The following is a 72089-nucleotide window of genomic DNA, read 5'->3' as shown; positions in this document are numbered from 1 at the left end:
GATTTTGGTTTGCATCGGGTTCACCAAAATGTAATGGAGGGAATTTGTCACGTCAAGGATAATGAATCCTCCAGGAAAAATTATCCTTTTGATTACCTCTGTGAACTAGTGCTAAGATGAGCCAGGGTATAACAGATTTATGCAAGGAGCATCAGACACCCGAGAAGTGTCTCTAGACGGCTCTATAGAGCCTTTGTCCTCGAGACAAGCACACGAAGCAAGGACACAAGCACATTGCGTTATCGTCCTTTATGGACGGAGCATAAAGTCTGAGCAGAAAGCTCTGGACATGCTAACAAAACTTATAAAATAGGTAAATAATATTGAAACTTGCAAAAAATGCAAATTACAAACTAGAATAAGGAAAATACTAAAGAGTAAGGAAATCTCACAATTGGTCCATGCTATAAAGCCTCCTGCAAGATAATCTCCTCTTTGTGAATTTGTGCCTACACACATGCAAGAGAGAAAATGTTGGGGGTTGTGTGTTGGAGCCTACCTAAGTTAGACTCCCATTTTGGTGTTTCCACCTCCACGGACAACCCTAGAAAGCCATAGGAAAGATAAATGATAAAGAGAATAATAATGCAATGTAAAATTTGGATATAAAATTGATAAATATGCAAGAGAGAGGATTAAGATAACTCCCCTATCATGAACGAAGATTGGAATGCTTCCCAAGTGAGAGAGATAGATAAAGGAAGGAATTTGGATGTCAGTGGGCATGCAAAGAGGCATTACAACTCCTTCCAAGCATAGGTGTAATGCTCAAATGGCCGCCTATGGACTGTTAGATTCATAGGATCCTAGCGCACCGTGAGGATGTCTCTACATCACACCTTCATCTTCGAAGGTGATAGATTGACATAGTTGGTAATGTTTCAGATAGACTTGACAAGGATGGTCTAAGTGGACAAAAGGACAAGATGGTGGATCTTTTTTGGCATTTGGCATAACTGATTCAAATAAGGTAATGCATTTGAAGATTGATGAGTGCCCCAGTAAAGGATAGAAATCTATTTGTGATGAAGAGATTGAGATTCTATGATTAGATAACATGATCAGTTATTTATGTTTTCATTGATGTCAACTAATGTTCCTGATGTTATATTTTATCATCTAAGTGATCTGGTTTACTGGAAGACAGGGTTTACCGACAGACAGCTAAAGTCTTTGAAATAAGACTAGCTTTAATCGGTAAAGCAGAGATGTTTTGGTTGGATCCGACGATCGGTAATGTTTGGTGATTTGTAGTTTGGATGATGAAATTGTATCATGGAAAGATGTATTTGACTAGAACCAAAACTTGTGATGATTACCGGAAGGCGTGTTTCAAATTTTTGATGAAGTTTTGCTAAGGTTTTAGTAGGGTTTAATGACCGGTAAATATATCATCAAATCAGTAATGATTTTTGTTATGATGGGGATCAACAACAAAACTACATGAAGTTGGTAACTTGGCATAGCTCACGTGAAAAGATTTGAATGTTGTTTTGGTGCGATTCAAGGAAGAATTTCTTGGGAATCTGCAAAACGCTTAGTGGAGTGTTTCAAGGTTTTGACTTTGGTACAGATCGGATTTTTATGAGGGTTATGACCAACCAACGGTTGATATTGCATTGTAATTTGTTTTAATGATCTATATATTGATCTAAGATTATCTCTTATAATTTGAATTGTAAATTCATGATGTAATTAGGGTTTAGTGACCTACCTAATTGAGACGACTATTTAGGATGGCACAATTGATGTTTATGATGTCAATGGTCTTAAAAAATGTGTTGAACTGTCCAAATGAAGTGTGAGATCTGCCAAAGAGTTGCAGAGTGTTATGCATAACTAGATCTAATCAAGCAAGCAGAGAAGTGCAAGTAACATATCATTTTCCTACTGTTGTTCCCTAACAGTTGCAGCAGTTTAAATCCCCTAATCGGGTAGGTCCTAATAGGCCTTAAACATTTAAGTCCCCCAACAAGGCATCTCTCAAAAGAGTGTTAAATCCTCTCACAAGGTTGATCCTAACATATCATCAAGCTCCTAACCGATCTGCTAGGCAAATCCCTTAACCGGGTGACTCCTAACAGGGTCTGCTCCTAATAGAGCGTATTGTAAGCTCCTAACAGGGCGTACTTCAAAAGAGTACAAATTCTTGGGCGTACCAACTCCCACCGTGGTTTTTCCCATTTGGGTTTCCACGTCAAAAATGTATGGTGTTCATGTGTGGAATGTTTTTCATGTGATTTTCTTGTTTATGTTTCATTTCATGCATTATGTCTAAGATATTGGTTATGATGTTTTATCAGAGGTTATCGATACTAATAAGAAGTTGTTAGAGAAAGTATTTGATCTGATTGATAAGGTTGATAAGTTGGTATATGATCAAATTGATATGATTGCTTAGGTACTAAAAGTATTGATAAGTTGTGGTAAATGATTTGATTAATGTGTTAACCAAATCCAATCAAGAGGTTGTTAGATCTAATTTAAGAATTTGAGATACAAGTTAAATGGTTTCAGATTTGGTATGAGTTTGATTTTGGGTTTAAAGTTATATTTGGTCTTAATATTGATTCAAACCCCTTGATAGTTCTAATACTTAATATAAGACTTAATCATCAATGAAAACATCAGATTCAACATCAGTAACATATATTAGTCATAGAATAAAAACTGTCAAACATGTAAACTCAAAAGCATATGAACAATATAAACCTCATAGCACCAGATTTAATGTGGAAACCCAAATAGGGAAAAATCACTATGGGATTTTGGACTCACTAAGAAATATACTCTTCTAGAGTATGCTCGGTTAAAAGCCAATCATGTTAAAGATTACAAAACACATTGCTAGATGTGACCCGGTTAAGGGATTTCTTTCAGATCTGTTAGGATCTTCACTTTGTTAGAGGCGACCTTGTCAAAGGATTTCAAACACTCATTTAGAATGTCACCTTGTTAGAGGATTTACTTATAAGACTGTTAAGTCCACTCGGTTAAGAGATTTCTTGTTACTTTCACAAGCTAACAGTAATACAATCTATCTGCAACTTTACATCTAAAATGCTAAAGCAGATTCTTATTTGTTCAACACAATCTAGACATAGAACTATTCTTGTCTATCTGCTAGGCATCAATACTCTATTATTCCAATAGGTCTTCAAGCTTCTGTGCTCGGTGATCACTATGTAGCATCCCTGTGCATACACTTGCCCGCATCCACTATTTATCAGCAGTTCCTTATTTATAAACAATCATCTAACCGCTTAATCTCCTTGATCACATTTCCCATGATCAATCATAGCCATCAGATCTTCAATCTTGTCCAGGTTAATTGTATCTTACAATCTGAAAAACTGGATCTTGTCATCTTGCCCATTTGGCATCCTCGGCACATAGCATTCTCAGGTTTTTTAAGACTCGATAGACCTCTTACTCTATGCTTCTTACTTATCTTGATCAGATTATCAGAATTAACATGACAAAACCTTTTATGCCATAACCAGGTGTTATCAATCTTTGCATGCAAGCACTTGTTGTGAGTAGAGTCAAGGTGAAATGTATTACCTTTTGTTTGTGTCCCGGTAGTAGCTAACTTTCCATTTTTGTCATGAACTTTGACAATTCCTTTCTGAAATTCTATTCGATAACCTGTGTTGTTTAGCTGTGCTACACTCAACAAATTATATTTCAAAACTTCAACTCAATAAACATCATTACATCTTGCTTTATCAAGAAGTGTTATGGATCCTTTACCTCTTACCAGACATGGTGCATCATTACCAAATCTAACATAGCCTCCATCATAATCTTCTAACGTATCAAACTTGTGTTTATCTCCTGTCATATGATGTGACCATCCACTATCTATAATCCAAGAATCATTAGTGTTTATGTGAGATATTAGGGCTTTTTCTTCATACCTTTCTTCATCTGATCCATCCTTGATAGCCACATAAACAACTTTCTCTGTATTAGTCTCATCTGATTTATCATCTTCAGATTCCTCATCAACAATTAAGTAGGTCTTTCTATCTCTTCTTTTGAAGTCTCGGTGACCTCTGTAATGATTATCTTTCTATCTGTCATCTCGGTAATCTCTCTTTTTAGTGAAATCTTTGTTAGGACAATTAGAAGCCATATGTCCAATCTTATCACAATTGAAACATTTCAAGGGTAGTTTTCCCTTATACTTACCTTTGCCTCTTGGTAACCTTTTGGCCAATAGTGCTTCAAACTCTTCTTGCTTTCTGATTTCTTCATACAGTTTGTGTACCTCCTCCATGTTCTTCTGAAATCTTTCACTTGCTCCACTATGATCTCCTCCAGAGTACTTATACTTTCTTTCATTGTAATCATTAGATTCATTCAGATGAAAAGAACTGAATGCAGATTCAACTTTATTTACCGATGACCCATTGTTATCAAAATTACTTAACTCAAATGCATGTAGCTTACAATTAGTAGCATCCAAGGAAACTGGCATATTAGGTATAGACCTCAGTTCATTGATTGCAAAGACTCAGATTGCATAGGTAGGTAGAAGGGTTCTTAACAACTTACTTGTCACATCCTTTTCTTCAATAGTTCCTCCTGCTCCCTTGATTTGATTTACAATCTCCTTTAGTCTTGTACTGTACTGGGTTATGTTCTCACCTTCATTCATCCTCATAGATTCAAGTTGTCCTCTTAGACTATCAACTTTTTCTCTTTGAACATGTTCATCTCCTCCATATACAGATATGAGCTTAGTCCACATAGCCTTCGCATCATTGTAGCCTTCTCGACCATTAAACTCAGAATCGGTCAATGCAGATGTTATTTCAATCATTACTTGAATGTGTTCTTGCTTTGCCTTTATCTCTTCCATAGTCAATGGATAGGTGCTCGATGTAACAAAATCATTCTCCAGATAGTATATAGCATATTCTCCAACTCCTGATAGATGTATCTTCATCCTTTGCTACCATGTAGAGAAACTTGACTTATTCAGCTTAGGTGCATCCCTCTTATACATCTTTGGATCTTTAACTCAAGTGCCTTTAAACTTTCCTTTCGGAGTCCAAGGCTTTGGTACCAATTGATAGTTCTGATACTTAATATAAGTACAGATCTGATAGCCAACAAGATGAGAGGGGGGGGGGTGAATCATACAAACTTAATCATCAATGAAAACATTAGATTCAACCTCGGTAACATATATCAGTCATAGAATAAAAACTGTCAAAAATGTAAACTCAAAAGCATATGAACAATATAAACCTCATAACACCAGATTTAATGTGGAAACCCAAATAGGGAAAAACCACTATGGGATTTTGGACCCACTAAAAAATATACTCTTCTAGAGTATGCTCGGTTAAAAGCCAATCCTATTAAAGATTACAAAACACATTGCTAGATGTGACCCGGTTAAGGGATTTCCCTCAGATCTATTAGGATCTTCACTTTGTTAGAAGTGACCTTGTCAAAGGATTTCAAACACTCATTTAGAATGTCACCTTGTTAGAGGATTTACTTATAAGACTGTTAAGTCCACTCGGTTAAGAGATTTCCTGTTGCTTTCACAAGCTAACAGTAATACAATCTATCTGCAACTTTACATCTAAAATGCTAAAGCAGATTCTTAAATGTTTAACACAATCTAGACATATAACTATTCTTGTCTATCTGTTGGGCATCAATACTCTATTATTCCAATAGGTCTTCAAGCTTCTGTGCTCGGTGATCACTATGTAGCATCCCTGTGCATACACTTGCCTGCTTCCACTGTTTATCAATAGTTCCTTATTTATAAACAATCATCTAACTGCTTAATCTCCTTGATCACATTTCCCATGATCAATCATAGCCATCAGATCTTCAATCTTGTCTAGGTTCATTGTATCTTACGATCTGAAAAATGTTTTACCCTACCTCGGAACTTGCACAATCATCTTGGAACTTGTGTTAGGGTAATGCGATTCAATCTAAGCTGTAGATCTTCTTGCCGACTTTCCATTGCCTTAGATTTGTTAACAAACTTCTTCCATGACTTGCCAATCATTGATCCGCTCCAGCTCATCCGCTTCTTTCATTAAATATCACTTGTAAGCATTTAATGCATTCTATTATAGCTTGGTTACAACTCGGTGAATACTAAACTTTACTCGGTAGACATTCCGTCTTCATTAACCGACTGTGATAACCTTAGAGTTTACCCACTAGGTTCCTTAGGGTTTACCGACTAGGTTCTTTGCCTGATAACATAGTGTAGTATTAACCTTTACATTTTACAACATATGTACGATGTTAAAACAATCTAAAACATCAAGATCTCATCATTGTATGACTCGATAGAGTTTCCCATTGAATAACTTATCCCTTTATTCATCATATTCTTTCCTGTGTCTTTATCAACTTCTTTATAATCTTCATATCATATTTCTTAAGATATGGCAACATCATACTGAATTAGAAAATCAATTTCTTGACATCAATGACAAAATAATAATATCAAGACAATAAAACATCTTTAATCAGTTATGTCCATAATCATCAACAACCTTCTCAATATCCTTGTTATATTGCCAACAATCTCCCCCTTTGGCATTGATGGCAAAACCAATTGATTTGATCGTTAAGAATTTGGATTGTTGTGATTCTGAAATGCTGAAATGCTCTCCTCCATACAACAAACTTCTCTTCTGGTTTTCTCTCAATCTTCTCAGGTCTTCTCCTCCTGGTAGTCTTCTCTCCCTTGGGTAGGTCCTCTCCCCTTGGTAGTCTTCTCCCCCTTTGACAACAATGCCAAAAAGAACTAAAACATAAGTTGTTTCTGTAAGAAGTTATTTCCTACTGATGTGTATCAACTGAGTCTCAATCAGAGCATTTGTTTACAATTCCTGTTCCCTGTATCATTGTTTGTATTATCCCAATATTGTTCCAGTACACTTTCAGAAAAGCATTCTTAAAGTGTATCACTCCAGCATTAGCTCCCTAAAAGATATTCAATAGATTCATCAAAGTGATGCTTTCATCGAACTCGGTCAGTGAGTAAGAGATAGGGGTAGGACCCCTAACTTACTTCTGAGATATTCAAAAGTATCCTTTGGTAGTGGCTTGGTGAAGATATTAGCTATTTGTTCCTTTGTGTTAACATATTCCAACACCACTTTCTTTTCATGAGCTTCTTCTCTAAGATAATGATATTTGATAGATATGTGCTTTGTCTTAGAGTGCATAACAGGGTTCTTTGAAATATTAATGGCACTAGTATTGTCACAGAATATAGTTACTGGCTTGGTAACTTTCTCATTTATACCTTCCAACAATTGTTTGATCTATGCAATGTTGGTACAATTTAGTGCTGCAACAACATATTCAGCTTCAGCTGTTGACTGAGAAACACATCCTTGTTTCTTGCTAAGCCAACTCACTAGTCTTTCTCCTAAGAAGAAATCTCCTCCACTTGTGCTTTTCCTGTCATCAATGTTGCCTGCCCAATCAGCATCAGTATAGGCTTTCAAATCAAAATCATTTCCTTTCTGATATTCTAAGCCATAATCTTCAATGCCTTTCAAGTATCTAAAAATTCTTTTGATTGCTGTCATGTGTATTTCCTTAGGATCTGCAGAGAATCTTGCAACAATACCTACTGCATGTGCTATATCAGGCCTAATGTGAACAACATATTGTAGTTTTCCAATCATGGATCGGTAGAGTGTCTCATCACCAGATGCAGATTCATCATTCTTTGATAGTTTAAAGTTTGTAGTCATAGGAGTACTTACTGGCTTTGAATCCTCCATTCCAAATTTCTTCAAGATTTGCTTTATGTATTTGGATTGAGTAATGAAAATTTCATTTTTCATTTGCAGTATTTGTAAGCCTATAAAATACTTTATCTCACTGATTAATGACATCTCAAACTCTTTGCTCATTTCATTACCAAAGTTCTTGCATAAAGAGTCATTTCCACAAAATATAATATCACCAACAAATATGGCTGAGATTAGTATTCCATTTTCATCATTCTTCATGTACATGTTGTTGTTCTCACTTGTCCTTATAAAACCAATCTTAATCAAATAAGAGTGCAGTCTTTCATACCATGCTCTAGGTGCTTGTTTCAGACCATATAAAGCTTTGTTCAATTTACATACTTGATCTTTATTATTGTCTTCAACAAATCCTTCAGGTTGTTCAATGAAAACTTCTTCTTCTAATATTCCATTCAAAAATGTAGATTTGACATCCATTTGATATACCTTGAAGTTTTTGAAAGAAACATATGCCAGCAATGTTCTAACTCCTTCAAGTCTGGCAATAGGTGCAAAAGTCTCACCATAATCAATTCCTTCTTCTTGGGCATAACCTTTGCAAACCAATTTTGCTTTGTTCCAAATGACCTCTCCTTTCTCATTTACCTTGTTTCTGAAGATCCACTTTGTACCGATTACATTTTTGTCCTTAGGTCTTGGGACTAGTGTCCATGTGTCATTCTTCTTGATTTGATCAATCTCTTCAATCATAGCATTTATCCAATCTTCACTGTTGAATGCCTCTTTTACTATTCTTGGTTCAAATTCAGATATCAAACATGTGTTCTATCTCAATTTGTTCCTTGTCATCACTGGATCATCTTTATTTCCTATAATCTAACTTGGTGCATGATGTCTTCTAACATATTTGGCTAATACAGGCTCGGTAGGCTCTGTATGATCCTCTTCATCACTCGGTAACTGGATATCTTCCTCATTTCCTTCAATAGTTATCTCGGTAGGACTTTTTGGTTGCACATAGACAAATTCATCATAGTCTTCTGGTTCTTTGGAATTCCTGTCATCAGTTCTTTTTGCAAATTCATCAATTTTCACATTTGCACTTTCTACTATTTTGTTAGATGATTTGATCAGGCATTTAAATGCTTTGCTTCTAGAAGAATATCCTAGAAATGTTCCTTCTTCACTTTTCTGATCAAACTTGCCATTTCTATCATCTTTATGAACATAGCATTTGCTTCCAAAGATATTAAAATAACTTATGTTAGGTTTCTTGCCATACCAGATTTCATAAGGTGTCTTCAAAGTACCTTTCTTCAATTGAACTCGGTTCAAGGTGTAAATAGCTGTGCTTATTGCTTCTCTCCAAAAATTTTGTGGAACCTTCTTCTCAATCATCAGTGTTCTAGCACAATCCACAATAGATCTGTTTCTTCTTTCAGCTATTCCATTCTACTGTGGAGTCCTCGGTGCAGAGACTTGTCTTTTAATACCATGATCATTGCAAAATAGGTTGAACTCATCAGATGTGAACTCTCCTCCTCTATCCGATCTAAGACATTTCAGTTGTCTTCCTGTTTCATTTTCAACTCTAGCCTTGTACCACTTAAACATTTTAAAAGCTTATGATTTTTCTTTTAAAAACATTACTGACATCATCCTTGAATAATCATCCACAAATAATATGAAATACTTATCACCATAATAACTTTGAACTTTCATAGGACCACAAAGATCAGTGTGTACAAGATCTAAAATTCCTTTAGAAGTGTAGGACTTACTTGTAAAACTAGATCTTGTCATCTTGCCCATTTGGCATCCTCGGCACATAGCATTCTCAGGTTTTTCAAGACTCGGTAGACCTCTTACTCTATGCTTCTTACTTATCTTGATTAGATTATCAGAATTAACATGACAAAACCTTTTACGCCATAACCAGGTGTTATCAATCATTGCATGCCAGCGCTTGTTGTGAGTAGAGTCAAGGTGAAATGTATTACCTTTTGTTTGTGTCTTAGTAGCAGCTAACTTTCCATTTTTGTCATGAATTTTGACAATTCCTTTCTAAAATTCTATTTGGTAACCTGTGTTGTTTAGCTGTGCTACACTCAACAAATTATATTTCAAACCTTCAACCCAATAAACATCATTTCATCTTTCTTTATCAAGAAGTGCTATGGATCCTTTACCTCTTACCGGACATGGTGCATCATTACCAAATCTAACATAGCCTCCATCATAATCTTCTAACATAACAAACTTGTGTTTATCTCCTGTCATATGATGTGAGCATCCACTATCTATAATCCAAGAATCATTAGTGTTTATGTGAGATATTAGGGCCTTTTCTTCATACCTTTCTTCATCCGATCCATCCTTGATAGCCACATAAACAACTTCCTCTGTATCAATCTCATCTGATTTATCATCTTCAGATTCCTCATCAGCAATTAAGCAAGTCTTTCTATCTCTTCTTCTGAAGTCTCGGTGACCTCTGTAATGATTATCTTTCTATCTGTCATCTCGGTAATCTCTCTTTTTAGTGAAATCTTTGTCAGGACAGTTAGAAGCCATATGTCCAATCTTATCACAATTGAAACATTTCAAGGGTAGTTTTCCCTTATACTTACCTTTGCCTCTTGGTAACCTTTTGGCCAATAGTGCTTCAAACTCTTCTTTCTTTTTGATTTCTTCATACAGTTTGTGTACCTCCTCCATGTTCTTCTGAAATCTTTCACTTGCTCCACTATGATCTCCTCCAGAGTACTTATACTTTCTTTCATTATAATCATTAGATTCATTCAGATGAAAAGAACTGAATGCAGATTCAACTTTATTTACCGATGACCCACTGTTATCAAAATTACTTAACTCAAATTCATGTATCTTACCAATAGTAGCTTCCAAGGAAACTGGCATATTAGGTATAGACCTCAGTTCATTGATTGCAGAGACTCGGATTGCATAGGCAGGTAGAAGGGTTCTTAATAACTTACTTGTCACATCCTTTTCTTCAATAGTTCCTCCTGCTCCCTTGATTTGATTTACAATCTCCTTTAGTCTTGTACTGTACTGGGTTATGTTCTCACCTTCATTCATCCTCATAGATTCAAGTTGTCCTCTTAGACTATCAACTTTTTCTCTTTGAACATGTTCATCTCCTCCATATACAGATATGAGCTTAGTCCAAATAGCCTTCGCATCATTGCAGCCTTCTAGATCATTAAACTCAGAATCGGTTAGTGCAGATGTTATTTTAGTCATTGCTTGAATGTGTTCTTGCTTTGCCTTTATCTCTTCCATAGTCAATGGATAGGTGCTCGATGTAACAAAATCATTCTCCAGATAGTATATAGCATATTCTCCAACTCCTGATAGATGTAGCTTCATCCTTTTCTGCCATGTAGAGAAACTTGACTTATTCAGCTTAGGTGCATCCCTCTTATACATCTTTGGATCTTTAACTCAAGTGCCTTTAAACTTTCCTTTCGGAGTCCAAGGCTCTGATACCAATTGATAGTTCTGATACTTAATATAAGTACAGATCTGATAGCCAAGAAGATGAGAGGGGGGGGGGGGGGGTGAATCATACAAACTTAATCATCAATGAAAACATCAGATTCAACCTCGGTAACATATATCAGTCATAGAATAAAAATTGTCAAACATGTAAACTCAAAAGAATATGAACAATATAAACCTCATAACACCAGATTTAATGTAGAAACCTAAATAGGGAAAAACCACTGTGGGATTTTGGACCCACTAAGAAATATACTCTTCTAGAGTATGCTCGGTTAAAAGCCAATCCTGTTCAAGATTACAAAACACATTGCTAGATGTGACCCGGTTAAGGGATTTCCCTCAGATCTGTTAAGATCTTCACTTTGTTAGAAGTGACCTTGTCAAAGGATTTCAAACACTCATTTAGAATGTCACCTTGTTAGAGGATTTACTTATAAGACTATTAAGTCCACTCAGTTAAGAGATTTCCTATTACTTTCACAAGCTAACAGTAATACAATCTATCTGCAACTTTACATCTAAAATGCTAAAGCAGATTCTTATTTGTTCAACACAATCTAGACATAGAACTATTCTTGTCTATCTGTTGGGCATCAATACTCTATTATTCCAACAGGTCTTCAAGCTTCTGTGCTCGGTGATCACTATGTAGCATCCCTGTGCATACACTTGTCTGCATCCACTGTTTATTAATAGTTCCTTATTTATAAACAATCATCTAACCGCTTAATCTCCTTGATCACATTTCCCATGATCAATCATAGCCATCGGATCTTCAATCTTGTCCAGGTTCATTGTATCTTACGATCTGAAAAATATTTTACCCTGCCTCAAAACTTGTACAATCATCTTGGAACTTGTGTTAGGGTAATGCGGTTCAATCTGAGCTATAGATCTTCTTGCCGACTTTCCATTGCCTTAGATTTGTTAACAAACTTCTTCCATGTCTTGCCAATCATTGATCCACTCTAGCTCATCAGCTTCTTTTATTAAATATCACATGTAAGCATTTAATGCATTCTGTTATAGCTTGGTTACAACTCGGTGAATACTAAACTTTACTCGATAGACATTCTGTCTTCATTAACCGACTACGATAACCTTAGGGTTTACCCACTAGGTTCCTTAGGGTTTGCCGACTTGGTTCTTTGCCTGATAACATAGTGTAGTATTAACCTTTACATTTTACAACATATGTATGATGTCAAAACAATCTAAAACATCAAGATCTCATCATTGTCTGACTCGGTAGAGTTGCCCATTGAATAACTTATCCCTTTATTCATCATATTCTTTCCTTTGTCTTTACCGACTTCTTTATAATCTTCATATCATATTTCTTAAGATATGGCAACATCATACTGAATTAGAAAATCAATTTCTTGACATCAATGACAAAATAATAATATCAAGACAATAAAACATCTTTAATCAGTTATGTCCATAATCATCAACAACCTTCTCAATATCCTTGTTATATTGCCAACACCCCCCTCTTAGTATTAATCGGATCCTTGTATGATTAACAATTGGTATCAGAGATTTGGTCCTCTTTGTGCAGAAAGCCTAACCACTTGAGGAAAAGATTCTGAGGAAGTCAAGATGATGAAGAAAGAGGGTCCCAAGTTCAATAAGGACAACTACAAGATCTATAAAGATAGAATGAAGATCTATGTTAAAGTTCTTGGTGTACAATATTGGAAGCAAGTTTAAACTACATATATTGCTCCTACCACTACTCCCTTGACACCGAATGAACTCAAAGAGCAACAAGATAACATGCAAGTCCTAGAAGCTATTGTAAGTACTTTATCTAATTTAGAATTGTAGCATTGTAAAATTATGACACTTGTAATTTTGACTGCATTTGGGTCTTCACAATGGCGGCGCAACTTTGAACCTGAATGGAGACCCCGAAACCTGTTTACGACATCAAAAACTGCATCTTTCTGCACCTTGGCCTGATCCTCCTTGCACCCTGCTATCCTGGGAGGTGGGACCATGGCGCCTAGTGCCCTGGTCCTTCAGGACCATGGCGCCGAGCTCCCTGGTCTCTCAGGACCATGGCACCAAGCGCCCTGGTCCCTCAGGACCATGGCGCCCAGCGCCCTGGTCCCTGGCCCTATTTTTGGCCTGGTCTCTTGTTGGGCATCGGGTCTTCAAGTTTGCAATTTGGAAAATAATGCTCCTAGGTCAGCCTAAGGTTGGCCTAAGGTCGGAAAAATCAGTCTCCTAACCCTAATTGACAAGCATATAAACTACATTTCCCCTCCCAGAAAAAGAGGAGGAAAAACATATATGTGCAAGAGGCAGAAGCGATAGGCAAACATTAAAACATTCAAACATTCAAACGTTCAAGCATTCCTTCAAGCAATTGAGCATTCTAGGTCTCCATTCATGGCTAGGTGTTGCATTCAAGACAAGGATTCAACCATTGAAGAGGAGATCACCTACAACACACAACATACAACATACAACATCATTACACCTTCGCATGTAAGAATAGAAACATTCTTACAACAAGGTGTCAATACTTGATTACATTACAAACATTTACATTTATAGCATTCTCATTTCTTGGTTAATTCCAAAACCGGGGTTTGACCTGAAGGCAAACCCCTAATCCCTAACCCCCCAATCGTCCTCTCTTTTCTATGTGTAGGTTGGAGGTACGCGGCTGTAATTGAAGATCTGGAATCCTTGTGTAGAGACAAACAGATCCCCCTTCGTTTCGCGGATTTTTCGGAGGACTGTGTGCACTCTGGGTGCCATCGTCCCATCAACTTTTGCTCAAACTTGTAGGACAACATCGTCTCGACATTTTACTACTAATTTCAGGTCCGTAGCTTCATCCCGTGTCTCTATCTCCGTCTACAAGCGAATCTTTCCTACTTTTACATACACTCCTAGTTCAATCCTTCTATCTACATTCTTTACAAAAGAGGGTATCCTTGTTGTCTCAACCCTTGAAACTCATTTAGAATTCAATCTTACATTGTGTGGGATTGGATCTTGTGAGTTTCAAGGCCCTCTTTTGAATGTAAAGTCTCTCCTAAGTGAAAACCGTCAATCCTAGTGACCTCCTTTCTCTCTCCTTAGAGTGGGGGAACACCTAGGGTTCGATTTTCTTCTTTACATTTTTGTGAACCCGACGTGAACATCCTAATTCTGATTATTCATGGTTAGATCTGAAAAATTTTGCTTCCTTAATTACATTTCCATGTTTGATCTTTTGCAAATTTTAGAGGTTAATTGCATAAAAACCCTAAATTTTCTTTTTAGTAATTGAGCTTGTGAAATGTCTAATTGTTAATGCTTGTTTCAGATCTACCCTTCTATTGCAAATTATCAATTCGTATTTGTGCCTTAATTCTGAAAATTAAGTGGTTAAGTGTCAAAACCCTAATTTTTTAACCCTCTTGATTCAACCTTTGACCGATGATTTCACTAATCAAAACACCTCCAAATCGGCTGTAACTTTGGATTCCGCAACAAAATCATAATCTCTTTCATCCCTGAAAATTTTGAAAAAAGTTGCGAGGACCGTGTGCACCCCGAGCGCCATTGTCCTCGACATTTTTCCAAAATTTCGGGAGCTAGATCTTACTGTATTTTTCTGCTAGAATCCAGAATCTTGGCTGATTTCATCAATTCTAACACTTTCAAAATTAAAGTCAAAGTTGGTATAGTGATTGCTTGGATTAAGGCTTTTAATCATTCAAAAATTGTTGAAATTGAAATTTTGTGTTAAAATTGTGTTTCTTACTGTCCTAAATCTGAAAAGTGTGTTGGCATTCATTCAAAGTTTCAGTGCTTTATTCAAATTTTTGCAATTTGTGACTTTTGAAATTAAGTGTTTGATTGCAACAACTTTGATTTCCGCTTTCAAAATTGAATTTTGCATGAAATTGAGTCAACTTTTAAATTTCAAAGCTTGCATTGCTTTTAGTATTCCCTCTAAAATCATAAAATTCAAAATTTCAGTTTCCCTCTCTTTTTCAAAATTCAAATTTTGCATTTTTCAACAATCTTGGTAGGATTCAATTTTGAGATTGCAACTTTAATTTGGCCTATCTACAGATCCTAAAATCACTCAATTTTTTCAGATTATCTTTAAAATCATCATAACCTTCATCCCTGAAAACTTCGAAAAAAGTTGCAAGGACCGTGTGCACTCCGTTCGCCACAGTCCCTGACATTTTTTCCAAAATTTCGGGAGATTGTCATGATTGCATTTAACAGCTTAAATCTAGGAGATTGGCTGATTTTATTGAAATTTGCTACCTCTAAATTCGAAAATAAATTCAAAATTCAAGATTTCAATTTTCAAGATAACAATTAAAATTAAGAGCTACACCCCTTGGCCCTAATTTTTCAATTGTGCCTACCTTTCTTGGAAGTTGTGTTTCTCTCTTCTTTCACAAAGTTCAAATTGGATAATCATTATCTCATTGTTCAATTTTGCCAACTTTATTTTCAAAATTCAAAATCTTCTCTCTCTCTCTAGTGCATGAGTTTTACAACAATAAGCCCTACTTACACTATTCCCGTTAGATGAAGCCTTAGAATTAAGTCTTTCCAAGGTTTAATTACCGAGGAGATGGAACCTAATTGGAATGGCCTTTTTAACAAGGACATGGGTAATTCCTCTAATCCTCTTAATGATGAAGATGCTCTCCATGAGGTTTCTGTAGAACAACTTTCAAAATTGGATAACCAATTTGATGATTTTCAGCAATGGATGTCTCAAGAATACCCCGATAGCCAACCTCTTTCATTAATTGAGGGCCTAAAACGTATGGTTCAAAGTGATAAGAATGGAATTGATATTTTGCGTAATATTGCACACATCGTGGATTCTAATGTGATGCCTATGAAGAGTTGTGCCAAAACTTTAGGTTATACACAACCTCCTACTCAAGTCAATCATTCTATTCCTTTGACAACTTCTATTGCTAGTATACCTACTTTTACATCAAACATAATGACTACTTCAATACAAAACATTCCACCTATGATCACCAATCATGGGGGCAATCCTTCCTCTTCAATCAACCCTCTTCCTTCATTCAATCCGACTTCTTCATTCATTCCTTCAATGAGTGTCCCTATTACATCTCCACAAATGAACATGACGCAAGGGGGAAATTCAATCAACCATTCCATTCCTCCTTGTAGTGTTCCTTCTTTCCAATCATCTCCTATGACAAACTATCATAGTGTCCCGCCGCCTTACTCTCAATCAACACCTTCTTTCAATAACATAATACCTCCATCACAATCTAACATGTCTAATATGAACTCTTCGACTGAAGTGACCATTAACAATCTTGCACAAACTGTCTCTTCTTTACAGCAACAAATTGCCTCTGTGAATCAATCTAAGTTTAGTGTGCCCACATTTGATGTTGCAAGCCCACTTTCTCTTGACATTGTTTGAGCTATCCCCCCTAAGCATGTTGAAATCCCGTAGTTGGAGCTTTATAATGGTAAAGGTGATCCTCTAACACATGTTAAGACCTTTCAAACAATATGTACCGATTTTGCTCATGACCAAAGGTTGCTTGCAAAACTGTTTACTAGAACATTAAGAGATAAGGCTCTACAATGGTATTGCTTGTTGCCTTCCTATTCTATTACTTCTTTTCAACAACTTGCAAATGCTTTTATTCAACAATTTCAAAACAATATAAGTCCTAAAGTTACTTTGATAGATTTAATGCATTGTAAACAAGGTGTTAAAGAAAAAGTGACTGATTTCATTGGTAGATATAAGCATTTGTGTGCTCAAATTTCTTTTCTAGTACCTGAAAATGATATTCAAAGAATCTTTATTTGTAATTTACAAAAAGATATTAGAGAAAAACTTCTATTTTCTAAGTTTACTTCTTTCCAACAGTTGTGTGCAACTCTTCACAATTATCAACTGACTGTGAGTCAAATGGAACAAGCAAATCCTATGGCTCCGAGTGATAAGGGTGATAGTAGTCAACAACCATTTGGGAAGTTTAAACCGAACAGAGGGTTCGTTAAGTTCAATGAAAACATCACCAACAACAATGTGAATGCAGCATCAGGTGTGCCTCCTATTTCTAAGTTTTTCAAGAAAGAAAGAGAGTTTACTCCTTTGAATGAATCATTGCATAGTATTATGAATAAGTTATTGGAACAAAATGTGCTTACTCTCCCTCCTATAAAGCAAATAGATCCTGCAAAGATTAATTCACCCTATTTTGATAACAAATATTTTTGTCAATTTCATCATCAACCTGGGCATGATACTGAAAAATGTTTTGCTTTAAAGAGTAAAATTCAAGATTTGATTGATAATAATACTATCTCTGTTTCAGGTGTGAATGATAAAGGCAACACATCTGTAGCTCTTCCTAACCAAAATTTTAAGATTTTTATTGATCCATTACCTTCTCATACCTCTAATGTGCTTGAGACTAATGGTTCCTCTTTCTCACCTGATGGTCTTGTGTCTATGACTCCGAATGTGATTAACTTTGTAGAGCAGCAGAAAATCCCTAAAGAACCTTCCATCACATTTGATTCCAGTGAAACTATCAGGGCACCTGATGGTCCTTTATATATAGTTGCAAAAGTCAAGAATACACCTTGCCGTGGAGTGCTTATTGATCCTTCTTGCATGGTTAATGCTATTATTGAAGAATTTATTTTTACTTTGCAATTGAATCAAGTGATCTATGACAAAATAAATGTGGTTGTGAAATTATTTGATGCATTTTCTTCTCCTACAATTGGTTCTATTACATTACCTATTGAGGTCCATAACAAATCCCTTGATGTGAGCTTTGCTATTATTCCATCATCCGAACAATTTCGTGTGAAGCTAGGCTATCCTTGGCTATCTTCCATGAAAGCTATTGCTTCTCCTATTCACAAGTGTTTGAAATTTCCCCATAATGGTGAAGTTGTTACTGTCAATCATAGTCTCTTTAAACCAGCTGAAAGAACTTCTAGCATTCCTATTGATTATTTTTGGTCTAAACAATTCCAATCTCTTCCACCGCGAAGTGATCATCTTTTCAAATCTTATCAAAAGTGGAAAAAAGATATGATCCTATCTCTAAGTGAACCTCGAACACCCAAACTTGATATTCCTATCGTTCTTGAGAAGGAAGTTCTTCCTTTGAAAGATAAAACTAATGTCTTTCCTCAAGAAGATTCCCAACCCATTCCTATGGATGTGACTATGTCTATGTCTAATAAACTTTCTAAAAGTAGACCTATACCTCCTCGTCATGATGGACTTGGTGTCCTTCATATACCAAATATTCCTCCTTTATATGGAGCAGTTCCTCCTCCTTCCTCTTATAAAGAGAAGAGACCTTCCTCTTCTCCTATTATCCAACCTAAGAAACCACAACCTAAACACCCAAGTGATAAGGATGAGAACATTCCTCCTCCTCAATCTTCTCAACTTCCTACTAAGACTAGACGAAATCGTTCTGTGCGTGAACACCGACAAAAGCATCGTCTTAGAGTTCGTGCAGCTGCTTCTCAAACTTTGCAATCCCCAAAAACACCTTCAGCTAGCATTATTCCATTTTCTCCTCAACCAAAAATTGAGCCAAAATCTCCTAAGCATAAGATGCATGATGGTTTTGATCCTGTGCGAGTTAAAGATCCTATTTTTATAAATCTTGATGATGATATAGATGAAAATGTTACTTCTCTTGCTTCTGATAGTGAATATGAATATGTTGATATTGATAACCATTTATCTAACGAATTTTCTAAAGCACTTATCTTAGCTCCTAGACAAGAACAACGTGGCTTGGAACATGAACATAGCCCTTGTTTGGATCTTGTGATAGCTCCATCTGCTGTGTTGGATGTTCCTCCTCTAGCGTGTTTCCTGCCTTCCCGAAATATTGATCAGCAAGATCGGGGGGTGAATGATGTGCTAGACTAGTTCATTAGCATAGCACACTCTCTCCTCCTCTCTTGATATCTTTTGTTACTTCTTCTATGTGTTATTCTCATTCTTCTATTTGTTGTCCTTAGTGTTGTCTACTTGAGGATGATGTAAAACATTGAGATCTCTTTTGGACTCTCTCATGTTGACTCAAAAGACACACGTGTTCCCTTCTTCTAGGTGACCTTCCTTGATTGGGGAATGAAGAACAATTATGCATACATACATATGATATACATGAATTATCATACAACATACTGACCCCAAGGAAAGCAAAGTCACCTCGTGATTTGTGTTTTGTGTCTATTATCCTTGGGTTTATCTCACACTTGGGGGCTAAATCTTTGTGATAACATGCTCCTTTCCCTTCTCATTTCTTATGTGTATCACTACCTGTGTAGGGGAAAAAGCGAGACTAGGTTAACATGCCCTAATCCTACCTTTTGAAACACATTACGGAATACGAAAGATCCTAGAGGTATCACACAATTGGCTACTTCTTCTTGTGAAATAGAGAGCCACGGGCTACCTATTAGGATTTCTATTCCTTTGTTGAATTTGGAAGATCAAATGATGCAAGTTCAAGCCCTAATCCCAAAATGCAAGTATGAACTAATAACAAGATTGCAGAATTGAGATTAAACAATGAGCAGCAGTAAACACAAGGACAAAAAAAGAATGCAGATGCATACCCAGAGTCAAAATCTGATTGAAAATGTTCGAGACGGGGGCATGGGCGCCACTGTCCTGATTCTGTCTCGAAAACTGCACCTAAAACTGTTGTTTTGCACTCTGGAAAACTGTCAAAAAAGTCAAAAAATGCTGTCTATCCGGAGGACTAGGGCACCCAGTGCCTCTGTCCCAGGGACCAGGGCGCCCAGCACCCCTATCCTAGCAGGACCAGGGCACCCAGCGCCCCTGTCCAGGTCTTTTGCTCTGCAATTTGATGTGGAGTGCTGTTTCGACCTGCTCTTTCCGGATCTGTCACCTGTGGCGTCGTCCGAGTCCTGAAACCTGCACTTATATCTAAAAATGGTATGGGTGGCTATATAGGGTTTTGCCTTAGTCAAACCCCAGCTTCGGTGATTTCCACCTCCATGAATAGCCAAGTTGTTTTGTAAAATATATTGTGTGTGCAAACCTAATGTGTGTGCAAGGTCCTAAAATGCAAGAAAGCAAACTAGAGCAACCTAGAAAGTAAACCCTAATTGCTTGTAAATGATAATGTAAATGCTCTAAATCAAGATGCAAAGTGATCTAAAGCATGAATAAAGGATATATTGAAGCTTATGCAAAGACATGAAAACAATATGAAATCATGCCCAACCCTCAAGGGAGGAGTACAAGCCAATCTTCAGTCGGTAATCTCCTATTGTTCTTCAATGTCTTCCAAGCCCTAAATGGATGAATGAAATTGATAAATGCTTGATAGAGGGATGTTGAATGTTGTTGAATTCTTCAAATATTTTCTCTTTCGCTGCATATGAGGTTCCTGAAAACAAAAATCGGATCCCTTCAAATGAAGAAAGAGAGCTCTTACGTAGGAAACCCTAGATCGTAATTTCATCTTTTGGCCGACCTAGAGATTGAATTTCCCGCCAATTTCTTGGGGTTAAGCTTTATTTTATGATTGGATTGTGCTCCTTAAATTTTGGGAAAAATGTCCGGGACCATGTGCACTCCGGGCGCCACAGTCCCGACAATTTTTCACCAAATTTTCAGGGCCGTTGGATATGATGTTTTTAGAGAGAATCCCGAAGTTACAGGTGATTTCGAGATGTTTTGACCCCTGAAACCAAGCCCCCAAGTTCGAAATAGGACTTAATTAGGGTTTTTGATTGAGTGATGTATTGGAGGAATAAAATGAAAAGGGAACGCTTTAACGAAAGGGCCCAACTTTATGATGCAGAGGACGATGAAATAGGACCTTAGACCTAATTAATTTGATTAATTAAGTGCTAAAGGAGACATGCAATGCAAAATATAAAATGCACTAAGGCGGGTGCTAAACTAGGTGTGAAATTGTACCACCCTAGCAAGTGCGTACAATTTACGACGCTACACTACCTTAAAGCAATCACCCCCGATGAGGCATGTGCGATTGCTTTAACGTAGGGGGAATACGCTCCGTTCATATCTCTTCAAGATTCTTAAAAAATTTCTTGGCGAACTTAGCTTTGCCTTGAAAATTTTTGGTATTTTTTCTTGCATGACTCATAGTGAGGGAACCGTACTATTGTCAGTCATGGTTCTCCCTCGTGATCTTCCCTTTTACTTTGTCAATCGAAGTCATAAGATCCTTAGTCCACTGGGGGCTTGGTGTATCTTGCCTCCTTGACATGGTGAAAGTCTTTCAATTTTGTTTCCTTGTACTTTACCGGAAGTATGGGCATACGCTTATACTCCCACTAAAGTGGGGGCTAAATGTAGCATCGTAAAATTGCGACACTTGTAATTTCAACTGCATTTGGGTCTTCACAATGGCAGCGCAATGTTGAACCTAAATGGAGACCCCGAAACCTATTTACGACATCAAAAACTGCATCTTTCTGCACCTTGGCCTGATCCTCCTCGCACCCTGATGTCCCGGGAGGTGGGACCATGGCACCCAGCACCCTGGTCCCTGGCCCTATTTTGGGCCCAGTCTCTTGTTGGGCATCGGGTCTTCAAGTTTGCAATTTGGAAAATAATGCTCCAAGGTTGGCCTAAGGTCAGAAAAATCAGTCTCCTAACCCTAATTGACAAGTATATAAACTACATTTCCCCTCCCAGAAAAGGAGGAGGAAAAACATATATGTGTAAGAGGCGGAAGCGATAGGCAAACATTAAAACATTAAAACATTCAAACGTTCAAGCATTCCTTCAAGCAATTGAGCATTCTAGGTCTCCATTCAAGGCTAGATGTTGCATTCAAGACAAGGATTCAACCATTGAAGAGGAGATCACCTACAACACACAACATACAACATCATTACACCTTCGCATGTAAGAATACAAACATTCTTACAACAAGGTATCAGTACTTGATTACATTACAAACATTTACATTTACAACATTCTCATTTCTTGGTTAATTCCAAAACCAGGGTTTGACCTGAAGGCAAACCCCTAATCCCTAACCCCCCAATCATCCTCTCTTTTCTGTGTGTAGGTTGCAGGTATGCGGTTGTAATTGAAGATCTGGAATCCTTGTGCATAGACGAACAGATCCCCCTTCGTTTTGTGGATTTTTCGGAGGACCGTGTGCACTCCGAGCACCATCGTCCTATCAACTTTCGCTCAAACTTGCAGGACAACATCGTCTTGACATTTTACTACTAATTTCAGGTCCATAGCTTCATCCTGTGTCTCTATCTCCATCTACAAGTGAATCTTTCCTACTTTTACATACACTCCTAGTTCAATCCTTCTATCTACATTCTTTACAAAAGAGGGTATCCTTGCTGTCTCAACCCTTGAAACTCATTTAGAATTCAATCTTGCATTGTGTGGGATTGGATCTTGTGAGTTTCAACCCCTCTTTTGAATGTAAAGTCTCTCCTAAGTGAAAACCGTCAATCCTAGTGACCTCCTTTCTCTCTCCTTGGAGTGGGGGAACACCTAGGGTTCGATTTTCCGCTTTACAAGAATATATTGATGTTCAAGGATTGGAAACTGTAGGTGAGGTTTGGGAAAAGTTAGATACAATCTATGGAGGAGATGAGCATGTTCAAAGAGCCAAAGAATAAATCTTGAGAGGAAAGTTTGATGACATGAGAATGCTTGAAGGAGAAAATATTGCACAGTATGGTCAGATAATCAAAGAAGTTGTTTGTGGCATAAACGGTACTGGAGGTAAAATAGAAGATGATGCAATAGTAAGTAAAATGCTTGGAACTCTGCAACATCAGTATGCTATAAGAGCATCAGCAATCCAAGAACTTAGATCTATTTCAAAGTATAAGGTAATTGTTAATTCATTGATTGGTAAGCTTACAATTTTTGAGTTAAATAGTTTTTACAATAGTGTGACAAAATCTACTGAATCTACCTTTAAATCTTCTATTACCAGTTCATCTACTAGAAAAGGAAAAGATATCTGTCAAAATCATGAGTGCAGGTGAAGTCATGGAAGTAATCCGAGAAATGAAGACAATGAAGATCAAGTGATGGAACTTGAGGCACCGTTAGCAAATAGATTTCCAAGAGGCACTAGTAAGTATAAAGGAAAGCTTCCTTTGAAGTGTTTCTCTTGTAGTAAAATTCATCATATTGCTACTAATTTCCCTAACATCGATAAGAAATAAAAGTTTAGAAGATTCAAAGGAAAGGGCAAGAAACATTGTTATGTTGCAGTAGATGAAGGTATGACCGATGAGGAGTCTGAAGATAAAGATGACAATGAAGAAATTATGTTTGTAGCCATGAAGGAGGAACTATCAGATGGAAAGGCACTAGTATCTCATATGGAGAATAGTGATGAGTGGATTATAGACAATGGTTGTTCACACCATATGACTAGAGACAAAAAGTTCATAACCCTTAATGAATTTGATGGAGGTGTTGTTAGATTTGAAAATAACTCTCCTTGCATGGTGAAAGGTAAAGGTTCAATCTCTCTAAATGGGAAGAGTAATGTTGATGATGTATTCTGGGTTGATGGTCTAAAGCATAATCTTTTAAGTGTTGATCAACTTAGTGATAAAGCTTATTTGCTTGAGTTTAAAAGTGTAGTTTTCGTAATTCTTGGAAGTAATGGTGAACCGATTGCTACCGAGAAGCAAACTAGAGGTAAGTTATTCCATTTGAATAGTAATATTAATAATTGTCTTGTTTCTAGAATGGAAGATAGTTGGTTATGGCATAAAATATGTTCCCATGTTAATTTTGATAATTTGGTTAAGATAAGTAAGTCAAGTTTTGTAAGAGGATTACCCCAAATTGTCAAACCGGATAGTGTGATATGCAAAGATTGTCAAATCGGTAAGATTACCTCTATTTCTTTCAAGAGAAATAATTGTATTTCTAAGAATATTTTAGATTTGGTACATATTGATCTTTGTGGCCATATGAGAACAAAGAGTTATTATGGTGATAACTATTTCATGATCTTCACCGATAAATATTTTAAAATTATGTGGGTGACATTTTTGAAGGAGAAATCAGAAGCATTGAGTAAACTTAAATCATTTAAAGCTCTTGTTGAAAATAAGACTGGTAAGAACCTGAAGTGTTTAAGATTAGACCGAGGAGGTGAATTCACATTTGATGAATTTGTTAAGTATTGTGATGAACAGAGCATAAAGAGATAGATGTCTGCTCCAAGGACACCACAACAGATGGCATAGCAGAAAGGATGAAAATAGTTGAAGCTGCAACAACCATGTTATTACAGGGTGATGTATCCAAAAAAATTTGGAGAGAAGCGATCAGTACTATTGTATACACTTTAAATCGAATACTACTAAAGAGAGGTAACAATAAGACACCCTATGAGCTATGGTATGGAAAAAATCCTTGTGTATGTTTTTTTAAAAAAATTGGTAGTCAATGTTTTATTAAGAGAGATAACTACACTGAGAAAATTGATGCAAAATTTGATGAGGGAATTTTTCTTGGTTACTCTTCTAGGAGTAAGGCATATAAATCTTATAATAAGAGAACTAAGAAAATTGTTGAAAGAGATAATGTAAAAGTTGAAAATATATTTGATAAATTTAAAGATATAAGTATATCAGAACCTAAAAAGGATGATAATGAAGAGAAGTTTGTAAAAATTGAACTAGAGGCAAAGAATAATGAAGACTCGGCAAATGGAGAATTAAGTGCTCAATAGGTAAGTGATGCCAGTGAGGAAGAAGATGAAGAACCTGATGCAAAAGATGCAGAACCGTTACAAGTAATACCTAGATATGTTAGCATAAACCGTTCACAAGAGCAAATAATTGGTGATAAGAATGTAGGTGTGCAAACCAGGAAAAAGATCTAAGAGAACTCATGTTTGATATATACAATTGAACCCATATGTTAAGGAAGCACTAAAAGATGATGATTGGGTGAATGCAATGAATGAAGAATAAGATCAAATTGAGAAGAATTGGACATGGTAACTTGTTCCTAGATTGGAGGATAAGAATGCAATTGGAACAAAATGGGTCTTTAGGAATAAATTTGGTGAAGAAGGGAGGATTGTAAGAAACAAGGCAAGGTTAGTCTGCAAAGGGTTTGCTCAAGAGGAAGGTGAGGATTCAAAGTTTACCAAATGGATGTCAAATCAACCTCTCTAAATAGGATTCTAGAAGAAGAAGTATACATTGAATAGTCGGATGGATTTTCCTTGACTAATGATAAAGACATGGTGTATAAATTATATAAAGCACTATATGTTCTAAAGCATGCGCTAAGAGCATGGAATGATAGATTACATGCACATTTGATTACAATTGGATTCCAATGTACAAGTAATGATAGTAACATTTATTTATAAACTAATTGAGACAAGATGTTGAAAGTAGAAGTGTTTGTAGATGACATACTTTTTAGTGGAAATGATGATATGTGTATGGATTTTGCTGACATAATGAAAAAGGAATTTGAAATGTCTCTAATCGATGAAATAAAGTTATTTATTGGCTTACAGGTCCAGTAACTGGATGGTGGTATTTTTATTTGTCAGACCAAGTATATCAAAGAAGTGTTGAAGACTTTCGGTATGGAAGACTTCAAACCGGTAGGAACACTGATGGTAACTAGCTACAAGTTATCAAAGGATGATGATTCCACTATTGTTAGTGAAAAAGAGTACAGATCCATGATTGGCAAGCTACACTATGTTATTCATAGCGGACTGGATATTGCACATGTTGTTGGATTAGTAGCTAGATTTCAAAAAGAGCCTAAAGAGAGTCACATGGTGGTTGTGAAGAGAATTTTTTTGTATCATAGTAGACTATGGTTTATGGTATCCCTTTAAAGGAGATTTTACTTTGAATGTCTTTACTGATGTTGATTGGTCAGGTAATGTGGATGACCAAAAAAGTACAATCGATGGAGCTTTTCTACTTGGTGGAAGATTAGTGGCATGGACGAGCAAGAAAAAAACTTGTGTTTCTCAATCTAAAACTGGAGCAGAGTATGTAGATGCATCCTTGGATTGCATGTAGGCGATATGGATGAGACATGTGCTAGAAGGATTCAAGATAGATATGTCTGAACCGGTGACTATCTGTTGTGATAATACAAGTACAATAAATATTTCTAAGAATCCTACACTTCATGCTAGAACCAAGAACATTGAATTGAAGTATCATTTCATAAGGGAAAGAGTTCAAGAAAAAGAGGTGAAGATGGAATATGTGAAGAGTAAAGATCACCTATTTGATATCTTTACTAAGCCCTTACTAAAGGCTGCCTTTGAGTTTCTTAGAGGTAAACTAGGGTTTAGACCCCTACACCAAAAGAACTAGAATGTTGGAGATGCATCAATTATGTGAATTTCATGTTTATCTTTCACTAAGAATTGATGAAGGTGCAAGCTGCTCCTTTGGGGGAGAAAGTCTGATGTAAAGTTCTGATGTAATGCTATGTTATAATTTTTTTTGTAATTTGAGTAAGCAGAGATGATGGAAGAGGCAACAATAGAATTGAAGACAAGGGTTTACCGACAAAGAGATAAAGTTTGTGAAATAGGACTTTAACCAGTAAAGCAAAGATGTTTTGGTTGGATCCGACAATCGATGATGTTTGGTGATTTGCAGTTTGGATGATGAACTTGTATCATGGAAAGATGTATCTAACCAGAACCAGAACTTGTGATGTTTATTGGAAGGCATGTTTCAAATTTCAAATGAATTTTTGCTAGGGTTAGAGTAGGGTTTAAGGATAGGTGAAGATATCATCAAACAGGTAATAGTTTTTGTTATGATGGTGATCAATGACGAATCTACATGAAGTTGGTAACTCGACACAACCCACGTGAAAAGATTTGAATGTTGTTTTGGTGCGAATCAAGGAAGAATTTCTTGGAAATCTGCAAAATGCTTAGTGGAGTGTTTCAAGGTTTTGACTTTGGTATAGATCAAATTTTTGTGATGGGTTATGATCAACCAATGGTTGATATTGCATTATAATTTGTTGTAATGATCTATATATTGATCTAAGATGATCTCTTATAATTTTAATTGTAAATTCATGATGTAATTAGGGATTAGTGACCGACCTAATTGAGATGAGTATTTAGGATGGCACAATTGATGTTTATGATGATGGTAGTCTTAAAGAATGTGTTCAACCATCCAAGTGAAGTGTGAGATATATCTGAAACTTGCAGTGTTGTGCATAACTGGATTTGATCAAGCAAGCAGAGAAGTGCAAGTAACATATCATTTTCTTATTGTTGTTCCCTAACAGTTGTAGCAAGTTAAATCCCCTAATCAGGTAGGTCCTAATAGGCCTTAAACATTTAAGTCCCCTAACAAGGCAACTCTCAAAATAGTTTTAAATCCTCTCACAATGTTGATCCTAACAGATCATCAAGCTCCTAACTGGGCTGCTACACAAATCCCTTAACTGGGTGACTCCTAACAGGGTATGCTCCTAACAGGGCATATTGTAAGCTCCTAACAAGTCTAAGCTCCTAATAGGGCGTACTTCAATAGAGTACAAATTCTTGTGGGTACCAACTCCCACTATGGTTTTTCCCATTTGGGCTTCCACGTCAAAAATGTATGGTGTTCATGTGTGGAATTTTTTTCATGTGATGTTTTTGTTTATGTTTCATTTCATGCATTATGTGTGAGACAACGGTTATGACGTTTTATCAGAGGTTACCGGTACTGATAAGAAGTTGTTAGAGAAAATATTTGATCTGATTAATAAGGTTGATAAGCTGGTATATGATCAAATTGATATGATTGCTTGAGTGGTGAAAGTATTGATAAGTTATGAAAAATGATTTGATTAATGTGTTAAGCAAATATGATCAAGAGGTTGTTAGATCAAATTTAAGAAGTTGAGATACAAGTTAAATGGTTTCAAATTTGATATGAGTTTGATTTTGGGTTTAAAGTTATAGTTGGTCTTAATACTGATTCACCCCCCCTCTCAGTATCAATTGGATCCTCATAGGATTAACAATCTTGACCTTGATGACATGGAGGAAAAGTGTCATTTGTCACATTAATTACAAGGGATGATATTTTTGATATTACAACTTCAAAAAGTAAAGATGACATATAGTTCCTTTAATACTATTGTTGGAAAATTTTGGCTAGGCTCTGAGTTCCTTATTAGCAATACCAATGGGGCCTTTGGAGGTTTGGTTACCATCTGGGATCCCTCAAGATTAATTGGCTCCTTTGTCTCCTCCTCAATTGGTTCCCTAACTATCAAACTAAATTCTCACAATGACTCTTGGTGTCTTGTGAAAGTCTATGCCCCCAACACTAGGATGGGTCATTTAACCCTTTGGAATGATCTATAAACTTTGATTCAAAATAATCTGGACTCTCACTAGATGGTTGAAAAAGATTTCAACTCACCTCTTTTTCTCTTGAAAAAATTGGGGGGCCTTCTGGATTACTTGGATAGTATGGCAGACCTAGTTGATTTCATCAATAGGAAAGGAAGTTGCTAGATGTGGATTTGATGGGATAAAATTTTACATGGTTTAAACATAGGAAAGGGGAACATCTTATTCAAGTTGGATTGGATAGATTTTTTATTTCACACAACTTAATTAGGCCACATAATTTGGAGGTAAGGAGAAGTAATTTCACCTTTGTTGGTTCACACAATTTAGAAATTAGAATAATAATGAAAATGTAAAGCCCATTTTAGAAAGTTAGTGTTTTTTTTAATTATCTCTATTGAAAAAAGGTTCATGTCTTTTCTCTTCTAGGGTGTCTACATTGATAATCTTTGTGAGTCCATTATGGGTGGTGATAAAGTGCTCTATGGGCTAGATAGGTAAAATAAAATAAAAAATGACCCTCTTGTCTGGCATTACTGTATGGAGTGGGTGGGTGGTTGAATATTTGGATAACTTGAGAGGGTTTGATGAGTAGCTTTCAGTCCAATTTGCCACATCTTGGACCAACAAAAGGGTTTTTTTTAGGGGGGATTTCATTTGAAGTCTCTAAGGAGGTTACTACCCAAACTACGAGCCTTTCTGTGGAGGGAATAAGATGGAAGAGGATCAATAATGTCTCTAATAGTGATTGTCTCAATAAATTCTTTAAGGAGAAGGAAGCCCTTGTTAAGCTGCAAGATGACTTTGCGCGAGAAGAAATGTTGCACCTGTAGAATCAAGTATGCCTCATGGTTATGAAATATTTTACCCTTGAGAGTTGTCACAAGGTTTTTTATTACTATCACATGACTTTGCTAAATCATTTTAGGAATAATGGCACCATTTGTCTTCCCTACTATATGCTCCACTCTCTCAAAAGCTCCATCAAGGAAGCTTTGGACCCAAAAAATGAAGATAAAAGGCCCATTCCTCTCCATCGGGATCTGATTTATAGATTCTACTCTTACAATTTGTCCTTATGCCCCCCAAGAAATATTATGATGTTCCTAACCCCACTTCATACTTGCCACCCTCTAGCTACCTATGCGGGTAGCATTGCTTCCCTTAGAATCTTCCAGCTCTCAAGTGAAGCCTTTTCCTCTCCATCCATTCCTTCCTCCTCTATGACTATCACTGAACTTAGCCCTCCCCCATTTTCCTCACCTATTGATACCACTCTTAAAGAGCGAAAACCCACATGCTTCAAGGGCAATAGAAAATCCTTGGGTAAAAGGAAACAAATTGTCATTATGTTACCCCTATATTTTTTCTCATTCCTAAAGCCTCATAATCAGATAAAAATTAGTTCTTGTTAATGTTTTAATGCTGAAGTTTTTATGGCCAAACTCCATGTTGACTGGGAGATTTTAATTGTTTTATTTTTGAGTTACCCATATATCCAAACAATTAAATCTCAAGTCTTACGTGTCGTATGCAAAAATGATTTCTGGGTTATGCTCTACTAGGCCCATTTATTCTAGAGTTAAAATTTCATAGAAAACGAAGCTCTCAGTAAAAAGTTATGCAAGTTTTTCTATGGCAGCCCAAAGGAACAATTATCATTGAACTTGAACCTTGAACCTTTTTAGGTTCAAAAGGTTCAAGGTTCAAAGGTTCAACGCATAGCCAAATATGAAAATAAAGTTATAAATGAAGCATAATGTGGGTGCAGTTTATGTTTTTGAACCTTCTGATTGAACCCCGCAGGTTCAAAAAGTTCAAGTAGTTCAAAAGGTTCAAAAGGTTCAAAGTTCAAATTTTGGGTTCATTGTACTTTTTGGTCTTTGAACTTCAACTTTGAACCTTCTTTGGTTCAAGCACGCAGGTTCAAGCCCGCAAGTTCAAGGTTCAAGGTTCAATTTTAGAGGTTCAAATTTAGAGTTCAGAGATTCATCAGATGCAGCTTCAAAGTGTGAGTTCAAGATTTCAAAAAGTTCAAAAATCCAATAACATTGGCATGTCTAATGTTTGTAATTTTCATTGTAATCTATAACCATGAATTTTCTGAGACAGAAAAATCAGTCTCGGTGCAGAGCATAACTTTTAATTGCACCGTTGGATCGGGCTGAAGTTTTGATATATTTTAGAAAACCTAGTTTTATAAATTCTCACCGGAGAGATTGGAAAAATATTATCGCGTTCGAAAGTTATTGATCTCTGAGTATGGGTCTATACAAATTTCTAAGAAAAATATTATTATAAGAAGCTCACGGTGAAGACTTTGTTTTGAAATGGAGATCTAGATAATAAATTTTGCCTAGAGATATAAAAGAAATGTCCACCTGTCAACACATAATTAGATGTGTTTAATTTAAATTCTCTTCAAATATTTTTCAGAAAGGAATGGAGGATAAAAGATTTGAAGCAAAAAGAAAAAAGAAGAGTTATCGGGAAGAAGATAGAAGATAAAGGAAAAGATTAATTAATAATCTTTTCAAGAATCAGTTATTGATAACTAAAATTCTCGGAGGCTATATATATGTAATGAAAGAAAGGAGATTGCTTTCTACTTTTCTTTTCTTTCTCTTTCTGCTATAAAAAAGAATGGGCAACATTGTTTTTTGGACTACATAGTTTCATTTTTTCAGAAAAATTGAGTCTGTGAGCTCACATTTTTGCATTGATGGAATGAAGAAGATTTTGTTGATCTATGAATTTGTCAATATTTTCTTTTGATTACAGTGATCTTTGTTTCTCTTGTAATTACATTTCATTGCCTTGTCTGTTACATCAAACTATGTATATGCATTTAATTTTAAAACCTTGATTTCAGAAATAATTTGTATTTGGAAAGAAATCAATTGTTTGCTCACTACCTAGATTTTCTGATCCCCCTTGTCCTTTGAGGCATGAGAGAGACTCGATCAGAGTCCAAGGCATTTTGATTCCATTGGAAATGGTGTTTTCTTGAGTGTGGATAATTAAACTGTGTTTTACTTATCTTCATTCATTTAATTATAAATCTATTATTTGTATCTGTGTCATGGATATGAGCAGATGTTAGTTGCCTTTATTGCTTTCTAGTTAAAAGAATATTTAGAAAATATACATTTTTATCCAACGAAGGGAGTTGTACCTTCATATCAAAATTCAAAGAGCACTTGCACTCACCATTGCAAGTGACTCAACTATTAGTTCTTATTTTGTCTTTCAATTTGGGCATTCAGGAGTCATTTTTGAAAGGTATTTAAGAAGGACAAATATGTTAACCAACACATTAACAATTCCAACTCTAAAGAGAATGAAAAAGAGGACCCTAATGTTGGGATTAAAGGGAGGCAATTGCACAGGATTGCCTCTCATGATGTGGACGACAGAAAAGGAGACAAATAGACTATTAATGCGTTTTGAAGAGGACATTGAGGAGGGTGATGGTGGGAATAATAATTTAGAGAATACTGATGAGAAGGACATGATGATTGAGGATGTTGGGGTAGGTGATGACATGGGGATTTTAGCGAGCACTGCCCCTCCTCTATATTCTCAAGAAATGGTGGAGAAGGTGGACCCTATTGAAGTGTTGGGACTGAATATTGAGGATGAGGTGGACAATGAGAGGGAAGGGGACAAATTGGTTAGTGCTATGGAGGGAGAAGATAGGGGGAGGAAAGGGACTAGCAAGAAGAAAGGGACGAGAAAAGAGAAGAGGAGTTGTCAAACTATTGAGGATGTGCAACAAACCTTGAATGCAGATGAAAATGCTAAGATGTGGAACCAATCGATGAATGGTGAGCTGTAAGCCCTAAAAATGGAAGTACAAAAGCCGAGAAACAAGGTGGAGAGATAAGGGGTGAATGTAGAACTATAAGACCTAAAGATGGTGAGGGAAATGAAGAATAAATGGGATACTCGCAACAAGCAACTGACAAGCATAAACAAGTTTTGAATAAGAGTGATGCATAGCTCGACAACCACCCTTTGTCTGTTGTAGGACAAGGCCCTGGAAAAAGAGGATGAAGACAAGTAACCATACAAGAAGTTCTTCAAGTTTCTCATAGGACAATGTCCTTGTGTGGGTTGGTTTACGAAATTTTGGTCCCTAGGTCTAGGTGTTTCATTTCATGACTACTTTCAACTTACGAGGTTTTATCCCCTATCGATACTTATCTTGCTATTGTTATTTTATTTACAATTTATGTTTATGTTTTTTATTAACTTTTGATGTGAATACGTTGTTAATGTTGAACGCCTTCGGGTTGTGTTAAGGGACAATGCCCTAGTTTTTGTTGCTTTTAATATCAAAAACTTGAATTATATCTACTTAGATGTAACAATATTACTCGTTGCATATTCCACCACAAATAAAATGTTACCAAATTTTAGAAAAAATATTCTTTTAATCATTAAAATTTTAATCCAATTCTTTTATAAAATCATATTAAATAATAATTTTGAAAGTGATAAAATAAGATTTTTAACATGAAGCGTCTTATCCTCGAGAATATATTTCTATGAATTTTCATATTACTTGATTCACATGTAAAAAATGATAATTTATTTATTTTGTATGAGTTTTATTTAAATATCACTACTCAATCCACCAATCATTTTAAAGCTAACACTCGAATGTTTGCATTATTTATAATAAATAGAAAAATATTATTACATGTTAAAGTAATAATATTCCATATAATAAAAGTCACACTCAATAAGTGTTTAGTTGTAGTTATTGGGTCAAATAAATACAAATTAAGTCATCTAACTCTTTAACATTTATTTTTTTAATAAAAAGCTAAAAGTGTTAGAGGTGAACAAAAAAATTAAAATATGTTTTAGTTTTAAATTAAGGTTTATGTAAGTATTTTATTTTATTTTTTTTAAAATTGTAATTTTGTATAATTTTTATATTGTATCAAGTTGATCCCATCTAAAATGTGTATTGTTCTAAAATTTTAAAATTAAAAAGTATAGAAATGGTCACATTTGTTGCAACAAATCTTCAAAGGCTTATGAAATGTTTTGATGGTGTTGAAATTGATTTTTAGAATCTCAAAATAAAGTGTTTTTGATTAACACAAACTTCCTCAAGATACTAAAAGTGGCTAAGACAAAATCCACCCAAGATGTACATGTCATAATAATAGGAGGTGAAATAAGATAAATCTTTTATACATATTTTTCAAAGGGATAGTGCATTTTGCATATGAGTCAAGAACAATAAATTTGTTACTACTTACTAAGTTGCCATTAGTTTTATGTCCAAAGTCATTCTATATAGTCTAGTCGGTTACTACTACCGAAATATTTAGTCGGTAAGCACAGAGCAGTCGGTTATAAAAGAAAGTAGTCACAGAGCCTAGTATACACTGAGCTATCTATCGAGTAACGCTCTATGTCTACCAAGCAGCAAAAATGATATACCGAGTGAACACACATTGAGTGAAACGTGTTACCAGATTCATTGAACCTAGACACACATGGGAAACGTGTTACAAGATTGAGGAACAGGGAATCATTATCACTTAGGAAATTGCACCTTAAAGATTTTGTATGATCTTGAGGTCATCTATCCAATGAAATATTTTGTATGGTTATTCATTTGATAAATCATGTTTGTAAGATAGAAGCAATGAACAGATCATCGACATAAGAGATCTATTTATACAACATGAATTAAGGATCAAATATAGAGACATATGAAGCAAGACATGTGTAATAGATAAGGAAGCACTGAGTATTGTGACTGTTATAGACACAGAGGTCACCGAGAAGGATTTCAGAAAATAGTCAAGGAACAGAGTAAACATAAGGGTTTACCGAGTTACTTTATGGATTACTGAGGTATGCTATAAGCAAGGTAATCTCATTTTGAGCACATAGAATCTGCTATAACATTTCAGATGTAAAGTTGCAGATATTTGTAAAGATTTTATTGTAATATTTTGAGTTGTAAGAGAAACCTTTAACAGGGTAAAAGACTCTAACAAAGTCTATAAATTGTAAAGCCTTTAACCAGGTGCAACATTTAGAATAAGTGTTGTAAAATCCTTTAGCAAGGTAGATCTAATGATCTTGATACTCCTAACAGGGTAAGCTATTAGAAATAGCTAAACATGTAGCTCTAACCGAGCAACCTTTATTATTGCAGTAGTGAAGTTGTGGGTGCCATCCCCACCGCAGTTTTTCTCTCTAACCAAGAGTTTCTGCATAACCAAAATATATGTGTTATGGAGTGAATCATTTATGATTGTTATTTATTTGTTTTAGTTTTATGTTATGTTACAACAGTTTTTGGTTTATGCTTAACAGTAAAGTTATTGTTGAAGAAAAGATTTGAAGTATTGATTCACCCCTCCCCTCTCAGTACATTACCTTTCCATTTTGGGCCTAACAATTGGTATCAGAGCTTCAATCTTGGAAAAGGGATTAACAACCTAAAGAAAAAGATCTTATCAATGGAAGGCTATAAACAATCTCAGAGAATTGTGTATCTGCAAGAAAAGTTGGATCATGCTAACCAAGTGATTGTAGACATGCAAAGACAAATGCAAAAATCATTGAAAGTCAGAAGAAGATTGTCTAATGATTTGCAGGACTCTCAAGAGTTAGTGCAACAAATTGAGACATCATCTAAGAACAGTATATCTAAAGAGATTGAAGAGATGATTGGAGAACTGAAAGAAAAGAACAAAGCATTGACTAATCAACTAGAAGCAATGAAAAGAGAACATGAACATTTTAGCACACAGATGACTAAAAATCTTGATGCATTGAGGATAGCCGAGGATAAAGTAAGAGATCTAGAAAGAGAAAAACAACGGCTTGAAGCATTAGTATCTGAAAAGAATGATGAAATCACAAGGTTGACTGGGATTCAACAAAATCTGTCAGATCAATTGGGTTATGCACATCATGAACCAAATCTGAAAGATGATGAGAATCAAGCATTAAAACTTGAACTATCAAGATTGACCGATGAACTTGAAATAGAGAAGAAATCCAAAGAAACATTGAAGAAGAGTTATGAAGCATCAAAGATGTTGGATGAGCAACTTAATACAAAAAGACCCAACAAAGTTGCAGGACTCAGTTACAAAGGAAAAGACTCTACCGAGAAGGGAATCCACACTACCGAGAGAGGAGAATCATCAAAGGAAGCTGGAAACAAGAAGAACATCAAAGGAAAGAAACTTATTTGCAACTACTATGGAAAACAAGGACATATTGCCAACATGTGCCAAATATGAAAAGGTAAGCAACCGAATGTCACAAGGTCTAATGGTTATTATTACAATTGCAATAAATATGGTCACACATCTAACCAATGTAGGAAAAAGTCTGCTAGCAATTATTAGAAGGCAAAATTCAAAGGGTTTTGTAAAAAATGCAATAGATATGGACATAGTACTGAGAAGTGTTGGTTTAAGCAAAAGAATTATATGTGGTCTACACACCGAGCAAATATTAGAAGCTACCAAACTCACACAGATCCTAACCGACAATATGCTGCAATACCATGGGATTACAATACAAGGATATGGTGTGAATGATGTGGAAGATATGGACATATAAGTGCCAACTACTTTATAAGGTTTCGAATGAACAATCGAAGATCATGGAGAAATCCTGGTATGGCATGTTTTCATTGTCACAAAGTTGGACACTTGGCTAGAGATTGCAGAGATCAACCTAGAGGAGACACTAAGGAAATAAAAGGCAAATTAGAGATGATTTGGAAAAAGAAGGAAATTGTGTCAAATGAAGAAAGAACCTTAACTACCGAGTTAGGTGCACCTATTCCAAATTAATCGGTAAAGGTATGAAGGGACTCCATTCTCTCAAGGTTAAATCTTAACAATTGCTATTTTATCATTTACTTAATTCAAAATCTGCATAACTAAAGATGCATTAGGAAATTTGAAATTTTATCAAGTCTTTTGGAAGCTTGTCTAGTCGGTAAATATAGGAAGTCTAGCTACTCGGTAAAGCATAAAAAGGAAGTGGTACCGAGTGCATTTAATGTTTTCTGACCTAACTACACGAAGCCCAATAAGGTATATTATGTACTTAAAGCTTTTGCATGGTCATTTTACACTCACCAAGTTTTCAAGAAAGTAGAGCAAAGCGATTCAAAGGCGATCAAACCTCCTCCAAAGTGAAATTCAAGGTATTTACATCAATCACAACGCATTGTCAAGCTAGTTTACCGATCATATCAGTTGTGAATATCTATTTTACATTTGTTAAGTGGAAAGCGTCTACCGTTTAAAAATTTTCAAACCCTAAGGATCTTTTGTTAAGTGATTATCCAAAATTTGAAATGGCACCTAAGATCCAAAAGCCCGTTGTTGTTGAGAACATTGAAAAGCCCTCATTGAAATACTCTCTAACTCCCAAAGTAGCATCTGAGCCGGATGATAAAACTATATTTTCACTCATTCCGAATAGGGTTTTACTAGTTGAGGATGTCAGATTCTTCACTAAGTGTCATGTTGAGGAACTAGGTCATGTTGAAATCAAGGACACATATGATGAATTGTGTACTGATGGAAAACTAGATAACAAGTTTGAACACATTAAAGTCAAGGGATTGACCGAAGCCCTAACCTACCCACGAGTCTTCAAACCCCAGTGGGTTAAATTTGTTTTGAGTAGAGTTCATGATGACTTCATGTGGTTAGAGGAGCAACCATTCAAGATCACCAAGGAAATCATCCACTTGATAATCGGTTACCCTATTTTTGATTATGCCCGAGCTTAGAAAATTATATCACAAAAGGAATTGATCACTGTAATCGGAGTTGAATCTAATTATAGAGGACTGAAATTGAACAATGTGACAGATGCATAGCTGAAGTTTGCCATTAGACTAATAGGTTATTGTTTCTTTCAATTGGCAAGGGAAAACAGTGTACCTTGTGTAGCAGTCGATTTAGCATATTAAATTATGAAGAAAGCAATGAAAATTGATCTATGCGAAGTATTGTTGAAAAACCTATTTGAGAATCTAAACACCATAAGGAAGCCGAAGAAGAACAACTCGGCTAACACACTGAAGTTTGGATCACTTTTGGTATGCATGTTTTTCTATTTTGAGAAATTCTTTCCATCAGTCGGTAATGTAGTTTGGGAGCTGCACCGACCAATCACCCATCAAATCAATGACTTCATCAAATGGCTAGGTGATAACTTCAATGATATTATGGATGATTACTTTAGCAAGTTTCAAGAAAAGATGCATAATAGGTATAGAATTCCACCCAAGTTAGTAGAGAAATACAAGGATGATATATGCTTTGAAGTGGACACTGACTACTGCTATGTCAATGCTGTGGAACCGAGAACTCAATCTTTGGCACCTATGGGTTATGAGATTGATTTTGACATCACACAACAACAGATAGATGCTTTTCTTACATTACCAAGGCATGCTACTGAGCTAAGATACAATACATATGAAGAAGTTAAAGAGAAAGTTAAGATGAGCATTGTAGTACCAAAGGCTACAAAGGAAGCAACAAAAATGATCAAGGCATTAGTAGAGAAATTTGGAGAAGGTTCCTTCGTCCACACCTATCAAGGGCACTCTAGTCATCATTGAGGAGGAATCTGAAGCCCAAGAGGCAACTATTACATTGAGCACCGAGTTGCCTAGAGGGAAAATTTTGAAAAGGAAGAAACATGATACATCAAAGGTATCACAGACTCCTTCAGTAAAGTGCCCAAACACAAGATCATCTGCAACGTCACCGAGTAAGAAAACAAAGAATGTTGTCACACCAAAGGTAACAAAAACTTATCAGAAATCTACTCGGAGACTCAGTTTGACTAAAGAGTCCAGTGACACCGAATTTGAAGACAAAAGTAAATTTCAGATTGTCAAGAGTAAAAAGGAAGATGCACATAGTGTTGATAATTTTTGTGCTAATCTGAAGCAATATGGTGGATTTGGAGCATTCAGATATGTAAAATATGACTCCAGATCTGATGCAAAAAAGAGACAAATTAAAGAAGCTGTAATCTGCACTCTTCTGAAATTTCTTGATTGGTCCCATTGCAAGTAACTAATTCTCTTCCAAAAGAATTGTATTTGCATATTGATAACAAGTGGAAATATGCCATGGACTCAGAAAAGAAGATGAGAGAAAGAAGCTTGGTACATCTCTTTCCAGACATGTCGGTAGATGAGATCAATGAACATCTGAAAAACCACTAGACAAACTTCCTAGTCAAGCAAAGAGCCTTGAAATTGATGAATGGCCTTTATCTGGATGTAGAGAATGAGACCAAGGAAAAATGGCAGGAAATCTTTCAAATCAAGAATGATGGTGAGCAAGTTGAAGTTGAAATAGTTGATGTCACCGAGCAAGATCTTGATATCACCGAGCAAGACCCTGCTGACACTATACAAATTGATGAGGATATCATGGACACCGAGGCACAAGAACAGGAAATGATAGAAGAGAATGCATATGCCAAACTAGTATCCAGTGAGTCAGTTTTGGAACAAGTTTAGCCCTATCCTTCGGTCACTTAGCCTGTTTCAATTGAGGCCCTTCGGGATACTGAATAAGGAATAGAGGGTCACAAGTCTACAGAAGGAGAAGCTACTTCTCAGGCCACCGAGGAACAAACTTCTCAATCTCCTTCTAGCACTGAAAAATGTTACAATTGAGACCCCGAGCAAGGATTCACCGAAGGGTACATCAGAGGTTCAAGAAATTGACAAAATTGTTGCCTCTACCGAGCAACCTACCGAGGGTCAACAAGCCTCCTAAGCCATTGTATTAGTTCAACCGATAAAAACTAAAGAAAAGAAAATGAAAAAGAATAGTTTCAAATTAGATTTGTCAAAACCAATAGTGTTGCCAAATGTAGACATATCCAAATTAAAAGGGAAAGCACTCATTGAATTTGGTGAACTATGCAAAGCCCAAGCAGAACAAGAAAAACAAATGGCTATTCAAAAGAAAAACAAAGTACTTCAGAAGGTGAAAGCACTATTAACAGATATGCTACTTGAAGCTATAGTGTCAAAAGATGTAGCCATTCATATTCAACTGGATGAACTCCTCAATTAGATCGAGACATCTGGAGTAGACACATCTGAATATTTGAGCAAATTGAAGGACAAAGAGCTCACTGCAAAAATGATTGAAGAGGTACAAAAAGTCATTGCTATTGGCAAAGTAAAACTTGTCAAATTTATTGTTGAGTTGTCCCCTCAACTCAAGCACATTCTTTATTTATTTCAGAAACTCTGTACATTCTCTTTATTCATTAAATATATCAAAAATAAAACAAAAGTGATTGAGAAAGAGATCACCGATCTCTCAAATAAGTTGACGACTGAGTCAAATTCTATTCAACATTTCTATACAAAGTTACAAAAGCTCATGGATCAACAATTGGAACTTAGGAATGAAGAGCACAAAATAAGGATGGACATTATGACTCTTCAAACCTTATTCATTCCACACTTGTCCTCCGTCCAAGAACAAATCAACAAGGCCACCTCCCTATCCACTCAACTAGAGGGAAGCACCTTAGATGGACTGATTTCACTATTAGCTAACATTACAACTCAGAATTCACTCATGGATAGTGTCAAGGATGCCCTCTCTGTCGCTCTTACCAATGCCAGGACAAAGTACAAATCCATTTTTGATGAGTTGCCTCCACCGAATGGTAACTAAGTTTTGATGTGGGGAGTATAGTATCAAAGTATCAAAGGGAGAGTGTAGTATACAGGGGGAGTATACTGAGCAGAACAGAGTATCCAAATGCACAGTTAATTTTGACAGGGGGAGTAGTGAACCGAGCAGTGACAACCGAGTAGTTAATATAGAATATTGATCACAACGCATGCATAATCAGAGTCTTGTATAGTATATTGATAAGGGGAGTATATCTGAATATACTATTTTATTGACAAATGCATATACTATCTGATTAGTCAGATTTTGTAAGTATATAGATTTTTTGAGTTGTGACTTTGAAAGGAGTTTTGTCAAACATTTCAAAAGTAATGTCAAAAGGGGAGATTTTTACTACTTACTAAGTTGCCATTAGTTTTATGTCCAAAGTCATTCTATATACTCTAGTCGGTTACTACTATCAAAATATTCAATCGGTAAGCGTAGAGCAGTCGGTTATAGAAGAAAGTAGTCACAGAGCCTAGTATACACCGAGCTATCTACCAAGTAACACTCTATGTCTACGGAGCAGCAAAAATGATATATCGAGTGAACACAGACTGAGTGAAACGTGTTACTAGATTCATTGAACCTAGACACACATGGGAAACATGTTACAAGATCGAGGAGCAGGGAATCATTATCACTTAGGAAATTGCACCTTAAATATTTTGTATGATCTTAAGGTCATCTATCTAATGAAATATTTTGTATGGTTATTCATTCGATAAATCATGTTTGTAAGATAGAAGCAATGAACAAATCACCGACATAAGAGATCTATTTATACAGCATGAATTAAGGATCAAATATAAAGACATATGAAGCAAGACATGTGTAATAGATAAGGAAGCACTGAGTATTGTGACTATTAGAGAAACAGAGGTCACCGAGAAGGATTTCAGAAAACAGTCAAGGAACATAGTAAACAGAAGGGTTTACTGAGTTACTTTATGGATTATTGAGGTATGCTATAAGCAAGGTAATCTCATTTTGAGCACATAGAATCTGCTATAACATTTCAGATGTAAAGTTGCAGATATTTGTAAAGATTTTATTGTAATATTTTGAGTTGTAAGAGAAACCTTTAATAGGGTAAAAGACTCTAACAAAGTCTATAAATTGTAAAGCCTTTAACTAGGAACAACATTTAGAATAAGTGTTGTAAAATCCTTTAGCAAGGTAGATCTAACGATCTTGATACTCCTAACAGGGTAAGCTATCAGAAATAGCTAAACATGTAGCTCTAACCAAGCAACCTTTATTATTGCAGTAGTGAAGTTGTGGGTGCCATCCCCACTATAGTTTTTCTCTCTAACCAAGAGTTTCTGCATAACCAAAATATATGTGTTATGGAGTGAATCATGTATGATTGTTATTTTTTTTTTTTAGCTTTATGTTATGCTATAGAAGTTTTTGGTTTATGCTTAATAGTAAAGTTATTGTTGAAGAAAAGATTTGAAGTACTGATTCACCCCTCCCCTCTCAGTACATTAGCTTTCCATATTGGGCCTAACAAAATTAACATTTGGGATAAACTAATTCAACTGTATCATCTAAATATACATGAATATAAGTGTATCTATGAAAAAATTAATTAATAACATGCGGATTAGTGATTATAGAAAAATATACAACTATTAAACTTAGTAGAAGATTAAAGATGGGTCATAGTAGAGAACACTTAATTTGGTTTGAAATTAAAAAAAATAGTACAATAATACTACTTCAAGAGCAAGTTAGGAGAGTTGTTGGATCAATGATCATTTTATTGACTAATAGTTGGTATCAATAAATTGGTTTTAGAGAATAAAATGAAATGATCAAGGACCCAAATTATAGGGATTTGTGATTTATCAATCCAATGGGTGCTAATCACTATCAAAATATTTATAAAGGCATTTATATGTAATATTTAAATTACCAAAATTAAACTACACATTTGTAATGGGAAATGACTATCTTACTCTGTTATATGCCCAATTCATGGGGTTCTCTTGTTATGGCTCTTATTAGTACTTTTGTTATTTGAAGACTGAAGATGTGATGGGTTTATTTGTTTTTTAACACATGGGGAGGAAGGTATCTATCAATGCCAGGAGACCCTAAATTTTTGTGGAAGATCTAAGGAAAAAGGCAAGAAGAATGAGAAGTATGACAAATCCAACTCCAAGGGGAGATCCAAATCTCTTAGAAACTCTAAAGTTATTTGTGATAACTCAATGATGAATGAATAGTACCAAACCGGTACTGAGAGGGGGGGGGGTGGTGAATCAATACAGACAAAATACAGACCTAAACTGATTCAGCAGCAATCACTCCAATGACTGACAAACAGTGACACCGGTTTGAAAGAGAGTGCAACCGGTAAAATCCAGAACAACTAAAACAATCATAAACTGGTTACTCACTGAGCTTTCCACTCAACTCAGAACTACACTACCATTTCACCCTTATGTATGAACAGGTAATGTATCATCATATCTTCAGAACAACTAGTTCAACATGTTTTATTGACAGGCATAAAACATGGAACCATCATATGCTTAACAGGTAATAACAAAGCATCATAAGATAAATGCATCACACATGACACATATTTTTCACGTGGAAACCCAACTGGGAAAAACCACGGTGGGGATGAATACCCACAAGCTTTTTGTTGAACTCTTTGGAAGTCTGCTTTGTTAGAAGCCTTGTCCGGTTAAAGACATTACAAAAGGTTCTGCTAGGAACCGATCCTGTTAGAGATCAACTGGTTAAGGGATGGCTACAATACTCGATTAAGGGTTAAACCCTGTTAAGGGTACCTTGTTAGAGGATTTCAAGAACTCAATAGCTAAAGGATTTCCAGAGCTCTCTAGCTTTCCAGATCTCAATAACTTTGAGTTACCCTATTAAGGGATTTACAGCAAGTCGGTTAAGGCTACCCTGTTAGGGGATTTTCCAACTATTTAGGTGGTTAGAGATCAACAGGTATTACAATGATCTAGTAACAGCACTCAATGCCAATGTAGATCCGCTTAAGCTCCTCTTCACCTTCTGCACTTACACTTTGCAGGTATCACTTCTCTCCTCTGGTCTGGCAAGGATCCTGTATCCCTTCTCTTGGATACTCACACACAGCTCTTGCAAACAACCTCTAAAAGAATCACACCATCATCCTTATAGGACAACAGACAGGTTGGTAGCATAAACCCTAAACCCTAGACCTATTAGGCTAAGGAATTCAAACAGTTCAATCCTAATCATTGATCATATTGTATTAAATGCACCAGATATTGAATAAATCTCAAGACATTCTCCATCGTTCACTATCCACCGATTTCATGGTAGATGATAATCCATCACCTGTTTTCACCATTTAAAAACTTCGCACATTCTCGAGGCAGATAGGAATAGTCTTCTTCATGCAAGATCCTTCACGTGCGCAAAGTTGACGTGGCAACACGATCTGTTCTTTGTTATACTACTTACTCATTACACAAAGATCACCGGTTGAGCCATACAAGCTTGAAGCACTTCAATCGGAAACCCTGAAGTTGAGACTACCAACCAGTAGTCATACAATGCTTCCATGTGTCAGTTTCCATAACCATATGCCAGTTCACTTGAACAAGCACACCACTTCACTTTGGCACAAATGCCAGTTCACAGTGTTATACCGGTTCTCAAATATGCTGGTTCATACCTCTTCAACATATTGACATCAATGACAACATACAGTGTCATTATGTCCACATACTGGTTCACATAATGCCAACAATCTCCCCTTTTGGCATTGATGGCAATATACAAAGATATCTCTCTGCTTCACATTTTCTCCCCCAATTTCTACAGATATCTTCCCCGCTTGACATCTTCTCCCCCTTTGACAACAATGCCAAAGTGGAGGCACAAGCTTCTTGGTTCCATTATGTTGCTCCCCCTGAGGAGTAGCATCCTTCAACACATCAATCCTGAAGAAAGATTTGACAATGCAATACATGATTGATGTGGAGAATATACCTTTAGTTCACCTCTTGAAGGGGCAGTACCCCTAATTCACCTCTTAAGTGTGTAAATGTAGTCTTTGGAAGAGGCTTGGTGAATATGTCTACTAACTGCTCCTTACTGGACACATGCTCTAGTGTAATCTATTTGTTCTGAACCTTTTCCCTTAAGAAATGATACTTAAGCTCAAAGTGCTTGGTTCTAGAATGTAAAACTAGATTCTTTGAAATATTGATAGCACTTGTGTTATCATAGAATATACTTACTGGTTCAGGTACAGGGATTTTGAAGCCTTTCAATAATTGCTTCATCCAAATTGTCTGAGTGTAGTTCATGAAAGCTACAACATACTCCGCTTCCACTGTAGACTAAGAGATACAATTCTGCTTTTTACTCATCCATGAGACTAGTCTACCACTAAGGAAGAATGCACCACCGGTTGTGCTCTTCCGATCATCTACATTACCAGCCCAATCAGCATCTGTGAACACTTTCAAGTTGAAGTCCTTGCTATATGGATACCACAATCCATAGACAACAGTTCCCTTCAGATACCTAAGAATCCGCTTGACTGCAACCAAGTGGGATTCTCTTGGAGAACCTTGCAGTAATGCCAACTGCATGTGCAATATTTGGTCTGCTATGTATTACATAATGCAACTTACCAATCATTGATCGGTATTCCTTCTGATCAACCAATGCAGAGTCATCCTCTTTGGATAGTTTACAACCTGTCACCATCAGTGTACCAACCGGTTTGCTATCTTCCATGCCAAAGGTCTTCAACACCTCTTTGACATATTTGGACTGAGTGATAAAGATTTCATCCTTCATCTGTTGAATCTGTAGTCCAATGAAGAACTTAATCTCCCCTATGAGTGACATCTCAAACTCTTCCTTCATCTCATCAACAAACTCATGACTCATCTTGTCATCACCACAAGAGATAATGTCATCAACAAATACCTCACAGATCAGGATCTTATCTCCTTCAGACTTCAAATAGATATTGCTATCTTCACTTGTTCTCTCAAATCCAATCTTCATAAGATGGGAATGTAGGCTTGATGAGACCCTTGGGTTAGATGTAGGTTGAGTTTAGAGAAAAAGTCTCTAATCATGCAAGAGGGTTGAGTTAACCATTAATGGTTTGGAAGACTTTCAAAGTTAAGTTGTTAGAGATCTAAAGCCTTTAATGGTTATTGAAGACTTTGAAGGTTTGAGAAGTGACTTCCCTTTGCTTATGGATGTGATAATATTTAGGAGATGGGTTAGGCTAATTTAGAAGTGATTAGAAGAGTCTAGAAGGGGGTTTAGGAGGCAAGTGGGAGATGTAGGATTTTGCAAGTGGGTGGTGTAGGAAAATGCAAGTGGGTGAGGAATAATAGGATTAATTAAAATAAATTGCTTTATTTTAATTTGGTTGTAAATGGAGGATTTAAATAAATTTAATTTATTTATTTGGGGTGAACTATTTAATTAAATTATAAGTAGAGAGAAGGGGTTTAATTGAATAAAATGATTTATTCAATTTAAATGATACAAAGAGCTTAAGTGAATTTAAATAAATAAATTGAATAATTTATTTAATCAAATAAAGGAATGTGGATAATTTAATTAAATTAGATTTAACTAAATAGAGGAATGAACATAAGATATTCATTTAGGAATATGGTCATTTTTATACATCTATATCCGCTAACTGTCCAAATGGAGATAATGAGAAAAAACAAGAGAAGTATAAGAAGTATAAAGGAAAAGGTAAAAGAGATTGTCTCATTGTAGTGGATGGAGGAATTATAGATGAAGAATCTGACGAAGATACAAATGAGGACATTGTCTTTGTTTGTATTAAAGAAGAGATATCAGATCAAAAGGCATTGGTCTCTCGCATGGATAGTTCAGATGACTGGATTATAGATAGTGGTTGTTCACACCACATGACCGGTGACCAAAGTAAGTTTCTTGCTTTGAGAGAATTTAATGGAGGTGCTATGAGATTTGGGAATGACTCACCCTACATGGTAAAAGGAAAAGGATCCATCTCTTTGAATGGTAAAAGCAGTGCAAATGATGTCTACTGGGTTGAAGGACTGAAACACAATCTTTTGAGTGTTGTTCAACTCAATGACAAAGGTTACCCACTAGAATTAAAGAATGGAGTGTACAAGATTTATGGAAGCAAAGGTGAACTGATTGCAATTGACAAACAGACCAAAGGTAACTTGTTTCATTTAATCTCTAAATTCAACAGTTGTTTAATTGCAAAAGTAGAAGATAAAGAGCTTTGGCATCGAAGATTTTGTCATGTAAATTTTGATAACATTGTAAAAGTCAGCAATTCTAAACCAGTAAGAGGTTTGACATAGTTGGACAAACCAGTGAATGCCTTGTGCAAGGACTGTCAGTTAGAGAAAATGACATCCTCAACCTTCAAGAGCAAATCTTTTTTAGCAGAACATTTGCTAGATTTGGTTCATACCGACCTATGTGGACCAATGAGGACTAGGAGTATTGAAGGTGATAGATACTTCATTATTTTTACAGATGATTGCTCAAGGATGATGTGGGTCACATTATTGAAAGACAAGACATAATCTTTTAGCAAGTTTAAGCATTCAAATCCTTAGTTGAAAATGAAAGTGGAAAGAAGATAAAGTGCTTAAGAACTGATCAAGGTGGTGAATTTACTTCCAAGGAATTCACTAGATACTGTGAAGACAATATAATTAAGAGGTAGCTTTTTGCACCAAGGACACCACATCAGAATGGTATTGCAAAAAGGAACAACTGGTTAGTAGTTGAAGCTGCAAGGACTATGCTAATTCAAGGAGGTGTAGCTAAAACATTTTGGAGAGAAGCTGTCAGCACAATTGCTTACACAATGAACTAGATACTGGTTAAAAGAGGTAAGGATAAAACTCCCTATGAGTACTGGTATGGTAGATCACCTAATGTCAGTTACTTTAAAATTTTTGGTAGCATATGTTTTATCAAAAGAGGTGATTGCATTAGTAAGTTTGATGCCAAGAGTGATGAAGGCATATTTCTTGGTTACTCCACCAAGAGAAAATCTTACAAGTGTTACAACAACCAGACTAGGAAGATCATTGAAAGTGTTAATATCTGAGTTGATGAGTTTCCTGAGAAATCAGGAGAAACAAGTAAAGAGAAGGAAGAAGAAGAAAAACCTTACACATTGTTTTTGGAACCGGAGACGGTAAAGCCAGAAGTTGGTGAACAAAATGGAGAAGCCCTAGTTCAACTGGAACATGAAGGTCCAATAGAAGAAGAAGAAAGTGAATAAGAAGAACCTGGAAATCAAGATCATGTTATTCTGAGGTATGTTAGACTCAATCATAGCCCCGATCAGATTATTGGAGATAAGAATGCAGGTGTGCTAACAAGAACAAGGCTTAGAGAGAACTCTTGTATGATTTCCACCATTGAGCCTAGAACTATACAAGAAGCATTTGCAGATGAACACTGGATCAAGGTAGTGGAAGAAGAACTTGACTAAATAGAGAAGAACAATACTTGGTCATTGGTACCTAGACCGGAGAACAAGAATGTAATAGGTACAAAATGGGTATTTAGGAATAAACTGAATGAAGATGGAGTAGTGGTCAGAAATAAAGCCAGACTGGTATGCAAAGGATATGCACAAGAAGAAGGTGAAGACTATGGTGAAACATTTGCACCAGTTGCAAGATTGGAAGGAGTAAGGACTCTGCTTGCACTTATAGCATATAAAGGATTCAAAGTATATAAAATGGATGTTAAGTCAACATTCCTAAATGGAATATTGGAAGAGGAAGTCTACATTGAACAACTAGATGGTTATGTTTTAACTGTAGAAAAGGACATGGTGTTTAAATTACATAAGGCATTATATGGAATGAAGCAAGCACCAAGAGCATGCTATGAAATATTGCACTCTCACTTGGTGAAGATAGGTTTTCAAAGAACCAGTGAAGACAGTAACATATATCTCAAGACATAAGTAGATAAGATACTAGTAAGTGAGGTATTTGTGGATGATATCATTTTTTGGAGGAAATGATGATGTGTCATGACTTTGTTAATGAAATGAAGAATGAGTTTGAGATGTCACTGGTAGGTAAGATAAAAATTTTCATAGGTTTTCAAATCCAATAGATGAAGGAAGGTATTTTCATCACACAGTCCAAATATGTGAAAGAAGTATTGAAGGCTTTTGGAATGGGAGATTGTAAACCAGTTGGAACACCAATGGTTATAGGATGTAAATTGTCTAAGGAGGATGATTCTGCACCAGTTGATGAAAAGGAGTACAAGTCCATGATAGGTAAACTAAATTATGTTGTCCACATCACACCAAACATTGCTCATGTATTAGGATTGGTTGCCAGATTTCAGAAAAGCCTGAAGGAGTCACACATGGTAGCAACCAAAAGAATTTTTAGATACCTGAAAGGTACAATTGATTATGGTATCCATATGTAGGAGACTTTGATTTAAAGGTCTATATAGATGCAAACTGGGTAGGCAATGTTGATGACAGGAAGAGTACAACCCGAGGAGCATTCTTTCTTGGAGGAAGACTAGTGTCTTGGAGGAATAAGAAACAAATTTGTATCTCACAATCAACAACAGAAGCTAAATATGTTGCAACATATATGAATTGTACCCAAGCAATCTGGATGAAACACATTTTGGAAGGTTTCAAGTTGAAGATATCAGAGCTAGTAAGGATTTTTCGTGATAAAATTAGTGCGATAAACATTTCAAAGAACTCAGTGTTGCATGCTAGGACAAATCATATTGAGCTGAAGTATCATTTCCTGAGAGAGAAAGTGCAAAGTAAAGATGTGTCACTGGAGCATATATCTTCTAAAGAACAACTAGCAGATATCTTTACCAAACCTCTGCCTAAGACTACTTTTGAGTATCTTAGAGGTAAGTTAGGGGTTGTACCCCTACATGAATTCAATTAAGAAGATGTGGAAGACATTATTTCCAGAGCTTATTGAAAATATTGAAGATGGATTGGTGTAGAGTGGAGCTACTCCACAAGGGGAGCAGCTAGTTATAGATCGGTGAAGCATGGAATAGTATCAAACTGATACTAAGAGGGGGGGGGGGGTGAATCAGTACAGACAAAATATAGACCTAATCCGGTTCAACAACAATTACTCTAAATGACTGGCAAACAGTGACACCAGTTTGAAATAGAGTGCAACTGGTTAAACCCAGAACAACTAAAACAATCATAAACCGGTTACTCACTTAGCTTTCCACTCAACTCAAAACTACACTACCATTTCACCCTTATGGATGAACAGGTAATCTATCATCATATCTTTACAATAGCTAGTTCAACATGTTTTATTGACAGGCATAAAACAAAAAGCATCATATGCTTAACAGGCAATAACAAAGCATTACAAGATAAAAGCATCACACATGACACACATATTTTTCACGTGGAAACCCAACTAGGAAAAACCACAGTGGGGATGAATACCCACAAGCTTGTTGTTGAACTCTTTGGAAGTCTGCTCTGTTAGGAGCCTTGTCTTATTAAATATAGATACAATAGGTTCTATTAGGAACCGATCTTGTTAGGGATCACCCAGTTAAGGGATGGCTACAATACCCGGTTAAGGGTACCTTGTTAGAGGATTTTAAGAACTCAATAGCTAAAGGATTTCCAAAGCTCTCTAGCTTTCTAGATCTCAATAATTTCTAGTTACCCTGTTAAGGGATTTACAGCAAGTCATTTAAGGCTACCTTGTTAGGGGATTTTCCAACTGTTGAGGTGGTTAGAGATCAATAGGTATTACAATGATTTGGTAACAACACTCAATGCCAATGCAGATCCACTTAAGCTCCTCTTCACCTTCTGCACTTACACTATGTAGGTATCACTTCTCTCCTCTAGTTTGGCAAGAATCGTGTATCCCTTCTCTTGGATACTCACACACAACTTTTGCCAACAACCCTAGAAAGAGTCACAACATTGACCTTATAGAAAATAGTTAGGTTAAAAGCATAAACCCTAAATCCTAAACCTAATAGGCTAAGGAATTCAAACGGTTCAATCCTGACCGTTGAGCATATTTTGTTAATCTCCATTGTTCATTTTCTGTCGTTTTACAATCTTCTCATATTCCTGAGGTAGATAGGAAAGATCTTCTTTCCACTATTTCCATGGCGGCTGATAACCCATCACATGTTATCACCGTTTTATAGTCTTCTCATATTCCCGAGGTAGATAGACAAGATCTTCTTCATGCACCCAAGGCTTACGTGGCAACACGATCTTCTTCTTGTTGTCATGCTAACTTATCACACAAAGTCATCGGTTGAGCCACACAGGATTGAAGCACTTAAATCGGAAACCCTAAGGTTGAGACTACGAACCGGTAGTCATTCAACACTTCCATGTGCCAGTTACCATAACCATATGTCGGTTCACCTTTGAACAAGCACACCACTTCACTTTGGCACAAATGTTGGTTCACAATGTTATACCATTTCTCTCATATGCCAGTTCACACCTTTGCAACATATTGACATCAATGACAACATATAATGTCATTATGTGCCAACAATCTCCCCCTTTGGCATTGATGGCAATATACAAAGATATCTCTCCGCTTCACATTTTCTCCCCCAATTTCTATAGATATCTTCTCCGCTTTACATCTTCTCCCCCTTTGACAACAATGCCAAAGTGGAGGCACAAATATCCCTATTCCATTATGTTGCTCTCCTTGAGGAGTAGCATCCTTCAACACATCAATCCTGAAGAAATATTTGACTATGCAATACGTGACTGATGTGGAGCATATACCTTTAGTTCACCTCCTGAAAGGGTAGTACCCCTAATTCACCTCTTAAGTGTGTAAATGTAGTCTTTGGGAGAGGCTTGGTGAATATGTCTGCTAACTGCGCGTTACTGGACACATGCTCTAGTGCAATCTCTTTGTTCTGAACCTTTTCCCTCAAGAAATGATACTTAAGCTCAAAGTGCTTGGTTCTAGAATGTAAAATCGGATTCTTTGAGATATTAATTGCACTAGTATTGTCACAAAATATACTTACCGGTTCCAATACAAGAACTTTGAAGCCTTTCAATACATGCTTCATCCAAATTGTCTGAGTGCAATTCATGAAAGCTGCAACATACTCCGCTTTCACTGTAGACTGAGAGATACAAATCTTCTTTTTACTCATCCATGAGACCAGTCTACCACCAAGGAAGAATGCACCACTGGTTGTGCTCTTTCGATAATCTACATTACCAGCCCAATCAGCATCTGTGAGCACTTTCAAGTTGAAGTCCTTGCTATATGGATACCACAATCCATAGTCAATAGTTCCCTTCAGATACCTAAGAATCCACTTGACTGCAACCAAGTGGGATTCTCTTGGACTTTTCTCAAACCTTGCAGTAATGCCAACTGCATGTACAATGTCCGCCCTACTATGAACTACATAATGCAACTTACCAATCATTGATCAGTATTCCTTCTCATCAACCAATGTTGAGTCATCCTCTTTGGATAATTTACAACTGGTCACCATCGGTGTACCAACTAGTTTGTTGTCTTCCATGCCAAAGGTCTTCAACACCTCTTTGACATACTTGGACTGGATGATAAAGATTCCATCCTTCATCTGTTGGATCTGTAGTCCAATTAAGAACTTAATCTCCCCTATGAGTGACATCTCAAACTCTTCCTTCATCTCATCAACAAACTCATGACTCATCTTGTCATCTCCACCAAAGATAATGTCATCAACAAATACCTCACAGATCAGGATCTAATCTCCTTCAGACTTCAAGTAGATATTGCTATCTTCACTTGTTCTTTCAATTCCAATCTTCACAAGATAGGAATGTAGGCACTCATACCATGCCCTAGGTGCTTGCTTTAGACCATATAAGGCTTTATGTAGCCTACATACCATGTCACTGTCTTCAGATAGGGCAAACCCATTTGGTTGCTCAATATACACCTCCTCTTCAAGTACACCATTTAGGAATGCAGATTTTACATCCATTTGATATACTTTGAAGCCTTTAAAAGCTGCATATGCAAGAAGCATATGAACTCCTTCCAATCTAGCTATAGGAGCAAAGGTTTCTCCATAGTCTTGTCCTTCTTCTTGAGCATATCCTTTGCACACCAATCTAGATTTATTCCTAATCACTGTGTCATCCTCATTCAACTTGTTTTTGAACACCCATTTGGTGCCAATGACATTTTTATGCTTTGGTCTGGGTACCAAGGACCATGTACCATTTTTCTCTATCTGGTCAAGTTCCTCTTCCATTGCCTTGATCCAGTCTTCATCTTTATGAGCCTCTTTGAATGATTTAGGCTCAAATTCAGAGATCATACATGAGTTTTCTCTGATCTTTCTTCTTGTAAGGATTCCTGCATCCTTATCTCCTATGATTTGCTTAGGATCATGATTCAACTTGACATACTGAGGAGTGGTCTTGACTAGTTCTTCTTTCTTTTCCTCTTCATCCTCATCTTCATCAGTATCAGCATTCATCGGTCCAGGAACACTGTTACCGGTACTTGGTTGACTGACAACCGATTTCCTAGAAGGTTGCAATTGGTTCATTTACAGCTTGCTCACTTCTGGTTTCCTCAGTTTTCTCAGAGGATTCATCAACTCTTACATTGATACTTTCCATAATTCTCTGAGTCCTATTGTTGTAACACTTGAGAGCTTTACTCTTGGTGGAATATCCTAGGAATATTCCCTCATCGCATTTAGCTTCAAATTTTCCCTGATGTTCACTCCTCTTGATGTAAAATTTGCTGCCAAATACCCTAAAGTAGCTAATCACGGGTGTCTTACTAGTCTAATACTCTTAAGGAGTTTTGTCCTTACCTTTCTTGATGAGTACCTGGTTCATTGTGTAGACTGCAGTGCTCACCGCTTCTCTCCAAAAGGTGTGAGCTACCTTTCTTTGAATCAACATGGTTCTAGTTGCTTCAACCACAGTCTGGTTATTCCTCTCTACTAGGCCATTCTGCTGTGGAGTCTTGATGCCAAATTCTTCACAATACTTATTGAATTCACTGGAAGTGAATTCCCCTCCTTGATCAGTTCTGAGACACTTGATCCTTTTACCACTTTCCTTTTCCACTAATGCTCTGAAAGCTTTGAACTTCACAAAGGCTTCAGACTTGTCTTTCAAGAATGTGACCCACATCATTCTTGAGCAGTCATCAGTGAGAATCATGAAGTACCTATCACCCTGCACACTTCTAGTTTTCATAGGACCACACAAATCAGTATGCACAAGATCAAGCAAGTTGTCAGCAGTGAAAGATTTACCTTTAAAGGTTGAGGAAGACATTTTCCCCAATTGACACTCTCTGCACAAGGTATTATCCAGTTTGCTTAGCACTGACAACCCTCTAACTGCCTTGATCTTACTAGCCTTCACAATGTTATCAAAGTTTACATGGTAGAGTCTCCTATGCCATATCCAGCTATCATCAAACTTAGCCATAAGACATGTACTTATATTTGCATTCAGATGAAATAGGTTACCTTTGGTCTGCATGTCGGTGGCCACCAATTCACCATCTTTTCCTTTGATTCTACAAACTCCATTCTTGAATTCTAGAGTGAGGCCACTATCATTCAGCTGGGCAACACTCAGAAGGTTGTGTGTGAGACCATCAACCCAGTACACATTGTCAACACTACTCTTTCCATTCAAAGAGATGGACCCTCTACCTTTGACCATGCATGGTGCATCATTGCCAAAGCAAACCACACCTCCATCATACTCCTCCAAGGATAGAAACTTGCTCCGGTCACTAGTCATATGGTGAGAACAGCCACTGCCAATGATCTACTCATTGGAATTATCAAACCGAGAGACAAGAGCCTTCTTGTTTGACACATCTTCTTTGATAGCAACAAACACAATATCTTCATTTTCTTCATCCTCTAATTCTTCATTTGTGAAACCTTCATCAACTGCCACAAAACTGTTTCTCTGATTTCCTCCTTTGAATTTCCTGAACCTTTCTGGTTTGTCCTTGTTATTGCCATTAAGATAGTTTATAGCAATATGTCCTATCTGGTTACAAGAAAAGCATTTCAAAGGCAGCTTACCTTTTTATTTACCGATTCCTTTAGGAAGCTTCCTAGCAAGGAGAGCTTCAAATGCCATCAGAATCTCCTCATCATCCATTTTTGTGCTCTATCTAGGTTCACCACTAGTGCTAGCTTCTTTTCCTTTTCTAGATGGTATAGCAAAGGCTTTAAAAGCTGATTCAGTCTTTTGAACACTGCCATCAAAACTATTTAGCTCATAGGCTATCAACTTGGCTATGATGGAGTCCAAGGATACCTTAGTCTTGTCTATTGATCTTAGCTCCTAAATAGCAGCAACCCTTATTACATGGACCGGCAATAGGGATCTCAGGACTTTGCTTACCATAGTGGAATCTTCTATTTTACCACCTGCACTCTTGATTTCTCGAACAACTATTTTGATTCTTATTCCATACTACCGAATGGTCTCACCTTCAACCATCTGCATATCTTCAAACTTCCCTCTTAGGCTTTCTTCCTTAGCCTGTTTTACATGTTCATCACCACCATAGATATTTTCAAGAGCATCCCATACCTCTTTGGGATTTACCTTGTCCTGAACATCAATAAACTCAATGTCAGATAGACTACTAATAAGGGCTTCAATGACTTGCCTATTTTCTTGTATCTCTCTCTTTTGGTCATCGGCGAGAGTAGCGGTAGGGACAACATAAACATTCTCAACATAACTCTAGTGTTGAGCACCCATGCTTCTGATGAATATCTTCATCCTATCTTTCCATATACCAAAATTTTCCCTATTAAACTTTGGACCTTCCCTCTTCATCATTTGACTGGGATCTTTACCTCAAGTGGTTAAGCTTACAACACAGAGGACCTAGAGAGCTCTGATACCAATTGATAACTCAATGATGAATGAATAGTACCAAACCAGTACTAAGAGGGGGGGGGTGAATCAGTACAGACAAAATACAGACCTAAACCGGTTCAACAACAATCACTCCAATGACTGGCAAACAGTGACACCAATTTGAAATAGAGTGCAACTGGTAAAACTGAGAACAACTAAAACAATCATAAACTAGTTACTCACTGAGCTTTCCACTCAACTCAGAACTACACTACCATTTCACCCTTATGTATGAACAAGTAATCTATCATCATATCTTCACAATAGCTAGTTCAACATATTTTATTGACAGGCATAAAACACAGAACCATCATATGCTTAATAGGTAATAACAAAGCATCATAAGATAAAAGCATCACACATGACACATATTTTTCCTGTGGAAACCCAACTGGGAAAAACCACGGTGGGGATGAATACCCACAAGCTTGTTGTTGAACTCTTTGGAAGTCCACTCTATTAGACGCCTTGTCTGGCTACAATACCTGGTTAAGGGTTAAACCCTATTAAGGGTACCTTGTTAGAGGATTTCAAGAACTCAATAGCTAAAGGATTTCCAGAGCTCTCTAGCTTTCCAGATCTCAATAACTTTGAGTTACCCTGTTAAGGGATTTACAGCAAGCCGGTTAAGGCTACCCTATTAGGGGATTTTCCAACTATTGAGGTGGTTAGAGATCAACAGGTATTACAATGATCTGGTAATAACACTCAATGCCAATTCAGATCCGTTTAAGCTCCTCTTCATCTTCTGCACTTACACTCTGTAGGTATCACTACTCTCCTCTGGTTTGGCAAGGATCTCGCATCCCTTCTCTTGGATATTCACACATAGCTCTTTCCAACAACCTTTGAAAGAATCACAACATCATCCTTATAGGACAATAGACAGGTCGGTAGCATAAACCCTAAACCCTAGACCTATTAGGTTAAGGAATTCAAACAGTTCAATCCTAATCGTTGATCATGTTGTAGTAAATGCAGCAGATCTTGAATAAATCTCAAGACATTCTCCATCATTCATTATCCATCGATTTCATGGCAGCTGATAATCCATCACGCGTTTTCACCATTTATAAACTTTGCACATTCCCGAGGTAGAGAGGAATAGTCTTCTTCATGAAAGATCCTTTACGTGTGCAAGGCTGACGTGGCAACACAATCTGTTCTTTGTTATACTGCTTACTCATTACACAAAGATCACCGGTTGAGCCATACAGGCTTGAAGCACTTCAACCAGAAACCCTGAAGTTGAGACTACCAACCGATAGTCATACAACACTTCCATGTGCTAGTTCCCATAACCATATGCCGGTTCATCTTGAACAAGAACACCACTTCACTTTAGCATAAATGTTAGGTCACAGTGTTATACTGGTTCTCACATATGCCGGTTCATACCTCTTCAACATATTGACATCAATGACAACATACAATGTCATTATGTCCACATACCGGTTCACATAATGCCAACAATTGTTGGAATTTTGTGAAGCTTGGACACTTCTACAAGGAGTGAAAAGAAGAAAATAAAAATAAATAAAAATAAATAAATAAATAAATTGATTATTAGTTCAAGAAGGAATATGGTGATTTGTTCATTGCAGCTTTGACCCCTCATGCAAGTAATAATGCATGGTTAAGTCACTCAAGGTCATATTTTCATATGACCTATAACAAAGATTTATTTTTTGAATATGAATAATTTGATGGAGGTAAGGTGTACTTGAGTGATGATTTTCATTTAAATATTGTTTGTCGTGGTAAAGTTAGAATCATGTTTCATAGGGTTGGGGTCCTAGCTTTATTGGTGAGAGATTCATGCAGTAGGCACACGATTGTGCAGTCTTGTCTACACCGCCCTATGTGGTACAAGAGAGCATGTTACACTAATGTCATCAATCATGTTAAAAAATTTATTCAACACACTGTAGTTTATAGGAGGCTACCCAATTCCTACAATCAAAGAATCAAATTTCTTGATGGTATAAAAAAAGGGATTAATGGCGACTTCCATACGCTTGGACTAGCACAAAATATGTTGTCTATGAGAAAACTAATCGATGTAGGTGTGTAGATAGTTATTTTCTAATGTAAGATGCAAGATGGTTAGAGGTGTTATGGTGATTGCTAGAGGTGTCAGATTTGACACATTGTTTAAGCTAGATGCATGCATTGTTGAGTGCAATAGTAGTCTTATAATTAGCAAATCAATTTCTATTTCATTGGAAGAGGTGAGGGTTTCATCTTCAATAGATGGTCATGAATTTTTGGTACCCAAGGGCTCTCTTTCATCTAAATCAAAGTTACGTGTGGAGAAGACTATCTTATATGGCACCAAAGGCACAACCATATTGGAAAACAAGTATCTTAAGGACCTTGAAAAAAAAACCTTGTTGAAGGTTTGACTGATTACAATCTTGATTTTGATTTCTATTTGAATTTCATTTATGAAAAAAAACCATGTTCCTTTTCTTTTTTTTTAAAGTTTTCATAAGTCTTGTGGTGTGTTAGATCTTATTCATTTTGATGTGTTTCGTCCTATAGATGTTCCTTCCATTGGAAACCTCACTTATTATGTTTCATTTATTTCTGATTATAGTAGAATGACATGGGTATATTTTTTAAAGAGTAAATCTGAAGTTTTCAATCAATTTAAAAAAATTAAAGCAATGGGCTAAGTCACAAACTAGAAAGAATAAAATATTTGAGGACTAATAATGGCAATGAGTTTTTCTCTAATGATTTCGATAGATTCTATAAACATTGTGGTATTCATAGAAAAAAGAAAAATTGATATTCTCCACAACAAAATAGAGTTGTAGAAATAATTAACATGACATTAATGTAGAAGGCCACAAGTATGCTAAGTGGTGTTGATCTAGAACAAAATTTTGGGGTTCAAGTTGTTGCCACTATGTACTATCAGATTAGAAAGTCTTCTACATCATCTCTTATTGATAAACCACATATGGAGATGTGATTGTGTAATAATCCTTCATTGAGATATCTTAGACTCTTTGGTTGTAAGGCAATATGCACATGCCAAAGAAGTGAACAAAGTTGGAGAATAAGGCTATGAAATGTATCTTCATTAGGTGAATTTATGGGTTTAAAAGCTGCAAGCTTTGGGATCTTGTCGCACATAAGGTAATATATAGTATGTGTGTTATTTTTAAAGAAACTAAGCCTCCTATTAGAAACTAAATAGGAAGATGTGGTTCAATTTCCTTCTATGTCTAAGAAATTTGATTCATTGAATCAATCCCCAAGCTAGATAGACAAGAAGTTGAGGAGATCTCATTTAGCTATAAATCTTGAGAAGAGGAGGAAGAACCTTCAACTCAACTTGTTTGAAGGTTTACAAGGCATAGACAACCACCTAGAAGGTATTCACATGATGATTGGAGATGTACTTTATTGATATTGACAAAATCGGTCAATCCAGAGAACCGACATATGAGCTAAGATTGTCATTAATGTCTAACACTGATCGGTGAAGTGGTATTGGTAGAGTGGTGTATTTATGTAAGAAAAGGTGATGAATTGCAAACACATAGAAACAACATTGCAAACAGAAGACCAAAACTTAACTTAGCTCAAGGGAAGATAAACTAAGCCAATCGGTTTGTCATCCAAGAAGATCGATCATTTTGATGATGATGAAGTCACAAAAGATGACTTGGGCAAGAAGACTTGAGGTTGCATGCAAACTAGTACCTCATTGGCAAATAGGGAAAGACACTTGATGCTAGCACAACAAACCAACAATCAAAGGATGAACAGGTAATATATAAGTGCAGTGGTATACCGGTACACCAGTATGAAAGAAGGAAGATAGGTGATCACCATAAATCTTAGGGTGGTGAATTGTTATTCAGTTGTTGTGGTAAAAGGTGAGTTGGTGAGCTTGTGTCTATTCCAAATCACAAGTTGGTAAGGTCAACTTCAGTTATCATGCAGTCAAGCCATGATTACCTGCGGATTTTTTGGTTCGCACTTAAATGACCAAACTTGACCTAGAAGTTACTATTTTTGTGAGATGTGGTGGTAGAATTCGTTGAACACTTGGCAAAATTGGTACAGGGCGCGCAGAGAAAGAGTGGGAGATTTTGAATTTGGAATCTTCTAAAATCTATATTTGCTTTGATTGAGGGAACACCTGAAGGTGACGACAAAAAAAGTATAAAGTATTCTTGAGTTCATTTAGAAATTATTGATCATAAAATTTGCAAAAAGATCTTGTAGAAGGGGATCCAAAGTGAAGAGCAGAGTGAGAGGAAGTGCTAAAAGGATTTAGTAGAGTAGAGGGTGTTTGAGGTAGACCGACTGAGTGTAGAGCCGAAGGTCAGAGGACCAGCTGAGTGAAGAGTCGAAGGTTAGAGGACCAATAGAGTGCAAAGCCAAGAAAAGTGTAGAGCCGAAGGTCAGAGGACCAACAAAGTGCAGAGCCAAAGGTCAGAGGACCGACAGAGTGCAAAGCTGAGGGATAGAGGACCGGCTGAGTGTAGAGCCGAAGGTGTAAGAAGAAAATCAGTGTTGTGCAAAGTAGACAAAACTAGTGTGGAAAGAGTGTGATTCTCATTGTGATCTGATCAAGCTATTAGTAGCTAATTCAACAGATCATCCATTTGTTTCTTTCTAACCATTGCAACTTAAATCCCTTAACCGGGTGGACTTTAAAAAGTCCCTTTTGTAAAATCCCTTAACCTAGTGACATCTTAATTGATGTTCTTAAATCCTTTAATTAGGCTACCTTTAATAGGGTAAAGGCACTAACTGGCCTTAAACAAAATCCCTTAGCAACGTGGCACCTAACAGTGTCTTTGTAATCTCCTAACAAGGATGTCTCTTCACTGGGTGTACTCCAGAAGAGTACAAATTTTGTTAGTTCCTACTCACACCATGGTTTTCTCCCACTTGGGTTTCCACGAGATAAATCTTCATGTCACTATCAACTTTTCATGCATGCATATTCTACTTCAGTGATTAAGTATATTGATGAATATTAAATAAATGCAGATTAGAGTTAAAAATTTTAATTGTGAAAAATTGATCAAGTGTTGATTCATCCCTCCCTTGTCAGCACTAGTTGGGACTAACAATTGGTATTAGAGCATCAGGTCCTTAGAATCAGAAGAAGCTTAATCATCTTAAGGAAAGATCCAAGATGACGTGAAAGGAGGGTCCTAAGTTCTCTAAGGAGAATTACACCTTATGGTGTGGAAGAATGAAACTTTATCTAAGATCCCTAGGAGAACATTACTGGACTCCTGCTACCGTCCCCTTTCAGACCCACACTAGTTTCCAGTCCATGATTGCCTATAGAAACAAGAGGGCCGAACCGAACAGGTGTTTCATTAAGGGTACCACCGCACGATAGACCGAGGTTACATTGAGGGGGAACAGCGTTATGGATCGGGGCGGAGCCTTAATTAATAAATACGAAGACAGGTAGCCATCTTGCTTGATTAGTGGGCTTGGTCCGCTGTTAATATAGGAGCACGTTTAGAAGCACGGTTATTCGGTATAACATGAGCTCACATAATACAGATAAAAGGGGCTCCAATAGACTCGCCAGATATAAGGAAAGCAATAAGGCTACTCGTTTTTGGAACCATACACTCGACTGACCTGCCGAAGCGAGACCTAAGAGCCTACAGGCGGATCAGAATGGCATCGTGAGAAGCAGACGATACGATTGGATGCCCCTACAATGGAAAGGGAGCACGGCTCGCTTGGATAATACAATAGCTTTAGGGTTCTGAGCATGCTAGTAGTGTTATACGAAGTTGATCGATCAGGATAAAACGAGTCACTTTAGGCGCTCGCCCTTGATCGAGTGAAGAAAAGCATAGGTGGAGCCTAGACCAAAGGAATGGTTTAGAAGGCTCTCTATTTCGGGCTCGCTGGTGTGTAATCACGAAGTACAATGAACCTTGAGGGACTCTCACTCCAGATCAAATCAAGGAAAGGCAAGATAATACTGCTGCTGTGGATCTCATTGTTAGCACTCTTTCTGATAATGAATTTGTTGAGGTTCAAGATTTGAAAATAGCTTTTCATATATGGAATAAGCTAAAGAAAATCTATGGGGGAGATCCTCATGTTCAAAAGGCTAAGGTAGACAGCCTGAGAGGAAAATATGATGAGATGAGGATGCAGGAAGGAGAAAACATAGAGCAGTATAGCAAGAGAATAAAGGATGTAGTAAACTCCATTAAAAGTGTTGGAGGAAAGCTTGAGGAGGATGATGTGGTTAGAAAAATCCTGAGAATGTTGCTACCACAATATGCCATAAGGGTCTCTACTATCCAGGAACTTGGATCCTTGGGAACAGTTAATGTATCTCTTGACTCACTGATCGGTAAGTTGACTGCTTTTGAACTGAGAAATTATGACAGTAGCATACCAAAGATTGATGTTGCTTTCAAAGCCTCCATGATGCATGCACCAACAAGGAGAAGGAAATAAACCAGAAGTAGTTCTACTACAAGAACCGGTCATTCCCATGAAAGTGACAATCTATTATCTGAGGAACAGGAGCAAGATGAAACTGGAGCTCTATTGGCAAGAAGATTACCAAGAGGAAAGGAAAGTATAGAGGTAAATTACCCTTAAAGTGCTTCTCCTATAATAAGATAGGTCATATTGCTTTAAGATGTCTTGACAATGATAGAGACAGGAAGGATAATTTCAGAAGCTATAGGGACAAGAGCAAGAAGGAGTGTTATCTTGCAAAAGAAGGAGTCACTGATGAAGATTCAGAAGGATCTGAAGGAGATGGAATTGCATTTGTGGTAATCAAGGAGGATAGCACAAAAGAAGGAGATATGGCATTAATTTCTAGTACAAACCGGTGTGGAGAATGGGTGATTGATAGTGGTTGTACTCACCACATGACCGGTGATAGAAATAAATTCCTTGGCATGGAGGATTGCAATGGAGGAACTGTGAGATTTGGAAATGATGCTCCTTGTGCAGTAAAAGGTAAGGGATCTATAGCCCTGAGTGATAAAAAAAATTATGATGATGTCTATTGGGTAGAAGGGCTAAAATATAGTTTTTTAATTGTTGCACAACTTAACAATAAGGGTTACTGGTTATAATTCAATGAAGGAATATGTAAAATAAATGACAAATCAGGAAGTCTAATTGCTACCGGTAAACACTCAAAAGGCAATCTGTTTCACCTAGATACCACCATAGGTAGTTGTCTGATGGCTAAGGTAGAAGACAATTGGTTGTGGCAAAAAAGGTTGTGTCATGTTAACATTGATAGCATAGCAAAAGTTAGTAAGACAAAGTCTGTCAGAGGTATGCCTAATATAGTGAAACCAGAAAATGCTATGTGAAAAGAATGTCAACTAGGAAAGTTGACCGGGTCTAGCTTCAACATTAAATCCTTTTCATCTGAAAAATGTGCTGGACTTAGTTTATATAGATCTGTGTGGTCCTATGATAACCAAGATTTTGTATGGAGACCGATATTTTATGTTGTTTGTGGATGACTTTTCAAGAATGATGTGGGTTGTATTCTTGAAGAAAAAATTTGAAGCCTTTCACATGTTTAAAGTTTTTAAGGATCGAGTAGAGAGAGGAACCGATAAGAATTTGAAGTGTCTGAGATCAGATAGAGGAGGATAGTTCACCTCTCAAGAGTTCATGAATTACTGTGAGGAACAGGGGATTATGAGACAAATGTCTGCACCCAAAACACCTCAGCAAAATGGGGTTGTTGAAAGAAGAAACAAAACTCTTATTGATTATGCAAAGACTCTGATGATACAGAAGGACATTCCACATATTTTATGGAGAGGAGAAATAAGCACTATTGTATACACCTTGCACCGGATAGAAGTAAAGAAAGGGACAAATAAAACTCCCTATGAATTATGGTGTGGATATTCACCTAATGTTTGTTATTTCAAAGTATTTGGAAGTAGGTGCTATATCAAGAGGGATGAGTACACTAGAAAATTTGATCAAAAGAGTGATGAAGGAACCTTCATAGGTTACTCCACAAAGAGTAAGGCATACCTGTGTTTGAACAAAAGGACTGGCAAGATTCTTGAAAGGGCAAATGACAGAGTAGATGAGTACTCAGAGAAAAATGAACAGGATAGAAAAAGTGAACTAGAGGACTATAAAGGGTTTGAGTACAATGTACCAATGAAACATGTTGAAGAAGATCATGTTGAAGTGGAAAATGAAGAGGCTTGTGAAGTAGAACTTGCACAACCAATAGAAGAATCTCTAAGAAGTGAACCGGTATTGGCTAAGTATGTTAGAAACAATCACTCTGCAAAAAATATCATCAGCGACAAAGATGCAAGAGTTCTAACCAGAAAAAGAGAAAGAGAGAATGGATGTATTCTCTCCATAATTGAGCCCAAAACAACAAAGGAGGCTCTAAAAGATGATGATTGGGTCAAATCCATGGAAGAAGAATTGGACAAATTTGAGAAAAATGAAACATGGACCCTAGTGCCCAGACCGGGAAACAAAAATGTGATAGGCACTAAATAGGTGTTCAGAAACAAAGCACGATTAGTCTACAATGGCTATGCTCATGAAGAAGGTTTGTACTATGGAGAAGCCTTGGCATCGGTGGCCAGGATGGAAGGGGTCAAAATTTTGCTGACCTATGTTGCTTACAAAAATTTCAAAGTTTGTCAAATGGATGTCAAATCAGCATTCTTAAATGGTGTGTTAGAGGAAGAAGTATGCATAAAGTAACTAGAAGGGTTTTCATATGAAGATGGAAGAAATATGGTATGCAGGTTGTAGAAGGCTCTATATGGGCTGAAACAAGCACCAAGAGCTTGGTATGAGAGGTTGCACTCATATCTACTAAGCAGAGGGTTCAAAATAACCAATGGTAACAGTAACCTGTATCTAAAGAGTGGAGCTGAAGAAAAACATCTAATTACTAAGATCTTTGTAGACGACATCATCTTTGGAGGAGATGATGAGATGAGTAGAAGCTTTTTAGAAAAAATGAAACAAGAATTTGAGATGTCCTGGATTGGTGAGATAAAGTTTTTTATTGTTCTGCAAGTCTCAAAGCTAAAGAATGGCATCTTCATCAGTCAGACTAAGTACATAAGGGAAATTCTGAAAACTTTTGGAATGGAAGATTGCAAACCTATTGGAACTCTAATGGTTACAAGTTGCAAGCCCTCTAAATATAATGAGGCTGAAGAAGTGAATGAGACACTTTACCGGTCCATGGTCGGTAAGTTACAGTATGTAGTACATAGTAGACCGGACATAGCACAAGTTGTTGGCTTGGTTGCCAGATTTTTTGCAAATCCGAAAGAGACTCACATGGTGGCAGTCAAGAGAATATTTAGATACCTCAAGGGGACTGATGAGTATGGTCTTTAGTATCCACATAAGGGAGACTTCAGCTTAAGTGTTTTCATTGATTCATATTGGGCGGGGAATATTGATGGCAAAAAGAGCACTAGTGGAGGTACATTCTTTCTTGAAGATAGGATTGTATCTTGGACAAGCAAGAAATAAAACTGTATATCTCAATCCACAGTTGAGGCTGAGTATGTAGCTACTGCAATCAACTGCACAAAGATAGTTTGGATCAAGCAATTGTTGGAAGGTATCCAAGAAAAGGTGATTGGACCGGTAGTGATTAGTTGTGACAACACCAGTTCCATTGACATATCCAAGAATCCAATGATGCATTCCAAAATGAAGTGTATAGATATCAAATATCACTATCTAAGGGAACAAGTTCAAGAAAAGGAGGTGATGTTGGAGTATATACCAACAAAAGAGAAGGTGGTTGATATCTTCACCAAGCCACTATAGAAGGACACCTTTGAATATCTCAGAGGTAAGTTGGGGGTTATGCCCCTAACTGCAGTAAAGTAAGCAAAAAGGGCTCTATGTCAATCTGGTATGATTTCAATTTTTTTTTCTAAGACTAGATTGATAAGTGTGGACTACTATGGTTAGGGGGAGCATTCTTGTATGTGTACTAAAATGAATATTTGGCATTGTTGTCAAAGGGGGAGATGTGATTATAGTTTTTGAGCATTGGTAAGTAGTGATTGAGCTGAAGTTGTTGTATCAAAGTATTACTAGTGTTAGGGGGAGATATTCATTACCCAGGGCAGAATTAATGACCAGTACAAAAATGAAGGAAGAATATGTAACTGATAAGACATATTTTGAGGTGTTTCCATCAATGCCAAAGGGTGAGATTGTTGACATTGACAAAACTGGTCAATCCAAAGAACCAATATATGAGCTAAGATTTGTCATTAATGTCTAACACTGACTGGTAAAGTGGTATCAGTAGAGTAGTGTATTTTAGTAAGCAATGGTGATGACTTGCAAACACATGGAAACAACATTGCAAATAGATGACCAAAATTTCAATCAGCTCAAGGGAAGATAGAATAAGCCAACTAGTCTTTCATCCAAGAAGATCGGTCATTCTGATGATGATGAAGTCACAAAAGATGACTCAAGCAAGAAGACTTGAGGTTGTATTCAAACCATTACCTCATTGGCAAATAGGGAAATAGAATTGATGCTAGCACAACAAATCAGAAATCAAAGGATGAACAGGTAATATAGAAGTGCAGTGGTATACTGGTACACCGATATGACAAAAGGAAGATAGGTGATCACCATAAATCTCAGAGTGGTGATTGGTTATTCAGTTGCAATGGCAAAAGGTGAGTTGGTAAGCTTGTGTCTACACCAAATCACAAGTTGGTAAGGTCAACTTCAATTATCATGCAGTCAATCCATGATTACCTGCGGATTTTCTAGTTTGCACTTAAATGATTGAAATCGACCTAGAAGTTACTATTTTTGTGAGATGCGGTGGCAAAATTTGTTGAGCACTTGGCAGAATTGTTGCAAGGTGAGCAAAGAAAGAGTGGGAGATTTTGAATTTGAAATCTTCTGAAATCTATGATTGCTTTGATTGAGGGAACACCTGAAGGTGACGACAGAAAATGTATAAAGTATTCTTGAGTTCATTTAGAAATTCTTGATCGTAATTTTTTTTAAAGTAGATCTTGTAGAAAGCGATCCAAAGTGAAGAGTAGAGTGAGAGGAAATACTAAAAGGATTTAGCAGAGTAGAGGGTGTCTGAGGTAGATCGGCTGAGTGTAGAGCCGAAGGTCATAGGACCGGTTGAGTGAAGAGCTGAAGGTCAGAGGACCGATAGAGTGCAGAGTCGAAGGTCAGAGGACCGGTAGAGTGCAGAGCCGAAGGTCAAAGGACCAACAAAGTGCAGAATTGAGGGTCAGAGGATCGGCTAAGTGCAGAGCCGAAGGTGTAAGAAGAAAACTGGTGTTGTGTAGAGCAGACACAGCCGGTGTGGATAGAGTGTGATTGTCATTGTGATATAATCAATCTATTAGTAGCTAATTCAGCATATCATCCATTTGTTGCTTTCTAACCATTCCAACTTAAATCCCTTAACTGGGTGGACTTTAACAGGTCCCTTTTGTAAAATCCCTTAATGGGGTGACATCTTAATTGATATTCTTAAGTCCTTTAATCAGGCTACCTTTAATAGGGTAAAGACACTAACCAGCCTTAAACAAAATCCCTTAACCAAGTGCCACCTAACAGTGTCTTTGTAATCTCCTAACAGGGATGGCTTCTCACCAGGTGTACTCCAAAAGAGTATAAATTTTGTGAGTTCCTACTCACACCGTGGTTTTCTCCCACTTGGGTTTCCACGAGATAAATCTTGGTGTCATTGTCAACTTTTCATGCATGCATATTCTACTTCAGTGATTAAGTATATTGATGAATATTAAATAAATGCATATTATAGTTAAAAGTTTTAATTGTGAAAAATTGATCAAGTGTTGATTCACCCCTCCCCTCTCAGCACCAATTGGGACTAACATATTTTACCTTTGAATACTAATATGGACGAACCTAGATCCATGGAAGAGGCATTAGGTATGAATGAAGCAAAATCTTGAAAAATTGGTATGGATGAAGAAATAGATATACCATTACTTGAAGGATGAAATTGAAATTTTTTACCTTCATTCATGAATATCCATTGCATTTAAGTCTTCATGAAAGGTTGCAATTTCTATGTAGGAACTCATGTATGTCTTCATATAAACTTGACCGTGGATGCCATCTTGAATGGTCAAAAATATGAACACTTGACCTCTCATTAACTGCCTTAATAGTGTTTTATTTATTTCTCATTTGGAATTTAATTCCTCTTGAGGAAATATAATTGAGAGATGTTTCAAATGAGGGGACATGACTTTCTTTTATATGGGCTCACAAAACATATTGAAAATTATGAAGAAAACTGACATCGGGTATCTTTTCCAACTCAATTTTTTTTAAAAATTAGAGGGTTTAAATTTGGGCCCTTTTGGCCTAGACTATGGTGCCCTAGTCCAATCCTTTTGAAATAGGTGAATGTCAACAAGGAATAACAGAGATCAAAGAACACAAAAATTGGCATCAATTTAATCATAATCAAGGCATACAAGGCATAAACAAAAAAATGAGACTGTCTAAGAAAAAAATTGTATGAGGATGCAATTTATGATACTATAACATTTTACTATGCAGTGCTCTGGTTGTTTCATATAAATATCCTCCTCCCAATCACCATGACGAAACAATTTTTACATCCATTTGGTATGTATAAAGTGAGGTTGGTTGTAAAATGTCACTCTCAAATTGAGGGTTTCAATTATGGTGAGATATTTTCTCGTTTTGCAAAAATGACATTCATTAGAATTTTTCTTTGTATTGCTCCTTCTTATGATTTAGAGATCGAGCAAATGGATGTGAAAACTAATTTCCTTCATGGTGATTTTGAGGAAGATATTTATACAACACAACTAGAGAACTACGTATTAAAATGTTGTAGTATAATGATTGTATCCTCATACAATCTTATGCTCATTCGGCCTCACTTAGTGTTTCTATATTCTATGTCATGATTATGCATGATTCTTCTCAAACTAATGCCAACTTTGTGCTCTTTACTCTTTGTTGTTGCTTATTGACCTTTGCCCAATGCAAAAGGACTATGCTAGGGCACTATAGTACAGGCCAAAAGGACCCATATTTAAACCCTCTAATGGTCAAAAAAATTTGAGCTGGAAAAGATACCCAATGTCGACCTTCTTTGTAATTTTCAATATATTTCATGAAAATATGTATGAAAGAAAGTCTTATCCCCTCATTTAAAACATCTCGCAATTACATTTCTTCAAGATAAATTCAATTCCAACTTAGTAAGAAATAAAACATCATTAAGGCAGTTAAGGAGAGTTCAAGTATTCATATCTTCAAGCATTGAAGATGGCATCCATGATAAAATTTATATGAAGACATTCATGAGTTCTTACATAACAACATCAACCTTTCATGAAGACTTCAAGGCAATGGAGATTCATGAATGAAGGTATAGAATTTTAATTCAACATTTAATTTCAGATCTAGTCGATGTCCTATAAGGGTAACCTCTCTTTTAATCTATGTATTTATCATTATAGGGTTATTCCAAACCCAAGGTTTGACCTAGGAAAACCTCTATCAACCCAACACCATTTTTCCTCTCTTATGTGTGCAAGTTACAAGTTCAACAGCGAAGGAATATAGATTAAAAACATAAATATTGAGACAAAGAGAACAAAATTTTGAAGAAGCAAGAAACTCTGGATGCTCGGGTATCACAATGTTTGGCACTTTTCTGACGAAATTCCAGGGAGATATTTTCAATGACATCTTGATCCCAAATATATTTTTTAATTTTGATGTGGAACCTTTAGGATTAGGATTCCTATTGACATGGTTCATCACTTTCAGGATAAAATTGCAAACACGGGTTCCTTTCTATTCCATGTTTCCAGATTTATACTCAAAGTTTGCATATCTAATATGTAGTTTATTGTTTATATTGATTACTCTCGATTTTACATTATTAGCCTTAGTTCTTGCATTTAATCATTCTATCTTATAAAATTACAACAATTCAACAAAAGGAAGTAATCATTGTGCCTAGCTCTACAAATAGGTCTGAAGTTGGGCCTATTGGTCAATTCCTTAATGTGTATTAATGTGAATAGATTTAATTCATAGTTTTCATGTTTAGACTAGTGAATCACATTCCACAAACCTCTACAAAGCCAATAGTAATTTGGTTTGTAAATTGAAGAAATCTTTCTATGGCCTCAAATAGAATCCTAGATGGTACCAAAAATTTGATATGTATGTGTTGAGTTTGGGATTTGAACATTCTAAATCATATCAATGTGTTCGTTATAAATCTAATGGTGATAATTTTCCATACATTGTGTTATATGTTGATGATATGTTATTCATTTGTAAAGGGAAATGTATGATTTCAAAACTAAAGTGTTATCTTACAACTAAATTTGAAATGAAAGATCTTTGTGCAATTAAAAGCATTCTTGGGATGGAAATTATAAGATATTATAGACCATTATGTGTTCCTTTTAAATTTGGAAAAAATTTATCTACTTCAGATTATCCCAAATCCTCATCAAAGACAACATACATGAGTAGAGTGTCTTCTTATAGTGTAGTTGGAAGTTTGATGTATGTTATGGTCTGCACTAGACCAAACATTGCCCAAGTAGTGGGAGTTCTTTCCAAATATATATGTTTGATCCTTGTAGATTTCATTGAATGCAATTAAAAGAGTCTTTATATATTTGAAGGGTACTTAAGATTATTCTTTGTGTTATCATGGTAATTTGATAAGAGATGATATTTTCCTTGCTATTCATAGTTATGTGAATTCATACTAGGCAAGTGATGTTGATAGCATGAGATCCACCAATGATTACGTTTTTACTTTATGTGGTGATGCAATCAAATAGATGAGTAATTGATAGGTTGTGGTTTCTTTGTCCACTACTCAAGCTGAGTATACGGTAATTACTCATGCTTGTAAAGAACAAATTTGGATTAAGAGACTATGTTTGGATATTGGTATAGAACAAGGTGTGACATTTTATTGTGATAGTCAGAGTGTGATCTACCTATCTAAGAACCCAATATTTCATGCCAGGACCAAGCATATTGATGTTCAATATTATTTTGTTAGAGATATGGTTGAGGATGGCAAGCTAAAGTTGGTTAAGGTAGAGACTTTGATTAATGTTGCAAATTCTCCAAGGTTGTGAGCATAGAGAAGTTTAGATGGTGTTCAAAGTTCATGGGCCTCTTATTCCCTCACATTTAAAACATGATGATGATACCCCTCATGTTGCTCTTGAAAGGTGTTTGACAAGTGGTAGATTTATTAGGAAAATGGTGTCAAAACCTTGCAATAATAAAAGGTTAATGTTGATAAATAGGCCGAGGGGGTTGCAAGGGGAGTACCTCCTAATGGGGAGTTTGGGGGTCATGCATCCTAACAAGGGTACAAGGGCAGTGAATTCATTATTGTAAATCTTGACCACTTATCATTAGGTCATAGATCCAAAGCTAGATATTGTTTGTTTTTCTTACCCTAGAAGACAACCCTCAATTATGATGGCATTGTATTATGGCTACATATTTTTATGTGTTATTAGTTCGATAGTTGTTGAGTGTCCTCTGAATCTCCATTAGTGATATTCCTTTGAGAATCTTTCTCAACAAGGATATTATAATTTGTTGTTGATATTTGAATAATATATTGGGTGACTTTTGGGTGTGGGTTTTTTTCCCACATAAATCATTATGTTGTGGTATATATACTATATAAATTTATTTATGTTGTTTCTGTAAATGTTGTAAAGATCTAAAAAAAAATTTGTATTACACTCCTCTTAAGGTTAGTGTAGGAATTTTTTATATTGTCTTCACTTCCTTACACATTCTTCAACTCTTGCAAAGTTGAACCATAGTTAAAATCCATGGTGAAAATTTAGAATCAACTTTCTCACAAAGTGGTAATTGACTACAAGTGTTGTCCAATTATTATTTCCTTATGGCTAGCTAACTTCACTAAAGTATTTTTCATCCCACATACAAGGGAAACTTTGTGCAAACTAGTAGGTAAAATTACACTACATCACAAAGAACCATCCATGCATTGACCATATCACTCAAACTTAACCCTGAAAGAGAAAGAAAACATATGGAGTATCAAAAACAAAGGAGTATGTAAGAACTCTTTGGCTAATGTTAAATGGAAGTGTGTAGTAGACTTATGAAATGTCAATTGAAAGGTTCCATTCGAGCATATGATACCACTATATGGATGAATAAGGTCATGATCAACCTTAGCATGGAAAATATACTTGGAAAAGACTTCTCTCTAAAAAGATAAAAAAATTCCATCCCAAGAGCACAAGGCCTTGTACATGGCCCAATATGTCATTGCCTTATTTTGGATGCTCTCTAAACTCAGGTCTCTAAGGATAAATAGGGTAAGTTCTATCCAACCCCTCAATATGATCCTTTGTGGCCAATTGCATTCCATTTGATCCCTTTAGACATTTAGGCACCAGGAGGAAAAGAGGCACAACCAACAAGGAAGAAAAGAAAGCATAAGAATGTGTTCCGAGAAGCTAAAGATATTATGGAAGACAATTATGATACCATTGAGTTATCCTCATCCACATCTATCATCATACACAAGGACACCCTTGCAATAGATTATGTGTCTTTAGCTATCGATGTCCAATCCTTGGTTCCATGAGAT

Source organism: Cryptomeria japonica, chromosome 2 (genome assembly GCF_030272615.1).
Source record: "Cryptomeria japonica chromosome 2, Sugi_1.0, whole genome shotgun sequence".
NCBI classification, from domain to species: Eukaryota; Viridiplantae; Streptophyta; class Pinopsida; order Cupressales; family Cupressaceae; genus Cryptomeria; species Cryptomeria japonica.
Note: the sequence above shows the minus strand (reverse complement) of the source record.